Raw genomic sequence first — 68,843 nt, 5'->3', positions numbered from 1 at the left:
CGTAAACTTCCTTTTCTCGAGTAGGTTCATCCCGATCAAACATCTACGAGTTAATTAAAAAAAATTATGATTAGTTCAAATATAATTCACTTGTCGTATCTTTATCAGTATTATTCTATTTTATTGATGACTCACGTATTTGGTAGTAATTTCTCCGGTTTGACTGTCAATAGAAAACTTGGATCGTTCTCCAGGGGCGCTGACAAAAGTGTATGTGATGGTACCTCCATCGTCGAGAGGATCTTTGTCAACTGCTTTTACCTGTAAACGTAAATAATAAACAAATCTACATTAACGAACAATAGGTAAAAATAGCTAAGATTCTCATTCTGAGATTACATTAATTTTTTTTTAATCGAAAACAAAGAAAAAAATTATGTTTTTTTTTAATATTACACACCAAAATGTACGGTGGTATAAATTAATCAGTAACTAAAAACATTTTTTGTATTTATTGTAAGAAAGTTTTACTATACTCGCGTATTAAATGATAGAATAACAATAATTTTCATTAGATTATTAATTAGATTACTAAAACGATATTAATTTAGAAAAAAATCGACGTAACAGCGATATTGATGTATCAATTAAGGAAATATCAATTTCCAGATTTCTATTTTTTTAAATAATTTTTGTTAACATTTAAATTTATTTGATGAAGATAGTAGTGGTCGTTTCAAGACATAAACATTTTATTTCTTTAGCAGTTACAAATACATATATTTAAATATCTTATAATATACAATTATATAACAGTTACATGTAAAACGAGTACAAATAAAAAGGCCATCATGATAGTCTTTTAACAAAAAAAAGACTGATTTATTATCTCGTAAATATTTGATTTAATAGTTTAAATAATATTATACTACAATTGATTGCTAAAAGTTTTTCCTTTAATTAATTGGAGTAATCAAAATTATATTTAGTAACGTTAAATCTTTGTGCTAACATTAATTTTATCGTGTCATCATCAGTGCAATATCATTTACTTTACCAATAATATTTTAATGAATACATTTTTCTGATTCAAAATTTATGACCACGATTGCAACAATAGTAGTTCAAACTAATAGCAGAAAATAATTATCATACGCGTAAATTAAAAATTATTTTATGGAACATTTGGTTGTTCATTGCTATTGTTGAGTTATAATTATTTTTTTCACATGTGACATGACGTATGAGTTTGCTATTAAATAACGCCCCCAATGTATTTAACATAACATAATGAAAAACCTGCTACAACAGACAACGAATTCATCAACATCAAATAATATAGCACCAATTACTTGTCCAATTATTGTTAAAATATATTGATAGATTTTAAAAATATAATTTTATTTTAAATGTTCTTACGGTGAACACATATGTGTTTGTTGGTTGTTCTTCTTTTACACTAGGTTGATAATTCGAGCAATTAGTGAACACAGGTTTGTGGTTTACAATTTGACGATCCGAATCTTGCACCGTCAATCCAGTCTTTGAACCAGGTCCTCGGTTAACCTTAAACTGAAAAAAAATTATTTTATGTATACACATTTTTAAAGATTGTAATGTTTGTTTAAAATAAACAAAACGTTATTGTAAATAATGGATATATGTAAAATATAATTCTCCGATAGAAATGAATATAGTATAAGTCTAGTATTAAAAATGTAATACTCACATTTTAATGATTATTAAAAATTAAATGTACATTATTAACTAAAAATGTTTAGGTATATCATGTAGTCATTTTCGTAAAAGTTTAAAATACGAAATTCCAAAATGTCTTGTTGATTTTAGATTTAAGATTTAATTAAAATAAACAGTGTAAAAAAGTTACACTAAGATTATGTACGTATATATTTATTAATATTGAGTACCCAAATTAATTTTGAAGTGGAAAGGGTTAAATTGTTTTAAAAGTCTTAAGAAATAATTAGTTATTTGAATGAATAAAATTCAAAACTAATAAAAAAAAAGAATAGTAATTTTATTTTTATAGTTTTCAACAGTTTTTAATGAGTGCAGTTATTTTTATTTTCAACAGAATTAAAACTGTTTTCGATCATGGAGTTATTTTAAGTGACTTATGTCCAGGAGAGATTCTATAAGATCTAATTGAAAATTTTAATGGATCACCGATCTAGAGGAATGAACTCGATAAAAGACGATGAAAAGGTCTTTAATTAAAATTACTTACTTCAAATAAAACGTTTTCTTTATATTTATAGTTCGAAGTCACAGACTACCAATTAACTATGAAGAAGTAAACTTAAAGTAGACTTATGCAATAGTTAATGACCTCTAACACTCAAATGAAACTGTTTCTAATCACACAATGAATTAATTTTAATGAAAACAATGCTGTAACCATCTATACATTTTAACATTTAATTTATACATTCGTAAAATAATGACGAATTAATATTCAACAATTTTAATTTTAGCAAACCATTATGTCTCGCCGACCTTCATCTTTTTTAAGTGATCGTTTTTAACCGCGTTGTGTAACATTTTACAGAAGTGTTTACTAACTCATTCAACAAACGACAGACAATCGATATCTTTACAATACCATTTGAGTTTTATGTATACTCATTAAATGAGTTTAATAGCCTTTTCGGGCAATATATTATTAATTACACAATTTATCGCTTAGACGAATTACCATTTACCAGTTAAAATATTTTTTTTTTAAGAAGTCATGATTGTTTTTGAAAGGGAACTTTGTAGAAGATAAATCATTAAGTTAAATAAGTGCAGTCACGTAACTATGGATATTAGAAAAAATGTTCTGAGTGCAATAAGAAGTAATAGCGTTAATGAATATGAAAATAACAATAACTCATACATATAAATGTTGAAAGAAAATTTCGTATGTTAGAACTTCGATATGGATTTCGGATTTATCAACTTAATCCTACAATTTAATATGATAATTTTATACCTTTAGAGCACATAAAATGATGACGTTGTTAATGCATATTTAGACAACGGTGTCAAATTGACAATTTTGACATTTTCCCAAGGTTAAGTGTATTTTTAAATATTACGGAGCTTGAGGGTTTACACATAGATCAATGATTCATGTAATAAATATTACGAATTATAAGGGTAGAACGAATTTCAGTATGTTTTTATAATTTTGATTTTTCACTGTGTACAAAAGCGTTGTAAATATAAAAAATACAATACATGACACGATATACAACCATCATACTAGGAAAAATATAATAATGATAATATTTGTAATATGATGTGTTCCATTTGATACAACTGGAATTAAAAATAACCAAACAAACAATATGACGGTTTCTGAAACAAGTACTTGCAAATAAAAACNTCTGAAACAAGTACTTGCTAATAAAAACGGGAACATAGATAACAAAAATAATGAACTATCGAATACATAAAAAAATTACGTTGCAAAAAAAAAATTTATTCAACTTTAGTTCGTTGAAGTTTTTATAGTCAATTACAGCTATTACGATAATCAAAAATAACTTGTACAGTAATGCACTTTACAAGTTATTTACTATCTGGACCTCATGACTTATGTACAAATTTTACTGTTATTAATAAAATACCTAATGATAATATAATAGTATTTTATGTTACGGATATTGGAGCTTACTATAAGTCTGCCTTCCCATTAATATAATAAGGTTTTATAAACAGAAGGTAATATAATTCGCATAGTGACTTATAAAAGCTATAGCAAAGAATATAGAAATATGTAAAAAAAAAGTAAATTAGATGAAATTCTATATAAAAAATGAAAAAGAAATATGTTGATGTTCATACTAACTATTGAATAAGTAAATATGTTGTTTGCTGAGTTCTATAAAATATTTAATTTATAGAGTTTATAATTCTGAAAAGTAAATTATAAGATAAATTTAATTATGTAAAAATTAGCATTACAATTATCCAAAATTCAGTAAAAATATCTCTCTCTCAAAAAAAAAAACATGTACAGTTGGAATAAAGTTTTATGTTAATTAAGTTATAGACTTTCAGAATATCGAAAAAATATTAATACTAAAATCTCATTAGATCTGTGATTGCTTTAAACAAATTTCAAAGTTTATTTATTATATGAAGTTAAAAAATTATTCGACTAATTTAACAAGTGTATTTTTGTATAAAAAGTTATATAGATTTATGTAATATCCACGGCACAGTAAAAAGCCTCGCGAAGAAAAAAAAATTTAGACATGAAAAATCAAAATTCAACTTTTGGCAATTATAATAGATCTATAGCATCATTATAACAATTGTATCTTCTTCATTTTCTATTTTCTCGCCTTAATCTCAACTACTTCAGATCGGTCACCCTTATCCTAAACTTCTATTTGACACGATATCCCACATAATCTACGCTCACATCAGCCGTCCTCATATCGCATTCAATAAAATCCCTCTATCTCTTTTTTGGTCTTCCTCTACTTCTTCTTCCTTCAACATTAATTTCTATAACTGTTCTTACAATTTTATATAAATAAAATATGAACTTTGGTCAAAAGCATTAATATTCAGTCATTCATAAGACGTTGCAACTCTTTTTTAAAGGGTATCTACGACAGCTTAACTTTTTCGGGGTCATACATTGTATATAAGTTCAACCAAGTATAAATTACTTGGTGTATTATTTTAAAATCTTAAAAATGATACATCAAATTCATAAATATACCTTCATTTTTAAACACCTACAATATTTAATAACAGTTGCAAAAAAAAAAAAAATAATTAAGCTTTAAGATTTTACTTACTGGTTTTGGATAATCGTCCGATATGTACGCTTCTGCATGTGGAGCTTTATCCAACAGGTGTCGTTGATGCCTTACTCTTGCAAGCCATAAATTATTGGACGGCACTGTAAAAGTGAATAAATATGATTATTAATTATACAATCAAAAAAAAAAAAACGATTTGCAATAGAAGTAATAATACATAATAATAGTAGTATAGTAATAGTCACAAAAAGTAAAACAAAAATTAGGGTTATTTGTCAAATTTAAAACACTGATACTTTATTTAATTAAAAAATGTTATTTAGTACTTATATGATTGTTACTACATGGCCGACGCCAAGTAGTTGGGTTTAAGGCGAAGAAAAATAAGATGATAGTTACTATTATGATAGTTTTTCTATTTAGTGAAATCTAATAAATTGAATATTGCTAAAAAATGAAAACTTTTTACAATTGTTTACTGGTAATTTGTACCGCAAACAATAAATTTAGGCACAAAAAACACAAGACATACATAATTAACACTGATAGTTTAGTAGGTGCATTTATGAAAAGAATGCAAACCGCCAGATTCTTTCAAAATATGATAATTTCTCTTTGACTATTGTTATGACAGTCGAAAAACTTTTCTCTTATTTTAAAATAATTTTGAGAAACTAAGTTAAAGTGACCATTAGAGATGTGTTGTAATATGAATATGGAAGAGTCAAGAATAAAAACCTAAAAAAAAACGAAACCTAAAAACCAACCAATCACTTATTTCAGAGGTTTATATTACACCTGATAAAAGATTTATTAATCATCAGAATTCCAATGTGTTTGGATAAAATTAATTGGTAATGTATAATTTTTTTTCATAGTTTCCAAAAGTACTAAACAATTGACGCTCATATTTCCTATATAATACTGCACTATTTCCTTTTAGAAATTTCAAATGAACATTACCGTTATGTCACTATACATTTATAAGTTACACAATTATTTTAAATGCATGTAGTAATTTTGCAGGATAATTTGTTGTTAATAATTGAGCTTACACGGCAGGTTATAACTGTTGTTGTTATAAAAACTATATAAACACGTGAAACGTCCAAAAAATTGATTGCGCAGCTGAATTGCGTATAAAAAGGCTTTTAGACACTAATGTTTGTTTCATATTATTTGCTTAACTTTTTAACTTTTTAATATCAATTTAATTTAAACTGATAAATTTAACTTTAAATATCTTATATTAATGTTTATCAAAATTGTTCTATTTTGGAATAGTTATTTTCCCACGACCAACAAGTCATTTCAAACATTTTGTTCATTTCCTCTCATGTAACAGAATGCATATTCATACGTATAGTTCACGTATATAAATATAGTGAACGAAGCAGAAAAAAATGTTCACGGTATGAGGATCACAGCTAAGGGTATAAATATATAAATAACGAGATAACACCTACATGTTGTTTAATGAGTGGAACGATAGTTATTTAGGAAAATTAGTCTTTTTATTGTTACTTCCAGAACTAACTATTTTAATAAATATCATTTATTCATTTTAATTATCACATTTTCCAAAAAAAATTTTAAAGAAATAATTTTAGTAGAACAACTATAAATCAAATAACCTATTTTTCAAAATATTAAGTCAACAAAGAATATTTTTTTCATATATATTACTTATGGTATTTTCTACAAACATATTAACGAACAAAAATAATTATGGAAACTACAATAAAATAATAAAAAACGTTGTAATTAGTCACTAAATTTGAGATGTATAATAAAACATTTTTAATAAGCACCAAAAAGTTAAAATAAAAAGAACATTTCAAACATAACAATAATAATAATCACTCTATGGTATGATTTATTCTGAAATGTCATTTTCGGATAGTAAGAAATATTATTAATTTATTTTTATCAATCTAAATTTGGACCATCATTTTGGTTAGTAACGATTCCTTCGGAAGAATTATCTATGGAGACATCGTTTGCTGCTAACGCATATGCTTCAGTCATTTCATCTTTGGATATTTCACAAGGAAAAACTGTGTATGGTAGTAATGCTGTTTGTAATTCTGTAAATTTTCCTATGTTATTTNAATGCTGTTTGCAATTCTGTAAATTTTCCTATGTTATTTAGAAAACGTTTTTGGATTATAGCGTACTTAGCAAACAATCGTTGATATAAAGCAATATTATTGATTTTTTCTTGCGTTTTGTCCTCCTGTACACTTACGATATTTTTCCAAGTTGGGTATAAAGCTGAAAAGTATTTAAAGTTAGTGACAAAGTCATTAAGTATGTCTTTATAATCTTTGTATAAGTCATGTAAAAAGGGATTCAACTCTTCTATTGTTGTGTTGCTATCCTTTATTAATGATGCCATAGTTTTGGCGGCATTCACCATTTCGTTAAAGTCATCCTCAACATTGTTATCTTCTTCCTCATCTTCTATGTCACTTTCTTCGTCATATTCGTCGTCTTCATCGTCTTCATCTTCATCTTCATCTTCCTCTTCGCTTCTTCCTTCTATTATACCATCAACTTCCTCCACCTCTTTAACATTAGCCAAATTTTGATTTTTCTGTACTTTTAAACTTTTTGTCGCTGTGCAATGAACAATGCTTAAAGTCATCCAACATATGAGAATCTATATACGTTAAGATCAAAACAAATATTGGTAATAATGAAACATTCTAGGAATTACCAACAAAAAGTGAAATTAATAAATTATATATAGATTGATACGTTCGAGTAATATACTGACTTCAATTGATACGAATATTATGGAAGAATTATTATTTATTGTAAATTGTCAAAAGAAACATGCACAGTAAATTAGGGGTAATTGTAAACGCAATTATTAACAAGAATATTATTTTGAACTTGCATTTAATTTTAGAGTAATAAATATAAGGATCAGACTTTTCAATCTAGAATAAAATTTGCTAAATATTAAAAAAAAAAAATTAATTAAACTATTTACAATTACTCCATTTCACCCTATCCTAGGTTTACATAGAGCAAGATAAATTATAATTATTATAAAAATTACAATATTTTAAGACATTTTTTTTAATTAGAAAATAATTTAAATTTATCATTTATCGTAAATAATAAATTTTAACAGCTTGTAGAAATCCAAAAAAAAAGTATAAGTCAACTAGATTTATTTTATGAAAAAATAATTGAACGATTAAATATAAAAATATTGAAAGATTACTTAGTTTAAAAACGTAGAGTTTAACTAAAAAAAAATTATGTTGGTGAAAATATTTAAATTAAGAATCTAATTTTATAATACTCACGATTAACAGGGAAAAACTTTTTAACGTAAGCATTGTTATACTTTACTGACAGGTGAATTACAATGTAATAATCATATAACTCTTAATAGTAGAGTCTCCTAATGAATACAACTGTAAATACAATTATAGGCAGAAAACAATACTAATATTAATGTGCTTTAACAGCTGTTCAAATTATTTTTAAGATAAACGTTATTTGACTATGTATTTGTTTAGAGAAATTCAAAAGTTGAATTTTGGTCATTATTTTAATAACTCGTAATTTAAGCAAACTTTAAAAATAATTGAAAACTAAATAATAGACAGTAATGAGATTAAAAACTTGATTTATTTAAATAAAAAAAATATCAAACATGATACATCACAATTTTTTTGAGTACATTGAATAATTAAAAAATATTTTTAAATTGAATTAGCAAGAACAAGAACATGATGATACTTCATTTGCAGAATAATATGAAGATGTTGATGATGAAGTCGCTGAAGAATAAGAATTAAATTCTTTTACATCAAGATCTACACAACTATGGCATGAATAATATTTATATAAAGCATCTCTAAATGAATTTCTATTTTTTTCACACACTGATGATTTATAGCGTTTGTATGCAGATGCAATATCCACTAAACCTTTTTTATTGAAAAATCCAACAACTTTATCTTCAGAACAATCATCAAACACATCAAAAATGTCTTTACCATTTGAAGTCATTACACCAGACGAGCATACACTTTTTGAAACAGAAGTTGAACTAGAACTGGATGAGGAGAAGGTTTTAACAAATTCTTTTAAATCATTAACGTCTGTGTCAATGCATTTATTATTAGAATAGTGATCATACACAGCCTTTTTGTAAGCAGATAATTTAGCGGAGTTTGAGGTACATTTAATGTAGTCTAAGTAAAGTTTTTCAATATTTGATAGCCGCTTCTTTTTAAAGAATGCACAAAGTTGATCTTTATTATATTTCTTTAACAAGTCGAAAATATCTTCACCACTTGATGTTTTAACTACAGATATGCTTTTTGAAATAGAACTAGATTTTGTGTTACAATTTGATGAACACGCAGTTTTTACGAATTCTTTCAATTCAGCTAAGTCCGTATCAATACATAAATGTTTAGAGTAGTAATTATACAATGCACATTTAAAAGCTTTCTTTGTTTTACCTGAATTACAATTTTTATATTCTACATATATTTTTTCAAGTTCAGACATACCTTTTTTCTTGAAAAATGCACACAACTGCTTTTGATTATAGTTATTAAACAAGTTAAAAATATCCTTACCGTTTGAATTTCGAACAACACCTCGTTTATTTGATTTTGATTCATCACTCGAACTATTATTAGAATCTTTAGAGACACATTTTTTACACACTTGAGTATGACTTTTCGACTTGCAGGATGAACAATTTGAAGAACAGAAACTCCTTATTTTAGTAATATCAGTTTCAAGATTTTTATTATTTTGGTAGTATTCGTACAATGCGTTTCTAAAGGCAACTTTAGTCTCTTTTGTTTCATTTTTTTTATATTGGACAAATAAATTTGTAATGTGTTTCATATCTCTTTCCTTAAAGAAGTTTAAAAGATCTTTGTTACTGCAATCATTAAACACATCAAAAATGTCTTCTCCTTTAGATGTCTTTACGACACTGACACAACTACTTGTAGATTTAACGGAGGTGGAACTGTTTGAAGAACAGAAACTCCTTATTTTAGTAATGTCAGTTTCAAGATTTTTATTATTTTGGTAGTATTCGTACAATGCGTTTCTAAAGGCAACTTTAGTCTCTTTTGTTTCATTTTTTTTATATTGGACAAATAAATTTGTAATGTGTTTCATATCTCTTTCCTTAAAGAAGTTTAAAAGATCTTTGTTACTGCAATCATTAAACACATCAAAAATGTCTTCTCCTTTAGATGTCTTTACGACACTGACACAACTACTTGTAGATTTAACGGAGGTGGAACTGTTTGAAGAACAGAAACTCCTTATTTTAGTAATATCAGTTTCAAGATTTTTATTATTTTGGTAGTATTCGTACAATGCGTTTCTAAAGGCAACTTTAGTCTCTTTTGTTTCATTTTTTTTATATTGGACAAATAAATTTGTAATGTGTTTCATATCTCTTTCCTTAAAGAAGTTTACAAGATCTTTGTTACTGCAATCATTAAACACATCAAAAATGTCTTCACCACTTGATGTCTTTACTACACTGACGCTCTTGGTAACGGTACTAGAACTTGAACTCGAACTCGAACTCGAAGATGTTACGGAACTAACGATTTCTTTTAGTTCAGTAATAACAGTGTCAATAGAGCTTTCCTTTGAATAATGTTTATATAAAGCATCTTTGTACGCTGTCAATTTGGTTGAATCTAAAGTATTCTTGATATAATCCAAATACAAATTCTCAATACAAGATAAATTCTTCTTTTTGTAGAAAGCGCATAATTGATCTTTGTTATATTTGCTGAAGATATCGAATATATCTTCACCGCTTGATGTCTTTACTACACTGACGCTCTTGGTAACGCTACTTGAACTTGAACTCGAACTCGAAGATGTTACGGAACTAACGATTTCTTTTAGTTCAGTAATAACAGTGTCAATAGAGCTTTCCTTTGAATAATGTTTATATAAAGCATCTTTGTACGCTGTCAATTTGGTTGAATCTAAAGTATTCTTNATGCTGTTAATTTGGTTGAATCTGAAGTATTCTTGATATAATCCAAATACAAATTCTCAATACAAGATAAATTCTTCTTTTTGTAGAAAGCGCATAATTGATCTTTGTTATATTTGCTGAAGATATCGAATATATCTTTACCGCTTGATGTCTTTACAATACTAACGCTACTCGAACTTGAACTTGAGCTTGACATAATTGTACTAGAAGAACTTACAGTAGATTCAGTCTTTGTACTATCGGTTTCTAAAGAATATTCTGTTGGACAACTTCTTCCACATACTATTGTCTAATAATGGAATATTTTAATATTATTAATGAAATCATAAATAGTTAAAAGATTACTGGTTATATTAACCTAATTAATTTTAAATTTATTATAATTAAGTGCTGTGAAAAATAACTTACTGTAATAAGAAATACAGACACAATGAAAATTTTAGAAGCCATTGTTGAATCTATTGTTGCTGTTTTACTATTAACCACATATATCTTGCATAGTCCAAATGACAGTTAATGAGACAATTTTATATTTATGTATATAAAATTATTTGAAAAAATAATAACGTCATTGAATTTTTTATTTACATATATTTGTTAATTTTTTTTTTAATATGTCACTGAATGATAGTATATCAATCAAATTTCGGCAATGGTATAATGTTAAATATCACTTTAGACATCAAACGTGATACATTATTTACATATGTAATGAAAATAATAATTTTTGTTGATATATGATATACTATACGACGATCATTACGACAATTCATATTAACTGATTATTTAGCTACATTTATTTTTTAGGTTTGTAAAATAGTACATAATTGTTCTTCGTTGTACAAAAATTATAAATATTTTTATTTTGAGATCACATAAAAATTACTTAAGTGAACCACAAATTAACTGAATTGTTTCATTTGCTACATTTAGGTTGACTGAAAATCAACATTGCGATGACCATAAAGATTTATTAAAACTTTTTTGTTTATCCTAGACAAAGAAAGTGAGAATAATCAATCTTTCCATCTACCATGGGTTATGATCATGGAAATCAAAAGGCTTAGTCAATATACTGGTTAAAATATTTATTTCATAATAAATTTAAATTAATCAAAACAGACGAAGGATTACGTGAAAATTCAATATTTTTAGTTGATGAATAATATAAAACTTGTTTTTTTAAACAATATAATACATTATTAATATATTACATTGAAAAATGTATTATATATATATATATTATAATATATTATACAAAAGTTTATTTTAATTTGACTAATGACAAATTTTATTAAATGAGTCGTCTAATTATTTCAAAGGAGGTAAATAAAATACAAGTCGTACAAAATTCTGCGAAATGAAATATAAAATTTATTTAAGACTACAAAATATTACGAACAAAAATATAACACAAAAGTATCTATTATAGCAATTAGTCAATCACTATCTAGACTGCAAAAAAATAAATAAATACTAGATAATATTTAAACATTAATAAATTAACTAATATTAAGTGCACCTCTATTTTGATACAATTACCTGATTTTTTCTGACAATATTTATAAAAAAAATTTTGAAACATGCAAATATAGTTTTATTACTTCATGTTTATTATTTATCTTGACTTGATATTTAATAAGTCTTTCTAAAACAAAAGATCCACTGAAATTTTATATTAATAATTTTTTTAGCTTCGATACGAAGATGAAAAAGTTTTAATTTTACTAGGATGTGTTTCTTTTTATGTCTTATTGGACCGATTTATTATAACGATAAGTCATTGTGACTCATCGTATCTAGTTTAAGACATTGTCCTTAAAAATTGAAAAAATTCTTCCTTCCTTCCATGTAAAAGGGAAAAATCCGCCNTTGTCCTTAAAAATTGAAAAAATTCTTCCTTCCTTCCATGTAAAAGGGAAAAATCCGCCAAAAAATTGCAATTTTTAAAATCTGTACACTTCGACTTTTTTAAACTTTTTTTTCTTAAAACTGCCATAAAATGAAACGAACGAAAAAATGAACGAACAGACATATTTTTTTTATATAAAAAAACGTAGGTATTTTACTTTTATTTGATATAAATTTTTTGAAAATCTGACTATTTATCTGCCCACAGGGAGAGACTCAACATAGCAACATTTGTAAACAAGTTAAAATTTTACAACTTATTTTATGAAAATGTTCCGAAAATACTGACACTTATATTAAAATTATTTTACTATGTAGCTTTTATTTGGGGTTGTCATTAATTTTCTCAGCTCTCACTTGACCTACTCTTTTCAACGATACGTCAAATTATTAAAATTCGTATCTAAAGAAAGATATTAACCTTCCAGAATTGGAAATAAATTCTAATTCATCAATTAAAAAAGTACTTAGCTCATGATCTCATAAAGTCAATTAAAATCATTCATTTCTAATATTTTAAAAGTATTTACTGCCGAATAATGTTTGACATGATAATAGGTTACAACTACATAACTAAAAAAATTTACTTTGAAGATTATTAACTTTTTAACTCTATTTGTGTGTATTACAACCAGTCATAAAAATTTCACCAATTTTGGTAGCATGTTGCTATATAAATAGTTTCTAAAAAAAATGATATTTCGGTTCACCTGAATTAACAATGGAAAATTTTCACAATTATAATCAAATTTTAAATAAGCTCAATCGAGTAAATATTTTTAACAAATTTTCATTGTTTTTTTTAATTAAATTAAATCATTAAAATTAATTATGTTCTGAATATTTCAGTTCCTTTTGAAATATCCAATGTTAATTATTACTATGGTTTTTATTACGATCTATTACTAATTAAGTGATCTATTACGATAAAAATACAAAAAATATTGAGATTTCCTGATAAATTTATTGTAAACAGTAATTATAAAATTTCCTAGCTGCATATTAATCTTAACAAAAACATTTTTTTAATTCTAATAAAATTTTGTATTTAAGTAATCAATTTCAAACTTGCAAGTTGAGCTAAAAGTCATAATAATAACTTTTAGATTTCTTTATATGTTAATATTAGTTTTTAACTAATAATTAATAATATAAAATATTAGAAGTGAAAGAAAAAATCTCATTGCAGATTTGAAATTAAAACGAACAATTAAATTAAATTAAAGCTTATTTTTGAAACTGACGAAATTCCTTGTAAAACCTTAAATTCATAATTATCAAAAACTATCTTCTGAATAGTTTTCTTTCAACACTTCAATTCTATATAAGGGTTGCCATAAAAGTGTATAATTACTTTATAATTTTATATAATTTCTTTATAAAAATTACTAAATTATTAAAAATAAATCTCATAATATACTTAATTGCTATAATTAATAAGTCATTCATATATTATACATCTAAATCAAAGAACTACTAATCAGGAATAATGAAGATATAAGAGGAAATCAGTTTGCTTTTGGAATAATCCACCGATTTCTTAAAATTAAACACATCTATAGTTTGTATTGAAGCATATCTGATAATGTTTTTAATCAGTGTCAGATATCATCTATACTTGTCCGAACTATGTCACAACCCCACTGTGCTACCATTTATTAAATTTAAATAATGCATAATTTTTATATAAAATATTTTTTATACCTTTAACAGTTTGTGTGATATATTAAATTATCTAAAAGTTGTCAATATTGGAGAAAAAAAAATTTTCAAAAATAATTAAATTAAATTTTTTTATAAAATTAGTTAAATTAACCAGTTATAGAAAATTTTGAAAAAAATTTGGGGGTCGTTTGTAAATCTCAAAACCATTTCTTTTTTAATTTTATATATAAAATAAATTTTCATTAAAAAAATATTTATAAGGGGCATATTATTTTCAGAACAATCACTGTTTGTTCACTGAACAAACAAGTAAATTCAGAAACAATCAGAAAAAAATACATTTTGTATACAATAATGGACAAAGTAAACCTTTGCCTATTAAGAAAAATTTTCAATTTTCAAAAAAGTATTTAAGTTACAAGACAACACCTAACATTAACCTAAAAAAAATTATGTTAAGTCATTACATTTAAAAACGCATTATAATTTTCGATTTAAGTCAACAAGCAAAAAAAATATAGCTTCGCAACGAAGCTATAACACCAGTGAAGTAAATAAACAATACTAAAGAACCTGATAAAAAAATTCATGCTTTTTATATAACTTAAAAAAATGCTGTACATATACAGCAAAGTTCAGACTGCATATACAACGCGAAATAATTTTTTGCTTAAGTCACGATTTCATTTAAAATAATAATATTAAATAAATTTTTGTCATTACTAAAAAAAATAATTTTCTACTATACAAGTAAAGTAGGTATTATAGTAGTATAATATACTAGAATAGGCCATATAGAAATGTATTCCACGATAAAAAAAAAAAAGAACTATCAGAGAAAAAAAAAATTAAACTAAATTAAATAAAATTCTAAAAAAAATTATAGACAACAGTAGATAAACAAATACTATATAAAATTAAAAACAGAAAATTCAAAATTACTTTTATTATACAAGCAAATTTGTGAAAATTATTTTTTACATCAATCGTCATGAAATAAATAACCCACTTCATAAATTAAAAGATAATATAAAAAAAGAACAGTTATAAAATTCTGTAAATTATACTATAGATACTCAATAATTTCAAGTCAAAATAATTTTTAAAAATCTGGATATTTTTTAAAAGAAAAAGGTTTATTAAATATGTAATTCATAATAAAAAATAAATCATATTAAATGTTACAAGTCAAAGACTCAAATATTAAATAATTTTATTTCTACACACACATTATCTGCAGGCACACGATGATATTACTGAATTGGAGCTTGAAGATGTTACGGAACTAACGACTTCTTTTAGTTCAGTAATAACAGTGTCAATAGAGCTTTCCTTTGAATAATGTTTATACAAAGCATCTTTGTACGCTGTCAATTTGGTTGAATCTGAAGTATTCTTGATATAATCCAAATACAAATTCTCAATACTAGATAAATTCTTCTTTTTGTAGAAAGCGCATAATTGATCTTTGTTATATTTGCTGAAGATATCGAATATATCTACACCGCTTGACGTCTTTACTACACTGACGCTCTTGGTAACGGTACTAGAACGTGAACTAGAGCACGAAGATGTTACGGAACTAACGATTTCTTTTAGTTCAGTAATAACAGTGTCAATAGAGCTTTCCTTTGAATAATGTTTATACAAAGCATCTTTGTACGCTGTCAATTTGGTTGAATCTGAAGTATTCTTGATATAATCCAAATACAAATTCTCAATACTAGATAAATTCTTCTTTTTGTAGAAAGCGCATAATTGATCTTTGTTATATTTGCTGAAGATATCGAATATATCTACACCGCTTGACGTCTTTACTACACTGACGCTCTTGGTAACGGTACTAGAACGTGAACTAGAGCACGAAGATGTTACGGAACTAACGATTTCTTTTAGTTCAGTAATAACAGTGTCAATAGAGCTTTCCTTTGAATAATGTTTATACAAAGCATCTTTGTACGCTGTCAATTTGGTTGAATCTGAAGTATTCTTGATATAATCCAAATACAAATTCTCAATACTAGATAAATTCTTCTTTTTGTAGAAAGCGCATAATTGATCTTTGTTATATTTGCTGAAGATATCGAATATATCTTCACCGCTTGACGTCTTTACAACACTGACGCTCTTGGTAACGGTACTGGAACTTGAACTAGAGCTCGAAGATGTTACGGAACTAACGATTTCTTTTAGTTCAGTAATAACAGTGTCAATAGAGCTTTCCTTTGAATAATGTTTATACAAAGCATCTTTGTACGCTGTCAATTTGGTTGAATCTGAAGTATTCTTGATATAATCCAAATACAAATTCTCAATACTAGATAAATTCTTCTTTTTGTAGAAAGCGCATAATTGATCTTTGTTATATTTGCTGAAGATATCGAATATATCTTCACCGCTTGACGTCTTTACAACACTGACGCTCTTGGTAACGGTACTGGAACTTGAACTAGAGCTCGAAGATGTTACGGAACTAACGATTTCTTTTAGTTCAGTAATAACAGTGTCAATAGAGCTTTCCTTTGAATAATGTTTATACAAAGCATCTTTGTACGCTGTCAATTTGGTTGAATCTGAAGTATTCTTGATATAATCCAAATACAAATTCTCAATACTAGATAAATTCTTCTTTTTGTAGAAAGCGCATAATTGATCTTTGTTATATTTGCTGAAGATATCGAATATATCTTCACCGCTTGACGTCTTTACAACACTGACGCTCTTGGTAACGGTACTGGAACTTGAACTAGAGCTCGAAGATGTTACGGAACTAACGATTTCTTTTAGTTCAGTAATAACAGTGTCAATAGAGCTTTCCTTTGAATAATGTTTATACAAAGCATCTTTGTACGCTGTCAATTTGGTTGAATCTGAAGTATTCTTGATATAATCCAAATACAAATTCTCAATACTAGATAAATTCTTCTTTTTGTAGAAAGCGCATAATTGATCTTTGTTATATTTGCTGAAGATATCGAATATATCTTCACCGCTTGACGTCTTTACAACACTGACGCTCTTGGTAACGGTATTTGAACTTGAGCATATTTTTGTTGGACATGCTCGATTATTTGTGACTGCCTATATAAGATACAGATTTTCATAGTAAATAGTTTAGAATAATGGATGATTAGTTTTTATATTTATAATCTTAGTATTTGTGTTTTACTCACTAGTATCAATGTGATCAATGCTAAAAAAAGGATCTTCGCCATCATGTTGATTAATTTTCTTAGCGTAACACAGTGTTCAATCCTAACCAATATGCTTTGTTTTAAATAATATTTCTAGTTGCTGTTTCTGCTTTATATGTATGTTTGATGCTTATTTGAAAAATAGTAATGTAGTTATATTTACACATATTTATTTGTTAATTTTTTTGATTGAACATTCATTGTGATTGTATCTTTTTTTTTTAAAGTCAATTGACTTGTCAATCAAATCATGAACTTGATTTGTGAACAATGTATAAAAAAAATAGTCAAATCTCACTCTATTTTATTAATTTCATTTTGTAAACTGGTGTTATCATATTTACCTCTGTGTTACATATTGGTGGTAACCTTAGTTTATGTAGAAATAAAATAAAAAATATTTAAATAAATTAAAACCATTCAAATTATACTAAATAAGGTAATTTTTTTAATTTTTTATTAATCATGTATAATCTCCCAACAAATATCATTAACATTTTAAAAAAGTTCTTGAATTTTTAACATATAGTTGTGTAATAATTCTAAAATTCATATAACTAGAATTTCACAACACTTCATCACAAAGTCTTATGTTTGCCATTCCCTAATCTGAATTATTTATTATATATTGTTACTGTTTTACCTATAAATGTTATCCATGTTTCTTACTTACTATATAGCACATAGTCTTGGTAGATCAAAGCTTTCATCTACTATAGTTTTCAGTTATTAGAAAATGGTTAAAATTTCGTAACTAAAGAACAGTATTAATAATGAAAATCGTATAAATGAAGAATTTTTTCCTAACAAATGTGTAATTATAGTTAAAAGTTTCATAATGTAAGATAATGTAGACATTTTAATTTCTAGTTAAACATATTTAAAATCATGGATATTATGATCTTATCTCTTATGAGCGTATAAAATCAATTTATCTTTATGATAACTTCAGCTTTATTGGCAATTTCATATTTAATTTTTATAGAATTAGGCTGATAAATATTTATTCAACCATTTGTCTTATATTATAAATTGATGTAATTGACTGTTTAGTTAATACTACTAAAATGATGTTTAATAATAATAACTTAAGGTCATATTTATATCATAAATTACTGCACACACGTTGAACGCAATGATAAATTAGTATTAAAATAAATTACAACCTTAGACTTTATACAGTAACAGGGGTTTTATTTTATTGCAAACTATTTAAAAATAATTGGTAAAAATAATTAAATTTATATTCTAATATAATAACAGAAAATAATATTTTTTCAAATATAAAATCTACAAATATTAAATATTAAATAGTTAAATCATTTAATTTTTTCAAATTTTATGTTTTACTTTTTAATAGTAATTTGAAAATTCGAAAACAAAAGAGTTCATATGTAATCTTAATTTTCATTATAGATAAGTTTAATAAATGTCAATGTAAAGCAGCAATGCAGAGAATAGTAATTGAAAAAATAATTAGAAAGTGAATATTACACTTAATTTACATTATGTCTACTATTACATTGTCAAAATTTTATAATGAAAAATGACTAAAATTAATTTGCCTAAACTAATTTTGTTAGTATGAAAATATAGGTGTAATTGAAGTTTAAAGAAATTTGACATTTAACTACGCATAGTGGTTAATAAACTATGAAAGATCGAGATTTGAAATTCTATAACACTCCTACTAGTCAAGGCGGTTATAAAACAACCATAAACAAAAAACTGTGTCGCAGTTGAGGGGTATAAATATCATAAAAAAATATATATAATTTAAATTTTACAGAATCATTTTGAATCTACTTTCAATCATCAAATTTTCTAGGTTTTCTACTTGTGGATAAAACATAATTCAAAAAAACATTTTTGAGACGACCATGTCGATGTTTTTTAATATTAAAACCCTTGTATCTCTTAGATACTATATTCGATACTTCTGATCAATACCCGATATTAAAATAAACCTAATTATCCAATTATTCATGACTATTAAGATGAATTTTTATTTTTATTAAATATACCATGAGCAATTGTGTTCACAAAAATTTAACTTTTTTCATTTGATTTTTTCAAAATCCATAATGTTAAATATAGAATTTAATATTTGTCAATATTATGCTTATTTTAGAGAATATTATTCTTTATAGCTTTATAATCACAATCACATTTTTAGTATCTTATATTTAGAATACTTTTTAAATCATATATGCTTAATTTTGATAACTAACCATTTCGGTTAGTTAACAAAATTTATCATTCATAAGTCAGCCATAACAATGTTGCAAATACAGATACACTATTATATATATATATATATATACAGATATATCTTCAACATAAAACAATATTTTATTATTTAATATGAATACACACCAAAAATTAAAAAAAAAGAAAACAATATTAATTTTTGTTCTAAAATAGTATACTAAAATTTTACTCATTTTCAATAAAAATTTATATAATTCATTTAAACTTCTATATAAATTATTTATTTTTATTACCATATGTTTTAACATATATTAAACTTTTCCGAGTTAGTTTTAGAAAAGTTAGTTTGGGTTTTGAAACTTTTTATAATAAGTAAAAATAATATTAAAATTTTAGAACAAAAAATTAGTATTAATAATTATAAAAATAATTTACTAATATATAAATTTGATCAAAGTTTATCCTATTTGTTTAAATTATTACTATATTTGAAATTATTCAAAAAACTAGAATCTTTTATAAAATTTCTAAAATTAATTTTTCATTTTATGATAAAACAGCGATTGTTATAATACTCCACAAGTAACAATCACAAGCCACCTTTTTTCTTTTTAAATTCTCTACTTCTTTGCTAATTATGTGAATTGTAATTTTTTATTAAAGTTGTAAGTACAAATCATTAGTAGATGTTTGGTATGTAGGGATAAAGTTATATTCAGATCGTACTCAGTGGTAGGGTTTGGTTGGGTAGGGTTAAATATATATTACACTTAATCATAAAGAAAAATGTAATTATTCATTAAATAAATTACTAAACACAAAAGGTTTTTAAGACTAATGGCTACATAAGAGGTATTATTTATAAGAACAGCTATTTAGTTATCGGATCATTTAAATTTATTTAATAATTCATTCATGTTAAAACAATGAAATTAAAATAAACAAAATTTAGTTTGATTGGTGACAGTAGATTGATGACAGATTTGTAATTTTTGACAAATAAAGAATAATTAGCAAATTGAGGATGATACTTCATTGGCTGAATAAATTTCTGAAGTAGACTTCGTAGAAGTAGAGGAATATGATCTATCAGTAGCAAATGAAGTAAATTCTTCAACATCAGAATCAACGGATTGTGAATGGTTATTATAATATTCACACAAAGATTGTCTCAATGCTTTTCTAGTATCATTACAGTCTGATGATTTATAACTTTCGTATAAAGTCACAAAATCAGTTTGACCTTTTTTTTTGAAAAAATCAATAACTACTTCAACGGAAAATCCATCAAAAACTTCAAAAATGTCTTTACCGCTTGAGGTTAATACAGAAGAAACACCCAAACTTTTTGTAACTGATCCAACATTTGATACGGCGTTATTTACGGTACCGTCAACGATATCACCTACCAAACAACATGATTGTCCGATTGTAATAATCTGTTGATATAGAAAAATATATAATATATCACCATATCACCGTGTGAAAAACTTCATATTTTTTAAATATAATATAGTTAAAGTTAAAAATATTTGTATATATTAATAAAACGACTTAATTCATATTAAAAAAATTCTTAAATTCAATAAAATCGAAACTTACTACAGACAAAACAGCGGCAGTTACAAAGAAAACATTTAAAATCATATTATTTTAGTTCGATTCTGATATATTAGAATCAACAAACGACTAAATAAAAATTATAATAATGATAACTAAGAGAGGGACTCTTTATATAGTATTCAACAATAAAAAGTTAACAAAATACAATTTATTTACATAAGAATATTTACTAACAAAATGTCAGTAAGTCTACAAGTTTCAATCAAACAATTGATATTCTCTACAGATAAATATTTAAGTAATATATTTACTTGCAGTCGCTAAAAATCGAATAAACGTTTTTTTTTTTTTTTTTAAATTCGTTACACTAGAATTTTGATTAACTCTATTATATTTATAGACTCAATTATACAATAAAACTACAAAAATGTCATAATATGCCATTTAAACCATCTTATGCACCAAATCTAAAATTTAAAATTAATGTAATAAAAACATAATTAATTAACTGACTTTCCAACAACCACAGTATGCAGTGGGTAAAAAACCTTATAGCGCAAATGATAATCTAAAGGTTAAAAAATCAATAAAAAACACAATCAGTTCGATATAAAACTAAAAATAAGAGACAAATTCATAACGATTCTCAAAGATAATTTATTATATAATAAATAAAAGAAATGGAATTGCATTACAACACCTATTCTTTTAATTAATAAAAAATCAATTGGAAAATGAATCAATTAAAATATGTGGTTGCAAAGGAGCTGCTAGCGGTAGATTTACTAGTAGAGCTAGAATTTGAGCTGGATGAAGTTGAGCCATTTGTTTTGCATTCTTTCAGGTCGTTAATATCGGTGTCCAGACTATCGTTGTTTGTATAGTATTGATACAAATAATCTTTAAATGCCGTTTCGGTTTCAGACGTTTTTGATGAATTGTAACTAGTGTACAATTTTTCTAATTCAGTCAAGCCCTTCTCTTCGAAAAAGGTAGATAGTGTTTCTTCCGGGTAGGCCGTAAAAACATCAAAAATATCTTCACCGCTAGACGTAGTAACAGGTGTTACATTTGATAATGAACTAGAGCTGCTTTCGGTAGATTTACTAGTAGAGCTAGAATTTGAGCTGGATGAAGTTGAGCCATTTGTTTTGCATTCTTTCAGGTCGTTAATATCGGTGTCCAGACTATCGTTGTTTGTATAGTATTGATACAAATAATCTTTAAATGCCGTTTCGGTTTCAGACGTTTTTGATGAATTGTAACTAGTGTACAATTTTTCTAATTCAGTCAAGCCCTTCTCTTCGAAAAAGGTAGATAGTGTTTCTTCCGGGTAGGCCGTAAAAACATCAAAAATATCTTCACCGCTAGACGTAGTAACAGGTGTTACATTTGATAATGAACTAGAGCTGCTTTCGGTAGATTTACTAGTAGAGCTAGAATTTGAGCTGGATGAAGTTGAGCCATTTGTTTTGCATTCTTTCAGATCGTTAATATCGGTGTCCAGACTATCGTTGTTTGTATAGTATTGATACAAATAATCTTTAAATGCCGTTTCGGTTTCAGACGTTTTTGATGAATTGTAACTAGTGTACAATTTTTCTAATTCAGTCAAGCCCTTCTCTTCGAAAAAGGTAGATAGTGTTTCTTCCGGGTAGGCCGTAAAAACATCAAAAATATCTTCACCGCTAGACGTAGTAACAGGTGTTACATTTGATAATGAACTAGAGCTGCTTTCGGTAGATTTACTAGTAGAGCTAGAATTTGAGCTGGATGAAGTTGAGCCATTTGTTTTGCATTCTTTCAGATCGTTAATATCGGTGTCCAGACTATCGTTGTTTGTATAGTATTGATACAAATAATCTTTAAATGCCGTTTCGGTTTCAGACGTTTTTGATGAATTGTAACTAGTGTACAATTTTTCTAATTCAGTCAAGCCCTTCTCTTCGAAAAAGGTAGATAGTGTTTCTTCCGGGTAGGCCGTAAAAACATCAAAAATATCTTCACCGCTAGACGTAGTAACAGGTGTTACATTTGATAATGAACTAGAGCTGCTTTCGGTAGATTTACTAGTAGAGCTAGAATTTGAGCTGGATGAAGTTGAGCCATTTGTTTTGCATTCTTTCAGATCGTTAATATCGGTGTCCAGACTATCGTTGTTTGTATAGTATTGATACAAATAATCTTTAAATGCCGTTTCGGTTTCAGACGTTTTTGATGAATTGTAACTAGTGTACAATTTTTCTAATTCAGTCAAGCCCTTCTCTTCGAAAAAGGTAGATAGTGTTTCTTCCGGGTAGGCCGTAAAAACATCAAAAATATCTTCACCGCTAGACGTAGTAACAGGTGTTACATTTGATAATGAACTAGAGCTGCTTTCGGTAGATTTACTAGTAGAGCTAGAATTTGAGCTGGATGAAGTTGAGCCATTTGTTTTGCATTCTTTCAGATCGTTAATATCGGTGTCCAGACTATCGTTGTTTGTATAGTATTGATACAAATAATCTTTAAATGCCGTTTCGGTTTCAGACGTTTTTGATGAATTGTAACTAGTGTACAATTTTTCTAATTCAGTCAAGCCCTTCTCTTCGAAAAAGGTAGATAGTGTTTCTTCCGGGTAGGCCGTAAAAACATCAAAAATATCTTCACCGCTAGACGTAGTAACAGGTGTTACATTTGATAATGAACTAGAGCTGCTTTCGGTAGATTTACTAGTAGAGCTAGAATTTGAGCTGGATGAAGTTGAGCCATTTGTTTTGCATTCTTTCAGATCGTTAATATCGGTGTCCAGACTATCGTTGTTTGTATAGTATTGATACAAATAATCTTTAAATGCCGTTTCGGTTTCAGACGTTTTTGATGAATTGTAACTAGTGTACAATTTTTCTAATTCAGTCAAGCCCTTCTCTTCGAAAAAGGTAGATAGTGTTTCTTCCGGGTAGGCCGTAAAAACATCAAAAATATCTTCACCGCTAGACGTAGTAACAGGTGTTACATTTGATAATGAACTAGAGCTGCTTTCGGTAGATTTACTAGTAGAGCTAGAATTTGAGCTGGATGAAGTTGAGCCATTTGTTTTGCATTCTTTCAGATCGTTAATATCGGTGTCCAGACTATCGTTGTTTGTATAGTATTGATACAAATAATCTTTAAATGCCGTTTCGGTTTCAGACGTTTTTGATGAATTGTAACTAGTGTACAATTTTTCTAATTCAGTCAAGCCCTTCTCTTCGAAAAAGGTAGATAGTGTTTCTTCCGGGTAGGCCGTAAAAACATCAAAAATATCTTCACCGCTAGACGTAGTAACAGGTGTTACATTTGATAATGAACTAGAGCTGCTTTCGGTAGATTTACTAGTAGAGCTAGAATTTGAGCTGGATGAAGTTGAGCCATTTGTTTTGCATTCTTTCAGATCGTTAATATCGGTGTCCAGACTATCGTTGTTTGTATAGTATTGATACAAATAATCTTTAAATGCCGTTTCGGTTTCAGACGTTTTTGATGAATTGTAACTAGTGTACAATTTTTCTAATTCAGTCAAGCCCTTCTCTTCGAAAAAGGTAGATAGTGTTTCTTCCGGGTAGGCCGTAAAAACATCAAAAATATCTTCACCGCTAGACGTAGTAACAGGTGTTACATTTGATAATGAACTAGAGCTGCTTTCGGTAGATTTACTAGTAGAGCTAGAATTTGAGCTGGATGAAGTTGAGCCATTTGTTTTGCATTCTTTCAGATCGTTAATATCGGTGTCCAGACTATCGTTGTTTGTATAGTATTGATACAAATAATCTTTAAATGCCGTTTCGGTTTCAGACGTTTTTGATGAATTGTAACTAGTGTACAATTTTTCTAATTCAGTCAAGCCCTTCTCTTCGAAAAAGGTAGATAGTGTTTCTTCCGGGTAGGCCGTAAAAACATCAAAAATATCTTCACCGCTAGACGTAGTAACAGGTGTTACATTCGATGAGCTACCCGACAAGTTAGAATAACTTGTTGGGTAAGTCTCTGTATTTCTTAATACCTGATGATTAATTAAAAATGATAAGAATAATATTGGAGTTAAATATTATATTGTTTTTTATGAAGTACTTACGGTTGAAAGCAGAATAACACTGATAGTGAACATTTTTATTNCAGAATAACACTGATAGTGAACATTTTTATTGAGTGCATATTATTTCTATTTTATATTAGATCTATATTATTGTATATGAAATAAATTGAATATTTTGTAATGCATAATGCGTTATATAGTTTTCAATACTAGACTAATGGTTATTTGCTCGATATTAATTTTGATTAAATATGTTTGATGTTTGACAAAAAAAAAATTAATTGCATGGTATTCATTACTAAATTATGGTTTTTTTAAGTTTATAGAGAAATTATTAACTTATGTACATAAATATTTAATAGCAGTTATGCACAACAAATATTTTAATCATTTAATATTATATTTATGTATGTATTTATAAGTTAAATAAAATATAACAAAAATTTTTATATTAATTATTTAAACACTTAATTAAAATTGTATTTAGTTAATTTTCCTATTGTATTATAGGTATTTCAACTGAAAAACTATTGTATATTTTCGTTGATGAAAACTCAATTAATGTTTTTAGTTTTTGTATCTAATTTTTATATATTTGATGATTAGCTATTAATTAATTTTTAACATGACAATTCTTTTAATGGTAGCCACTTGATTTATCTTAAAATAATTATTTTTTTCTTGTGTTTGTTAGTTACAAATGTATTTTCATTTGTTTATTGTAAAATAATTTCTATGTTTACCTTTTATTAGTTAGATAAGGATGTCACATTAATTTTTTTTAATAGTAAAATACATAGCAGTTAACTAATAAAATATAAAATTATGTAATTAAGAAATAGACTGGTCGATTATTTGACCAGTATTTCAAAATTTTAAATTATAACTGGCGGTAAGTTGTGGGTGCTGTAATTTTTATCAATGTATATGTCTATTAACTTTTCCCCTTGCCGTGGTATAAAACGTTGTTTCCAAACAGTCATTTTTTTAAATATGTAACTATAAACTAATTTACGCTAATTAATTATACATGCTTATATGAAATATTAAATTTTCCCTAATAAGGTATATAGAATTGACATAAAATATATTTTTAACAGATAATTGTATACATGTATAACCAATAAAATCAAAAAATAAAAAAAATTACAAAACAATATTGTTTTATGAGAAATTGTGCTAGTGTTAAAATAACCAACAGCCTATTTATACATTTTTTAAATAAATTTTTTTTACTTTTCAAAAAAAATTTTAAGCTGAGCTCAGTATAATTTTCAGGACGTTTTAAATCTCTATTACTTTCACAATACATATCATAATATCTATATATAAAATAATCAGTTTTACATTGTTATATTTGCCGAAAATAACATGCAATAGATGGCGGTGGACCTCTTTTACATGTTAGGGATGATTCTTGGCTATGACAATGTAGGACGGAACGGGTTTAAAACGGACTTGCACCAGAGACCACCAATGGAAAATCACAAGAAAAATCTTGTTGGCACCCTAAGTATCAAACGCGGGATACTGTGCGTCGAAACCTATATCTCTACCCCTAGGCTAGGTCAACCCCTAAAATATTATACATAAGCATTTAGATATATATAATTTTTTTTATTAAAATACTTGTAACTCAATAAATTCTTGTCTTAAAATTATTTTTGTCCCTATAAATTTAAGAGCAATATGACATAACTTGCGTCGCAAAATTGTTATTTGAAAATTTTGAAAATACTAAGAATTAATTATTTTAATTACTTTTTTTCTTATTGACAACAAATAATACAAAGTTAAGTGAAGTTGAAATCTAACGTAGTTGAATAGTGGAATTTTCATAGTTTTTTATTGATCAATATTTGAAAGTAACAATTGTGTTTTTTTTCTATTTTTTTTTATTACACAGATCCTAGGAAATATTTTAAAATTATGGGGCTGTTAGCTCCGACTAGATAAGTTTTGCGATCTCGTGATGTATCATTGAGCAATATCAGTACAGTAGAAGCGGAGGAGTAATCGTGTATAATGATAAAAAAAAACGCGTCAAATTAAAATCAATAATAATCAATTTCAACTAAGCATTGAAGTTAAACTATGCTATAAATGTAAAATAACGGTACAGAAATTGTTTAATAAAAATTACAGCAAAATAACAATTGAATCAAAATAATTTTGATCCAATTGTTATAAATTATCTATAAAAATTGTCTATTGTATTTGATATATTCTGTACATACAACATAATTAATAATATTCTTAACCAGTGTGGTTATTAAAATCCAATTTGTATAATTGTGTTGTTGTAGTTAAATTTATATTAAATTTTATATCACATTTAATATCGCAATAATGCATCCACAGATTTTTGTTGGAATAAGTTCAATATAACGATTTTGTATGCTTTGTATCAAAGGTATATATTTAATTAGAGTTAAATTAATGATAACTAGTTTATAGGAGTCTGAAACTATGTTTTTTTTAACATCGGTATCATTTCAATTTTTAGGATATTTAATAGAAATATATGGATTATTAATATTTTCGATAATTAAAACACTTATAAAAAAAGTACCATATAAAACGACTATAAAAATAATAAATACGAAAATATTAAAGAAAATAACGATTCTAAAATAATGAAAATTTCATTAGTCCCTGTTCATATAAATTTCTCAATTATATAATAATTTTGGTACTACATTGTAGGAGAATCTAAATATTGGATTGAACCGTTGTCATGTGTCAGAAAAATTCACATGTAATATTTATAAATAACTATTTTCCAAAATGTATAGGTCGTTGGAAATAAAACGTATTTATTCGGTGTCAATATGCTTTGTTTAAACAATTTTATTATTTGACGCATCTAACTTGGTTAAGTACAATATTCTTGTTCGATTTTGATGATTAATCAAATATATAACTATTTTTTGTTAATAAAACAAACCATAAATGAAAATATATAAAGTGTCACTAATTAATCAACATTTATAACGAAATTCCACATCATAACTATTTCGTCAGTGAACACATCACAACACAAATAAATGAATATAATCGCTTGTTTAGACTTCATGATAATGACATAAAAATGTAAATAACATAATATACACATGTTGACGAAATATTCGGTTTGTTAATAGTTTTCTGCTTAATATTCCAAAGATAGTTATAATTCGATAATGCAGCTAAACACAAGTAGCCGATTTATGTAAAGGTAAGAAGAAATAATTACTTATTACAATATCACTATTACAATTATTATTATAGTATCACTTATAATAGATTTAGTTGTATTCTAATATATAGTACGTTATAAAACAAATAAGGTTTTAAGTCAATTTGATAAATCCTGATGTTTGTTCTATTGAATCTTACAGTCAAGTAATAAAAATGAAAATAAAAATGTTTAGTTCAAAATGGTAAACAATTTTATTTTTATAAGAGTGAATCACTTTTACTAAAATAAAATAATTAAGAAAACCTAATAATAAATTAAAATATATAATACTAAAAATTACAAACATATTTAAACAATATTCGCATAAATTTGATATCTTTGGCAATATTATTATAACTAATATATTCTTTTTCCTCACCTTTATCCCAATTACTTGGGGTCGGCAACCCTTATCCTAAACTTCCACTTAACACGGTCGCAGACATCATTTACGCACACATCAACCCTTCTCATAACGCATTCAGTAACATCTCTATCTTTTTTAGTTTTTCTTTATCTCTTCTTCCCTCAACATTCATTTCCATAACTATTTTTACAGCTTCTGATTCATCTATCCACATAACATGACCAAACTATTGAAGTCTATTTTCTCTCATCTAAACCACGATTGACGCTACATTTATAGTCCCTCCTAAATGTTCGTATAATCAAAATATATGATAGTAATAAAATTTCAAACTAATATTAAAATACTAACATATTTAATATACTAATATTTTTTATTCAAAAACAAAATTATGGTTTTAAACTTTTGAAATAATTATATTTAGTTTTTTTAATACTCGACGTAATGCAATTAATTTATTAGATTGATAACAGTACTATTAGTGTTAACATTTTATTTGAAATAATAATTATTGCAACGATTCAAATTATAAGATTCACACCATTTATCAAAATTATAGCAGAAAATAATTAATGTATGAAGTCTCATGTGTGTACGTTTTCAGATAACTTAATTTTTTTTTCTATTACATAATATCTTCACAGAAATTATCTTAAATAATACGGAAGTTAAAACTTAGATTAAGTGAGTAACGTATTTAAAGACCCGTTNAAACTTAGATTAAGTGAGAAACGTATTTAAAGACCCTTGTTGATGGGGTAGGATATCCTTCAATGGCATCAGCGGCCCCTCAAAATAATATGGTAGCTGACTTTGATAGATTTTAGATAAATTATTAATAGCATAATTTGGTTGTCTAAATTTAAGTTTGTATTTTTTCATAGATTTTTTTACATTATCTTATATGACCGTACCTATAATTAATAGACAATAAAATGTATGCGTATAGTAATATATACTTTTATCAATTCTAAAGTATTACACCACCAAATTTTAAAATAAACGCAATCGTTCTCCATTCTTCTTATATAATGTTTTTACGTGAAGTAATTTAATTAATTTTTAAACGGTAATCTTGTTATGACCTGCAGTTCATTTTTGTGATTTATCGTAGTCCACCGGGGCCAACGATATTATTTACCTTATGGATTATACCGTTCCTATTTATCGTGTTTCTTACCCTGCGGTAGTCTTATTTACCGGCTACCGGTTAAATTTCTTTACTATAGAAAAATTAATTAGTTTAAACAACACTCTTGAGAGGATTTTAAGTCTGTTGGATTAAGAAGTAAACACTTGGTAAAATTTGAAGACGAGCACAGCATCAATATAAACGAGATTCTCAACAACGTATTAGAACACACAAAAAATGTGAGATTGTTTCCGCGGAAATGCTTCATAATCAAGTGAATAAAATTATGCAAAAGTAAATTAAACGCTGAGCATAACCTCTGCTCTAATCTGCGTCAAATAAAAAATTTAGTCTCTACTCATTTATCGAGAAAAATAAAAAGTTAAATGTTGTCTGAGATATATTTACATAAATGACGATTTTAGATACAACAAACTCTAAACATAAATCTTAATATTACGCACAATATGACAAAATCAGAATTAATTAATTAATTAAAACGTTAGATTTGTTAGACAATTTTTAAAGTAATAGTAAGATAATTAAAACGCGATTTTGGTAGTTTATAAAATACATGTTATAAACTTTTTGATTTTTCTTGCAAGTACAGACGTTTAAATGAAATAATTACTCAAAATATTCAATGATTTTACCAACAGAAACTTTTTACCGTACTCAAAATATTAAAATAGTTATTATAGCCACAAATTCAGATACATAAAGTGTTCACTAAGTAAGAAAACGGTTTTTTAATGTCTTTATTTTTTAACATTCTGTAGATCATTTTCTATTTTAAGAAAATTACTGGTCAATAGTAACACTTGGATCAGTATTTCGGAAATTATTAACATTTTTATGCCTAGGTAAAATGAGCGCGGGCAATAAATGATAAAAATTGTTATGTTCACGCTTTACCTATATTCTATATTTTAAAATGCTAAATACTTCTGAAGTACTGGTCCAAAAATTATCATCGAACAGTTATTTTCTTAAATTAGATCATTTTCTATTTTCTAGCTAGTTAAATACGTTAGTTGTCATTTGAAAAAATAAGNATACGTTAGTTGTCATGTGAAAAAATAAACAAACCAAAAAAATATAACTAAAATTATTTTTATTTTATAAGTAATTAAGAAGGGTTTCGATAAACGGAGCACCCTGTAAAATAGACCTAGTTTGGGGCCATTATAATACTGTATTCGACCTTATAACATTGAAAGTGTGTTATGTGAAACGCGAGTTACATCAAATCCCCATTGTCATCACAACCTTTTGTTAAAATCATTTCGTTTAATGACTCGTCGTTGATAATCATATACTTTTGATATTTATGTCTACGTTAAATTTTATGGTAGTGGTAAACTATTCTTCTCCGTTTATAGTATAGTATATTTTATTTTTTACAATAGAAAAACGTTAAGGATAGAAATTTAGAAGGTAAACAATATTTTCGGGCAGAACACACCCGCAGCAGTCGATCTTTGATTAGAATCTAATAATATGAGCTCATTATTAAAGCGAGTACAATATATTTTTGTAAAGCTTGGCTTACGTCCAATGATATTTTATCCGGTCAAGGAAGTTGTTTTTGCACAAGAGAACAACAACAGGAGACCGATTCAATATTACATAAAAATAGATGTTATTTTGTTGTGTTCAGAAAAGAGAACTTCTATCTAGTAGGGTTATTTCATTTACTTTCAAGAATCTTTTACATTCTGAAACTATTTTCCGTTTTTGTTAAATGGCGTACATTATTTTTACATCATAAAACACATAATTATTAGATACATATTAGTTAAAATCCTGTGATTATACAATGCACATTATTATCTTCAATCTTAAAATTGCAGAGGTAAATTCCGTATGCTGGTTAAAATATTATAATTACTACTTAAAAATATCTAACAGAATATGAATACATCTTCATGCATTCGACAAAATATCAGAATCGTTCTTCCTTTTGTGTACAGTTATTGTATTTTGTATAGAAAATTTATTGTAGTAATAATAGTAATAACAAAAATAATACAATACCACTTTTTGATTTCTAGTGTTTGTCGGGGTACAATGATCCGAACAATGGTTTCAGTCGAAATGATCAAATGACATTCTATGACATGAATCAACTTCGTTAAAATAAAAATGAAATATATGATAAAAATTATAACAAATATCGACAACGATTAAAGAAATTATATTTAGTTGGTAGAATAATTGATTTTTTCGTCAAATAATATCGAGAATCCAACTAAACAGTAAAAATCCAGAATAAATCTTTTACAAAAATTATGTAACACTATGAAGTAAGCAGTGACATGAAAAATTCTGAGCATATTCTTGAAAAATATTATTGTCGATAATATGGAAGATTTATATGGTTTATATTAGAATAATAGAATAGCAATAATCAACAGAAATAAAAATAACCAGTTTCGATTAATTTATTCGTATAAACAATGAGCATATTGATAATTATCTCAGCATTCAATATACAAGTACTATATAAGGCAAGTAATTACTATTAGTAATACTTTCCAGAAATAAGTCAATAAAGTTATAAACGAAGATGAGAAGAGAGAAATGATTGGGATTAAAATGGCATTGGATAATTTTCTCACTATGTCCCAACAATTCATGTAGTTTTAATGGAACACTGAGACCTACGTTTTGTGATGTTGAAATTAACACAAAAATATTGTAGTTATACAATATATATTGATGATATAGATTGTTAAAAATTTGAAAAAAAAAAGAAAAGATAATTTAATTTTTACATAAAATATCTTCGGTGGTGACAATGTTTGATTGTATGTTTTGGTAGTTGTTGTAAAAATTACAAAGAATTATTTATTAATTTGTTCAAGCATAAAATAAAACATAAAAGAAGAAAATATTTCAAAATACTATCTTATACAGAGAGTTCAGTAAGTAAGGCAACAGGTCAATTGTTACAAACAATGACAACAACAGAAATCCGTTTCCTTAATTACTGTATACTTTATACATAGACACACTCAAAATTTTGACACTTATTTCATTCACTCTACACAGTCAAAAATATTCTATATTTATATTTCAGATTTCTTAGTTAATATAAATATAATAGTACCATATTTTCAAAAATGTGTTTTTGTTTTGAGTCTTAGTGTTTTTAAAAATTCCCATACCCTAAAAATGTTTAATGGCTAAACTTTAACATAATTAATTATTAATTTGTTTTATTAACAAAGAAATTGAAAAAAAGAATGAAATTTAATTTAGTTACTTGTTCTTATCAGTATCACCTTACTTTATATTTGTATTGTGTATTATTATATATATATATCATGTTAAAGGGGAATACTCAATTACACGAGACGGCGAAGCTGAGATGCACTAGCGACACCCAATTAAATGCCAACACGTTTTACACAGAATTTCCAATTACTCTAAGTTAAACAACATAAATATTTATGCTCGGCGACCGTGCATAAAAACTGTGTTCAAGAGTTATGATCATTTTTGATAAACATAGACAATTTTTAAGTATTATGTGGTAGAGTTCAGTTTTGTTGTTGTTATTCTAGAATGAGTACACAAGAAGAATACGGGAGGCCGCATTATTGTACATATACACAATAAGAATATATATATTCTGTATAAAACGAAGTATACACAGCCACATTTTGTAACATGATACTTTTATAACTTCATTTTCACTACACTGGTAGTAGAAATAAGTTTAATATAAGTATGAGAAGATTATAAATACATTAACCTTCAGGTCGATTGAATTAAAATAGGTTATCGATAGATATTGGAAGTATTCTCTATGAACACATAACGGTTCTCAGTTTATTTATGATTCGTAAATGGCTGTCTAAATTAAACTGAATGTCTGTTTTAGTTATAATAAAATAAAAATTATCGAACAAATAGCTTTTTCATAAAAAGTGAAAAAGTGTACTTGAAACTTTCTTAAATAATAACAAATAAAAAAAACAACTCTCAACTTAACAAAATTCTTTTCCAATAAATGAATATTAAAAAGTTTTTTAGTCTGTTATCCAAAATTTGAGTTCAAAGTATTATATGATTTTTCTCAAATGAATAATTATACACATAATTAGTTTAAATAATTATAATTTTGGTGACCAACAATCCTCTAATTTATATAAATTTTATACTAAATTCGTTTTCACCAAAGTTCTTCGTTTAAACCTTCGGTAAATTTCGACATAATTGCCCTAAGCAGAACATTAGAAACTGCACTAAAATAATATCTAGTTGTTCCACAGAAATGGTTTATGTCTCGTGGGATTTGCTATACAAATTTTCCGTAACATTATAAATGTAACTGTTAATAGCTTCTGCTTTGGTTCTAGAAAATAATATCAGCAATTCAAGTGAATTTAGATTTTATTCTAATATTAATCAACTAAAATAAGTAATCTGTGTATAAACACGTTAATATATTTGATAAATACTTAATAAATGATAAAAATAAAAGTTTAATTAATGTTTTAATAAATAATATATCGTGTTACATTATTTAATTACGATATAGGATATAAATATCGAATAAACAATTAAATTACAAAAATAATACTATGAAGTTTTTATGAGACGAGTAGGAATAATGCTTAAAAATCAATAAACAGGTAAATTTTCTTTTAACTTTTTAGGCTAATGCAGGTGTCGCTATAAAAATATTTTCAAATAAAAATTTTTTAACTAAGTTCACTCAAACATAAAATTATCATTTTTTAAAAAATTGAAATTCTACCATAGCGTACTCTGAGTATTATTTTTCGCTATGCCAGACGTAAAAAATGTAAACTAAGGTCGACTTTTAAGTACTAGAACATCTATGTTCTGAAACTGTAATTTTTACATCTTTATAAACTATAAATAATGGTTTTCTTTTAAACGACACATGTTAAAACGAAAAACAGTTTTTCTTTTAAAATATTTATAGTTATACTGTCAACATTCAAAACTTTTCTGTATCGTTTTGGTGATTTTTCAAACTCAAGTAAATAATACATTTGATGGGTTCACACTAAGAATTTTGCGGCGAAAACGGTAGGCAACCACAAGTTCAGTAACAACGATTTTGACAACGTCCACTATGCGACGGTTGGCTAACCTCTGAATGTAATTTAGGATCGTGATTTCTAAAGTCACTAGGTATTTCATGGGGTTAGAGCTTTAAACAGAAAGTGTATTTCTATTTTTAATAATACAGTCAATCTATTAATAGATAAAGTAATAATAGATGAATGTAAAATAAGCTAGTAAAAAATGTTACAAGTTTTATTTTTTCAACCAGTGTACGTATTTAAATATTATTGACGTCTTAAGTATGAATAAAACCATTATGTATAAAGTTACAGAATATGAGAACAGCAATTAATGGGCACCGTGAAACAGAGTATGTAACGGCCCAATACCGTCCTCGACGGTGTCGTAAATGTAGAATTTTAAGTAACTGAAATAAGTAATAGATAGTAAACAAAATTAGCATTTAAAAGATATAACGGAAATTTAGAGGTCAAGAGTGTCGTAAAAAGTTTATTTGACTACACTGGTGGTACAGTAACAGTATAATTTAACGTAACGTACATTAAACACACGATCATGTATCGATTCTATCAGCAAAATACATACAAAAAAACAAATGAGCCATTTCCTGTATAATATTATGACAATACAATATAAAGTTTGTTGTAATTCTATGAATAATAAAATTAATAATTAATTGTATAAAGTATGAATGCAAAATCGATATTATGATTATAATTAATCATCAATTAACACTTAAGAAAACTTAAAATCTTCGTCATAGAAATAAAAACTACGTTTAGATTGTTTGAGAATAATAAAACCCCTGATCACCAAATTTTTAATTATCTAAAATATTAAATTGTACGATCTGATAATTTATATTATTTTATACCTATATTTAAAGTGGGCCAAATTCATACAAATAATTATTATGATCAAGTTAGGCATCGACTATTAAATTTGAATAATTATAAAAAATAAAGAAGTTATTTAAGTTTAAACTTTATCTAACTTCTATTTAATATTTTTTATTAATGTTACTAGCCCCTTCATCTTTCATCGTGAAAAAAAGAGATCATCCCTCTTTTTTTCATTTAATGAATTAAATGGTCAATTAATTAAATTGAAAGTAGCCGTCCTACTTAGTAGATATATACATGCATAAATTCAGGTCAGAATATACAATACTCAAGAGTAGCTCCTTTGATCCCTAGAGACATCGACTTACAGACAAAACGCGAGATGGCAGAATAGTAATTATCTCGGTTCACTTTGTTCAACCGTTCGATTAGGATAAATTTTTATAATATTATTCTTTCTCAACGAGGGAGCACCCGCATCAATGGAATTAAAATCTATAAAACTATGACATTTTAGCCACTACGCGTTGCTTTGTTTACTAAAAGAATGGCGTGTGCAATGAGAGGTTAAAGTCATTACGCAATCAAAAAAATAAATAAAAAGATTTTTAATGTATAAATAAGTTAAGGCAGATAAAGATTTTTTTATCGAACGTAAAAAATGTTATTCTTTAAACAATGAAACATTTTAACTAACTATTCCACGAAAAATCTTTTAAAACTGATTAAACATTAACGAACATTTCCAGAGAAAACAGTATTTCGTTAACTGTGTAACTACTTCTAGAAATCACCTAGATCGTTTTCGCATTTTATTTTAATTATTAATAGCAATATATCGATATAATTCATCACATTAAATAATTAAAACATGTAATAATAGACGTGCTATATCATCAACTTTTTCGTCTCGATAAAATAAGGACAAAAACATGTTATGATTCATAACTTTCGAAGCATATACATTGAGATGCTTAAAATCCAATTTAATGACATTATACAGCACACGTTATTGTGGCAATTAATTAACACAAATATTATATTTTAAAGAAAACGTAAGAAGATTTAAATTGAAATAATTTAACAATAAAACCTACACTGAACATTTTATAAGTCATGATGGGCGTTATGTAAAGACCTTACTGAAGAATTTGCATGACTTACAATCAATGTAATATTTAAAACTCTTAAAAATGTCACTAAAAGTTACACATTTTACCAAATTCACCAATTGTACTGTAAGTATATTTAAATAATTTGAAGATGACACGATTCCAGATAAACGGTTTCCAAGGTCAATCAGCATTATTGTCATTTTTCTACAGTCTAGAGAGATCTGTACGTGATAACGAGAGTATGAAAACGATTTTTTACTTGTACGATTTATTTTAACGATCTTTCATTCACGATTATCTATATTTATAATTTATAATTATTGAATTGCATCATAATTTGTAAGAAAACCATAATAAAGATATTATTTTTAAAAATACACAACTTTTTTAAACAAGAATGATGAATATTTCTTCTGTTCCATAAAAAAATATTGTTATAATATCTGATAAAGAGACTATAAAAACAAACGTAGATATTATCTTTTCTAAAAAGACAATATGTATTAGCATCTTATAGATTCAGACACGCGAACTCTTTAAAATTATATAATCTCATCAAGTGAAATAATTAAATCTTTTAATCCGTCAAATTAAAATGACAAGTGTTGGTTACTGTTTTAGAGACGTGACCCTTTTCGTCTGTATTCAATAATATAATCCAAAGTTTTTGACCAAAAACTGTGGTGCGGCTGTCGTTTGAAACAAACTAACAAAATTCTTCAGAAAACAGTTGATATATATATATATATATATATTTAAAGACCAAAATTACAAAGACAACAAACTATTGAAGCACAATTTCTATGTAATTTTGAATATAATAATTCGTTCAAAATTTATGCAAGCAGAGAAATTGCTTCACAAAATGTTTAAAAAAAAAAAATAATTACTCGTAGAAACAAAAAAATATTTGTATAAATCAAATAGATATTATCATTTAAAAATGAATACATACACAAAATGAGTGTAAAATATGTTATTATTAACTAAATATTTGTATATCTCACCTTAGTATTATACTCACAATAAAATTCCTAATTAAAATTAAGGAATAATGTAAACGTTCTTTCATTACTTTAAGGATTATTCTAATTAGTCAGTTGTTAAAGGTAATTATATTCAAAAAAATAACACCTTTATATTGCAAACATACCTGAAAAATAAAATTAATTAACTTAATTAACATTATTATATAAAACATTTTATTTTAGTAACATATAAAAATATATTTTATATAAGTAGATGTAAATAATTTTGTATTTTGATATATATTAAAGAATCGTTATAAAATGCACCTATCACACACTCCATGATTTTAATAAATTTCAAAATAAAATGATATGGTGATATTTTGATAAAAATGAACTGTGCATTTTATATTGTAAAATACCACATAAAGCGCTAGTAGAAGTACTTTAATACAGAAGATTTAGTCAAATAAATTGCGGGCACCTCTATGTAAATAAACCACATATGAGTAAAGGACGACGAAATGCTCTAAAATTGTGGATGAATAGCAAATAATCGACAATGTTGAATTAATTTTAGAAAATCAACAAATAAGCGTAAATCAGGCTAAACAGCCTAACCACGTGACTAATGAAATATAAACAAACTAAATGCACAATGATATGATACAAAACACTAGTGTAGTCCACAAAATAATAGAATCGCACTGCAAATATCTTAAGGGCAATGATTATCATTGTCGTTAATAGGACTTTCTAATTAGCTATATAATCCATAGAAGTTTCTAACATAGTTACACAAATTAGTCAGTAATATAACCATATCCATTCATTGATTGAATTTTAATAATACTTAAACTTTAACAAAACCCTCACATGATTAAGAAAGACATAAATGGGGAGTTTGGACAATCTAAAAGTAACAGTAAAAACCTATTATTAAATCATATATAGAATATTCAATGTCGACTTAATAGATAATTTAAGTTTAATCAAAACAAATAACGAATGATTAAAAAATACACATTCTAAACTAGAGTTATTGTAGACATTTTTTTTATGTCTATAAGAAAACGAATTTTAATACAATTTTTTTGACCTACACTTTACAGTAAGAAAATTGCTTGTGGCAATCTTTATTTGCATTAAATTTTTATCGTTTTTAAATATCATAACAATAATTAAAAGTATAATAGAAAGAGAATACGCAAGTGACCATAAATTATTTAATAATGAATTACCTTTTTCTATACCCGCAATATATATATATATACACCCATGAGAATTAAGAACAGTAAGCTACAAAATATGAATAAAAAAGATTATACGAAAAATAAAAATATAATAATGCAACTAAAATGTTTACTACGTAAGTATAAAGATAAAAGTATATAATATTCCCACGACATAATAAGTCATAGTCGCATTGTTCAACAATATTATCAAAGGATAAAAAAACGCAAGCAAATCCAAATTAATTTAAACGGAAGAAAAATCATATAATAATCTTTAGAGGCATAACTCAAAATATATTTTTAATAATTTTTTTAGAGATTAAAATTTAATAATCTTCATTAGGCTCTCAGTTTTTTATTGATTATTTCATTTTCAATTAAAATAAAAAACTCAATATGATTGAAAGACAAAAATGACAATATTAAAATGTCAAACAAAATGACGTTATGTCATTATAACGTTAACTAAACTTCAAAGAAAGTTCTAACACAGCGTCATGTGATTATTCGTTTTTTCTAAGTTTTGGTTGATGTGCTTCAACTACCAAAATTTTAAAAATGTCTTATATTTTTCCCGAAATAATTTAAATGTAAAATAATAACATTAGTATCTTATCAAGTCATTGTAAGTCGCCAATTTTATGTATCATTCATAACACACCTTTAGATATCTTTTGGGTACAAAAATGAAAAATAATTTAGATTATAAAAAGATAAAAAAGATTATCAAAACGTTGCTTGATGTGAAAAACCTCCAATGTGCAATAAAAGAAAATTAAAAATGGATACAGAAAAAAATATTTTATCTAATAATAGGTATTTCATTTTTTTTTTTCATTAGTTTTACACAGTGTGTAATACATACTAATTGACGTAAACTTGATATGTAATGTGTTTTAAAAATGCCAAAGAAATTGTTTTTTTTACTAATTCAGTTAAACAATACTAAATAGGAAACACCTAAGTGTAGAATTATACAGTAAACGGTCCAGCCATTTTCATTAGGGAACTAAAAATAGATAGAACATAAACAAAACCTGAATCCGTCTGTGCTCATAATGAAAACAGTATTTTTGTCAGATTAAGTAAAAGGATGCACTTGACTGTTTGTCTAGCACTACAAACACATTAATTGTATAATGATTCCAAAATAATAGTTAAAATACGTATTAAGCATAATTTAAGTCAAATTTTCAGTTATTAGAGTAGAAACAATGAATACTTGATGACAAAAATTATTAATTAAAATATATATATATATATATATATTTATAATTTTGTATATAACATTTTATTACACATAATAAATGATATATCAAAGCGGTGAATCGGGAACGTATTGTATCATATAAACGTAGATTTAATACAAATATATAGAACACATAATAAAAAATTTCGGCTACGTTTTTTTATGAACGCCAAATAAGATATAGTATGTAGTAATTGTATTGCAAATTTTGTTTGGCTTATCTTTTCTTCTTTTTCCTCAGCTTTATCAAAACTAACTACTTGGGATCGGTCACCCTTACCCAAAACTTCCACTTAAGACGATCTCCCAAATTATCTACGCATACATCAACCGTTCTCATATTTTGATTAGCTTATAATTTTTTTAAACCGATAGAACAACGCGATATTAACGCTATCTATCTGATACTTACAGCTGAGGTCCAAAATGAGCCAAAATTCTTTTTGTGTAGTTTATTTATTTGTATTTAATGAATAATACAACTTATAGTATATATTAATAATTAGTAGAAGTTACTTATAGCCTATAAGTAATTATTATGTAATTGCTTTATGTTCCAAAGAGGAGAATATAAAAATAATAGAGAACCAAATGATACAAATTAGATAGTATTATACAAAATGCTTTGGTAAACTCTTATTTTGGTTTATTTTAAGTAGGAGAACTGATCTTGACAGTTATCCGATCCTACTGTATTATTAAACTGCATAATAATAATATATAAGCTAAAATATAATTGACCCTCGTAGAAAACGGTATACCATGAACAAAAATAAAAAACTACTATAATAGTCTGAATAGAGGTAAATTGTAGATAACATGATTACATGTATAATTTACCCACGATAAGTTATTGTATTCAATTTATGTACTACACAAAAAAATCATATAAGGGAGTAGTGAATATTGTTTACAGTTGTCAAGGGACTCATTTAAATCCTTATCGATTCTTCAATTGTAAAAGAAACTGCAATTGAGACATAAACCATACATTAGGATGAATTATCTCACTTGGACAAATAATCTTTTGACGGGCAATTGAGCTCATAACTTTTACTATCAGACACAGATGAAGAGAATCAATAACGAGTAAAATAAAATATTACAATTTTCTATACACAACAAATTAAATTGGCATACTAATATTAGGCCTTAATTACTTGATTTATTGTTAAGCAATATGTATTCTATTTGTATTTCTAATTAACTTATTTAATAAAATAATAAAAATCGAGATTTTTTGACAACTTGAATAATTAAAATAAAACTAGTTACAAAATTATAAAATATTATTGCTAACAATATTCAATATTGTTACCACCGACATTAAATATTTAAAACACAAGTTTCTAAAGATGATAAATTTTCGAATTTTAAATCTTTTATTTGTTTTTTAAGATTTAAAAATAAAAATGTTAATTTTCTTTAAACTTATAACTAAAATTTATATCGTAATATTATTTTAAATTAAATATATCAAATTTATTTACAAAGGGGTTACTCCCTTTTGCCCATAAAAATATAAACATATAAATATAAAGTTTCGTAACAGTTAAGTGATCTTAGTAATTTAAGGAAAATTATCTATCGGAGTAATAGATAATTTTCCTTATTTTGGCAACGCTCTTTTTGGACCCCAGCTGTAAATTTATCCTAAATAGTGTTTAATGGTGTATAAGTATTGTGAATTGATTTTTATGTGTTGTAAGTTTTAATCCAATATTTATACAATTGTATTGAGTGTGTTTTGTTAAAAAATAATACGTTGAATTGTTTTCTTGGATTTAATGTGACACCTTAAAAATGAATTTTAAAGATATTAAACAGTGTCAAGTATCTCATTTTATTTTAATGTTCAAGATCTGAATTATGAATAAGTTTTTTTTAAGTAACCAAAAAAATCATTTTGTTTTTAATTTATTTAATTGTAGTTATGTCACTGTCATGATAACGTTTGGTTTATTCAATCGGATGCGTGTTTAAAATTTATTAAAAATGTTTTTACAGTTTGACTACTTGTTTGAAAGCCATTGAGGTAATAAAAAAGAAATTTCATATTTAACCATATTATTTTGAATAAATAAATACATTTCTATCAAGGCATATATAGAATATTGAAAAAGATCATTAATAGCTTTAATAATGTTGAAAAAACGTATTATATTCAGCCCCATCTGATTGTATGAAAGTCTATATACTAATGCAGTAAACGCATTGCTCATAAATATTAATGGCAATAATAATAAAAGAGGCAATGGCGGCGCCGCCGACGCCACAGTAGTGCGGTTTACTATGCTATTATACTTATGTTATTATAATAATTTATATTGTATTTTATTATATTATTTTGTTTATGGTGACTTAAAATATGGCACACGAGAATGACGTGGATAAAGTATAACATACGTGTGTAAAGAAGTACCAATAAACTTCTTATAGCATACGCTAAATAAAATTAAAAAAAACTCGATTTTATTCTGCCCCAAAAAATTTAAAAAAAGTTACTCAAACTTTTTTTTAATTTTTCATATAAAAATCAATTCACAATATTTATACACCATTAAACACTATTCAGGATAAATTTTATTTTATCCAAATCAATGTTTATTAACAAAGGTTTCATTACTAACCAAATGGAATAACTGGGAAAACATATTGCAATAGCTATATAACAAAAGTCTCTCGCATCGTTTAATGATAATAAAATATGAATTTGATTATACATTTGAAAACCACTTATTTCCGTTTATGCTGCAAACATTGAGATAAAATACTAAATCCAAAAATGACTAAAAGTCTCCTTGACACAAAACAAACAACCAATATCAAATAATAATAAAAAAAGCTAAACACATATCGAGAGTATCATGTATAAATAAATTATTGTTATTTATGTTGAAGTATAAAAAAAAACTTAAGTAACATAATATAAAAAAACTATGAACTCGCTGCCCAATAGCTACATTTAGTTACAAATGACAATAAATGACTTCATAAATCATTGTCGTAATAACACAATTAGTCGATTGATTTTAAAACGCTGAATACTTATAATGTGTACATTTACTTTTGGCCAAAGTATGACTAAAACAGCAAACAAGTAAAAAATAATCAACCAAGTACAATAACATTTTCGATATAAATCCACTGGCTATGTGTTACATATTATTTCCGAAAAATTAAAGCACGTGTATGTACGCGCCCCAACTGCCTGTAGTCGACGCATAAATCAAAACTTGCTTTAATTTCACTGAAAACATACAAAAATAACGTATAGCCCCTACTGCTGATATTTAATTTTATTGGTATCCATTCGCCTATACATGGTATTTTTCACAAACCAAGTGCGTATTGGCCCTGCGATACACTCGAAATTTAAATTGCTTTTTGCCTAACAATAAGAAAAACAATAACCAACGCGACAACAACAACCGAACAAACTAAAACTTTTGCTGCCATTTGTTATTGCATTGGATTTAATTTTAAAGGGATTATGTCATTTTAAAGTATAGATAGTAATGTGTGTAGTACAAAATACTCCCAAAACCATCCTAAATTATTGACCTTAAAAATTAGTTCAACAATACTTGAAACCAGACTAAAAATTATAAAAATTCAACATTTTGTAATGACGTGTTTTAATGGAGTTAATCTATGAAGAATAAATAGCCTTGCCTGACTAATATTTATAATTAATTAAGTAAGCGCGTTAATAATAAGGGAACAATAATAAATTTTCATTGGCTAAAAAAGGACTAAGTAATTAATACTATCGTTTAATTGGGACGACCAGCCTAAGCACAAGGGTTCCGGTAAATCATCAAGAGGTGGCCAACCCGTCACCGGAAAAGAACCCCTAAACATTATTACTCACACATTCATATAAACACAAACAAAATTAGGTATTATTCCAAATAGAAGCGCCTTTTTATACTTTTAATTCTTTTGGTTAGTTTTAAAATAGTAAACTTTAGAAGTTACAACGAACAAAAACTCCCGGTATGTTGATGCATAGTAGTTTAATTCAAATTAATACACTCTGTTATTAATCTAAAACAGTCTTTGAAATTCCTACGTACGGTTTTTAAATTACTCAAATCGTTATTGAAAAATTTTATATAAAAACAAATTATTCATCGATAAATGTCCAGTAATATTTTTATTAAATATTTAAAAAACATATTATTCGATATTGTACAAGAACCCATACAAAATTTAAGGGCAAAAGCTGAGATTATTTTTATCGAAAAGATCGTAAAAAAACAATGTGATTTGTACAACGTGTATCTAATTTATTTGCCAAGTTGATATCATAGAAGTGTGTCTAAATTGCTATGCTACATAATTTAATCAAAGTGTACTGAGTATAAAAAATATTTTGTACGCTTTAATATAAATGATTTTTCTTTTATTTACTTTTATAATGTTTTTTTTTTTTTAATAAAAATAATCTTAAAATGATTTTCAGAATTTATTTTCATAAAATAGAACAAGATTTGGAAAAAATATACCCCGTGTGAGTAAACAAAACAACAAAAACAGTGCGGGTTTAAAACGGGTGAACTGAGTATTTAAACGAGATTTCTTTTAATTATTCTTACAAAAGAGTTACTAGTATTTTTTAGCTATAAAATGTAGTTCATAAATGGTGTATTATTAGCCAAATTTATTACTTATTTATAATAATACTTATAATTTATTTATATATAATATTTAACTTATAATTTATTACTCTATGCTCCCACTACCGAAACCCTAATTGCTGATAAAGACTATTCAATTCGTTCTTATCAATGTCTATGTCAACTCGATAGATAAGATTTCACCTTTCTAATAATTATTTATGAAAACGTTAAATAACTGAATAAATCGAGTTTTATTACTAAAATCATAAAAATATTAGCCAACATATTAACTATAAATATCGTATCACTATGTATCAACAATTGAAAATTCGATTATTTTAGCTTCGATGCGAAGCTGAGAAGGTATTAATTTTACTATGATGTATTTTTTTTTTTTTAATTAGATATTTTGCAAAACAGGTATTTTTTGGTGTATTGATAATATTTCCAGATCTACTTTAAATCCTAGCCGATTTATTTTAAAAATCAATAATTTTTTACTTCTAAAGGACACCTAGAAAAAATGCGAAGTATAATGTTATAATAATGTACTAAGTTAATTATTATAATAAGTCTAATTATTATATTACTTCGGTCACAATGTAATTATTATTATGAACCATAACGATATTTCCTGTTATTCGCCAGTAGTTACACGGCGGTTTTCTGATTGTACATAAATTATGAATGAGAAATCAAATGTTCATATTTAGTATACATAAAAAGTTTATAGGACAATTGAATTAAACAAAAATGAGTTTTTATTTAGAATTGTTATGATTAAGAAAACATAAACATAAATAAAATATTTCATTTAACAATAAACATTGAATTAACGTTATCATACAACTCAAACAATTTCATAGAATTTTTCAAATAAAAAAATTTTTTTTTAATAATTATTTAACAAACGATCGACATAATCATTCATATTTAACTAAACAAATAATATTTTTTTCAATTATCAAACAAATCCTATTATATTTATATAAACGCGTATATAATGAATTTCAGCCTGTTCACAATTATGCTGATTAGTAATAAACAAAATCTAGTTAATTACTTATTCACTAAGCCGAAAATTCGTTTTTGGCATAGCCGTTTACTTGGATGGTGCCCAAAAGGCAAAAAGTCTGCGAAAACTTAACAACTTTCCCACGAGTATAAGTTGCTGTTGTCGAGTATATTTATTTCTCAAACTGACTCCAAAGCTCAAATTTTAGTTCAGATAAAATCGCTTCGGTTCGTTTACTGTTCTTCAGCCTTTAAGTGCTAGTGAATGTGTTAGTTGTCAATCTACAATATTTATAAGTCCATTTGACAAACATAAGGAACGGGGGCACAAAAACTTTTAAGAACGCCCAACAACTTTTTGTCATCCATTATATCTTTTAAGAGACACGGAATAATGTTTTAATTTACAGTAATTTAATCAAATTTGTATTTTATGTAAAAACCACGCAGGAAAATTTTACACACATACACTTATGTAATTTGAAAATCATAGAAACGAGGGACATTTTAAGTAACTGTCAATCTAATACAAAATCGTGTATAATCTCATCATGACATGCCGACCTTTTTCAAAGCAAAAACTTGTTTAAATTCACTTATGACCATTAAAATAACAACTTAACACTAACTTAAAATGAGTACGATTACGACGGTGGCACAAAATATGTCATTCTAAATCAGTCGACGTATATTTATGACATTTTTTTCTAATTTTTTCAAAGTTAAAACTAAATACGATAACAACATCCTAATCTCAAGATATAAAACAAAACAAAAATGTAATGAATTATAAAATTTTAACTTGTATTCAACTAAAAAAATAACAAGATTTGTTTACCATTATAATCGCCAGAATTTCAATACTGATAATAACAATGCACTATACAAACCCCCTCCCACTTGATGTCTACAACGTCATCACCATCGTCACCGCTTTTTAGACGTTTTCTGGCTACTGTTCGTCAACGTTATCGCAGTTGCCCTTGAACTACCACCACCTCCACTAAAAAATTAGCATCGGTCAACAGCCGATGCGCCACCTATACACTAGCACGCGAGCCGAGTTCAACGTACCTCGTGGCGGCAATAGAAAAAACCGGTTACGCCCCTCAGTATCAACAACAATATAATATCACATTTTTATATTATTGTTTGTCGTCACAATTGTTGCAGACGGTGACATTTCATACATAAGACATGAAGCAGGTGTACCAATATCATAAAGCGATTTTAAACTCTATTGGTTAATTTTTACTAGTACATAAGATACGAGTGCGGACAATTTCATAGCTCTAGAACACTTACATACTTATATTTATAGTGTAGTTAAAATTTTATTTTTGCATGCTTCGAATTTTTATGTACACTTCGGTTTGAACATTTTCTAATTTATTTTACTTTATTTGTACATTTTAACTAACAGGCAACAGATATTCAGTTTATACTACTTTTTATGCTAGAACAATTTAATCGCATAATAAGGAAAGTATAATGTAGTAAAATAAAGATTACTGAATAATATGCTAATAACACAGAACAGTATTATTCTTTTACATATTACAATTAAGATAAAATCAAGTATCAAAAAATTAACCTGTGGTTTATAAATACACCTTAGGTCGAATTATAAATGACCAAGGAGAGATTATCATAAATTGACTTTAAAATACCTCAAATTCAAAAGAGTTTACTACAGCCAATATCATTTACATATATTATAACATAGTGATATATCCTATCACTCAAATTCAGACTTGAATTTTTTTTTTTTTTTTTAAGTAGTTTTGTAAATTAAAATAAATAATTATAGCCACTACAGTTAACACTGGTAGAAGATTTAATCAACCCTATTTCAAAAAAAAAAAAAAATGTAAATTGTAATTCTTTCTATTTAAAAGAATAAGGAATTGCATTTATACTTCTCCAGAGAATAATTTTATTTCCACTATTAATCAAACAATCAAATGTATTGAAAGTATTAAGACTATAAAATATCAAGACAGTAAACAAAAGTGTAGTTTTCCTTAAAAAGACATCTAAAATTATATTTTTTTTTGATCATAGTAACACATTACAAAACAATGTTGAAATATATTAGAATTTTTTGACAAAATAATACATAAATTAACTTAAAAATCTAGGTAAAACGATCATGTTCTGTGAAATCGATTTAATACTCATGTACTTAAAAACATTGAAATTTCAAATTCATTCGTTTGTATGGTAAAATAAAATACCCACACAACTTTCCATCATTTGACATATACAGCACATCAACATTCTGTGTTTGTCTGGCATTACAAGCTAAGTCCATTAACCTAATCATTTCGGACACAAAAGGAAGTTTCGGTTGTAAAGATTATTTATTTATAATATTATTACCGACTTTTGCAAAATTCGTTGGTTTTAAGTAAATTACTTGACTAGCATATTTTCATATAAGACACAATAGGCACAATCTGATGAGGTCTAATGGGAACTTAGCTCTCCCAAAAATTATTTAAAAAATTACGTAAAAGTTTTTTAATATAGATATATTTTTAAAGCGAGGAGAAATTAAATTAGACCTCCCAAAAATGTTGCTCAAATTAATGACACAGCATTCGCCTATATATGTGAATTCTGTAAGGAATTTTAAAGCTGATTTCGAATCTGGTTTCAGATTTTTTCCATCACAATTCGTGTTTGAGATAATTACAAGTTACTAATTAAACAATTAAAGTATTATAAAAATTAAAAACCCTGGGGCATCAACGAAACATGTTCTTTTTTTAAAAAATTTTTATGTAATCAAATAGAAAAAAGGAATCGGCATAGATTGGTATAAAAACTAGATATGTTTGATTTTAATAAATGGACATATAATACTAATGAACAGATCTGGTTGTATTTTCGGTGCAACAACAAGACATGTCCGAACGATTTTTTGTTTGCTAAAAAATTCTAAAAAATGGACATGTTACGTTGTCCCGTGGTTTTGAAAAATAATAATTTTTTTAACACACTTTATATAATTGGATGATACTAAAATAATTATGTAATATTTGGGGCGTATAAGTCAAGATTAACCATTATTTAGTTTTATAGACATGTTTCAGAAAAAAAAGCTGAGCTTTCTACTGTAACTAATTTCAAATTAATCTCATTATTATAAAATCTCTACAAAAAGATAAATAACTTTGTGAATTAACGAAAATAACCCAACGAATAAGCCCTAAATTTTGCATAATTCTTTTTAATATTATCAAATTGTATAATAAAAATGTTTAAAAAAAATTCAATTTCTCATAGTGATTTAATAGTTTACTTATCGCTTAATTACAAGTAATTATCTCAAAAACTGTATGTGATGGGAAAAATCATCCCAAGCTAGATTCGCAAAATTCCATACAAAATATTGTAGACATAAGAAAAATTTTCATTATTAGTTGTCATACATTGTAGTATAAATTCATTTACATAATATTCATTGAATCAATTCCTACAACATTTATTGAAATAGAAATCCAAAACTCAGTGCTCCCAGATCACATTTGACGGCTGCTATGGTTTACAAATTTTGTAAACATAGAAAACTGGATTGACATCATGTCAAAAACAAAATGTGTACACGCGACTGAACGATCAACACTAGTACAACGTTAAATTATGAGGAGAAGACAGACAAACGAATCCGACCCGATAAAATTATAAGCATACAGATATTCTTTACAGCCCCTTTGGAGGTCGCCTGAATAGCCACGTGCCGGTTTCAAATTAGATAACCCATGACATGCATTGGTCTTGGTTTACGACGGCGTTTCTTCTCACAGATGTCAGCGAGACGTTTCGTGCGGACACACGTCGTGCCGTCGTTCATATGATTGATGAAACGAGGGGAGATAGGACTGTACTGGGGCAGGTTAGACAAACGTAAAGAAAAAACGGCTGCCAAAATATCTTGAAGTCGCGTGTGATTAATTGCCGCCGGTTAGTCGATCGTTTCAAGATTACGGTATCTCGCCTGTCTAAAGAAGATCCAAATATTAGTATTGATCAAATTCATTGGCAGCATATAATAACATTAAAAATAAACCTTTTGTAGTTCTTAGGGAATTTCGCAAACAACGTAAAGCATACCGTCGAATTAATCATAAAAGTAAATGTCTCAGTTTTGCTTCAACTACTACGGTCCACTTAAGTTTCAAGATTACTCATTAAAAGCAGTTATCCAGATGGCAATTTTATTCAATTTACACCATAATATAAATACTATATATATTCATATTATAGAACAGAACAAATTGTGCCACTCGGTAATTTTATTTAAACTTTTATTTACACATTTTTTGAAGATTTTAGAATGTTGAGAAAATTATAAGTTGTCAGTTATTTTTTCCGGACAAAAAAATGGAATTTCTCAGCATGAAGTTGAATAGATAATGTTAAAATTACATCGATACGTGATTGGTCCACTTGTTCGTACATCAAGGTCAATATCACGACATGTTATGTGGTTTAAGGATACATAAAAAGAATTACTATAAATCTAGCATTGTAGTAATCGTATTATAATAGATACGCGTACGTGTCCATCCAGGACAGAAAGGTTTATTAGGTCGGATGATATTCAATGTTCATCCATAAACAAATCAAACTATAAGTGTATTACTGAACACAACAGAGTAAAGAAATTCAATTGTTACTACTCTCACGTGACCTGTGAATAATCACGTCTGAAATGAGTTGGCAATAAAACCGAACGCCGCAACACCGACATGATAGTCGTAAATCCATAACGTATTATCACCGAAGAATAGAAAATGTTCTTAATAAAATGAGAAACGTGGCTTATTAGTATATGACTTATTAAATAAATAATTATAGCTCACAATAAACAGGTCGTTGCATCGGTAAACAAGTAAAAATTAAAACATGAATTGTTAGCATATTTTTAATCGATAAAAATATATTGAACTAAATAAATTGCAGTTGCAACTGTTAAACCAGCGTTTTATCTTTTATGCCTTAGGAATCAAGACATAGTATATAATCACAGTCCGTCAAGGCTTGTACCCAAACTCGGAAAAGTCTATACCGGAATGATGTATGTGATTGAAGGTGGTGTTTTCCAAGTGATTAGCAAAGGGGTTACAACAAATAGTAAAACTCATGTTACCGGAATTAACCGTAATAATTATTATCATACTCGGAATAACACGATATCACGATATGATAAGCACATAATTAATCGCAACTAAACAACAGTCAAACGCGTTACTGTTATTGAATGTTATGATACGACGAATGACTGATGACTGTTTAATCGTCCGGTTTAATGTCGAATTAATACTGCGGTAAAACGACAGAGTGAGGATGTTGAGAGAGTAGTGACGGCTGCGATTTATCTCTTTTTCTTCCTTCAACCCATCCACCTAGTTTGAAAAATAAATAACACTGAAACTGCAATGAAATATCGTTATAAGTACGATTCGTTTTTGAGTGAATAATCGTGTTCGGGTTAACATTTTTTCATCCACTCATACGGTAACGTCGTCCTTATTTCCACGTCGTTTTTCTATCACGTTATTAGTATTTGCTTAGCAATATTATCATACTCGGAAACGATGAACATTCATAATAAAACTACAAGTTGAGAAGATCTTACAGCTGATTTTCCTTCTAATCTTACTCGGCGCACATAAACACTCATGGAGAATTTTTTCTAGTATGTTATTCGTTAAAATACTAGAAATGATATCAAAAGTTTCTGAAATTATCAAAACAAATTAACCACAGTAGAATTCAGTTTTTGACTATAAGAAAAAATATTCGCATGGAATCATTAATTTAATTAAAAAAATATATGCAGACCCCTTTTTGTTCGCTGCTTACGAAAAAAAACATTAAAATCTTATTACCGCGATAACGAATCACAGATTCTCTAATAATTGATCAATGTTGAGTTTAAACCCAAAAATTCTTTACAGTTAAAATTTTTTCTCGAAATAAAAAACTCATTTGTTTTGATATGACATTGTTTTGCGCGCCTGCCCCGGACAAGACCCCTTACTAGACCTATTCTCTTCAAGTCTTCATTAAATCCCATGACAATTTCTAAATTAATTGTGCATTAGTCCCGACATAAAATAGACCCAAAGAAAATGATGACAAGGGAATTAGTAATGGACACTTTCGACTTAGGAAGTACCCAACGTGTGCGATTCCAGTGATTTATTAATTTCTTGGGCTTAAAACAAATACAAGGTTACTGAAATCTGGAACATTATTAGACGTAGACAAAGATTATCAACGGACAATCGAGAAAATATCTACTGTAGAAAAGAGCTACTTATATCCCGCTGGGAATATAAAGCTAAACAAACTTCACCGAAAACCATACAATTAGATAATGTCAACAGGCTGCCATTAAATAATACTACGACAAATTCCAGAGGACAGTAGTGAGGAAATAAATGTCTATTAAAGAAATTATAATAAGAGAAAAGATAGAACATCATGAAGTTTATATAAATTTAAAGAGCTTTAGACTAAAAGGGCTAAAACATCACTACGTATAAAAAAATTTTTTTTAATAAAAATTAATTTTGCTAACACGGGACAAAAACATTAGCTTCATAACATATAATTTCAGAAACCTAAAAAAAATCCATTATAGTCTCACACGAGTGTTTCAAATTGCTACGGTTTAGAACAAATATGCAAAAAAAAAAAAAATGAATTAACTTTGTTTTATCATACTATCTATCATTATTTATTAGATTCACTAAGAATAATTGTCAATGTTATAATATTTGAAAGTCAGTATTAACGAATATACTACTTAAACATATTTGCATTATAACTTACTTTACAAAAATATATTTTTTAATGCATTTCCTGTAAATAAGTAAATTATTATTTGATTTTATGATAGCTCATCAGTTGAAAAATAAATTAATTTATTTTAAATTAAAAACAGGAAGAATTTCATATTTTTGAAATTAGAAATTGTTTGTATTTTTCTATAAAAAAAACTTTACTGAATCACGGCAGTGTCAACGAAGCCATCAAATTTTATTCACTGCATCGTTTAACATTCTACTTAATATATTTTGTTCCAAATTCCAATTGATTAACTTATTTAAGTATATATATATATATATATATATATATATATCCTATTGTTTTGCATGTACATGAGGCCAATTACAATGGAACTTAAAGTTTTGTGTAGGACAAATAATTTTGACAAACATTTGTGTATAGCAATATTTCAAACTGTGGCCGCTGAAAACATAACGTGCTGACCGACTTTGATGTTTTGTTAATATAGTTCGTTCATCGTTAAAAGCAAATCTGAATTATTACCCAAAACTTTAAAATTAAACTGCGTAAAATGTCAACTTCAAACTGACGAGTTCATTTTGGGAAGCCTGTGTTTGATAGGATAACATAGTGTTACTGTAGGAAAAAAAACCGTACACATAATATGAATGGAATATATATTAAGTATTTCATATGAAACATATCTATACGTAACAATAACAATTTTCTGAGTTTAATTGAAAACAATTTTAAGTATATAATCTTTTAGGTGTGTTGTTCTAAGCTAATTTTCAAAGTTTAAAAAGTTTTCTTTCGTCGTAATCTTTCAAATAGCAGTTTAATGTAAAATTATTATTCTTATCTTGGTTCAAATAAATTGAAAAAACATTACAAAATTAAATTACACAGAAAAATAAATAATAAGAAATATGGTTGATTTCACTAATCTAATATATAGTATTAAATATAGTAATTAAGAAGACAAAGTCACTCAATTTATTAATTTAACAAATATTAAAATATTTTTTTACATAATATCATCGTAACATTAACACAATATATTAAGTAAATAAAAAACACATATTATATAAGTATACTTATATGGATTAGTTACATTTTGTAAAATTTTGACTTCATTTTGTACGGTTACCAAATTCTGGATAAAAGGTCAGTTGAAACGCAAAAAATATACTATAATTAACGCTTTTTTCGGTAACGAGTACTAATTGTTTGCTGATTACAGTAACAAGGACATAAAAGCATGTTCGAACGGCCGTTTACCAGTTAAAGACTTTCCTCCAATAGCATACGTACGTATTCACTATGGTGTAACAACAGCAATAAAACCCCCTGAGAATATTTAAGTCTGGGATCCAACGGCGGTTGTCTGCAGAAAATAGGCCGTTTAGCGAATACAAATGAGTCAAAATGTTGGTTTGCTTGTACGTGTACCTTAGCATTCTTCGCTATTATATTCTAATAGAAAAAAAACATGTTTAATTTAAAGCAAATTGTCTTTTACCTAACGAGTTTCCTCAAACCCAAATGCCGACCGGAATAAAAGAACTTTTATGATATTGAATTTTAATAAAATTTATAATAATAGCGAAATAATGTTCTAGACTTATCAGGAGCCATACTTTGTTGACAACATTTTTCAATCGGGCAAACCTGGCATGGGAAAAATTGAATCACTACAAAACGATATTCGTATTAAAAACAAAATACTTAAACATGCCATTTCGATATTTTTACAAATTAATATTTTATGTAATATTTTCTAAAGGAAAACATAAAAAATAACAAACACAGCAACTGAAAAATAATTGCATGTACCCGCAGTAAAAGCTGACGTGGAGAAAAAAAACGAAAGAAAAATTTTAAAAATACTGATCCAAACAGGTTATTTCAAAAATGTTTATAACAATGATTGGGCGCGCCAAACAAGCAGGATATCCGAATAGCACGTGTTATTCGGATAACCAAACGTGTGAGAATGTGTATAAAAGTACACATCGAAACGTATTCAGAATATAGTTTAACCACAAACTATACGGAATACGAATCAATATTTTGTTATCAAAACAATTTTTCTCTATAGCCTGAGACCGAAGTATCAGTTAGGTCTAAACACAATATTTTTTAACAAAAATTATTGAAATATTATATTTTGATACACACACGATGGAGTGGCGTTTGCCTTTTAGAATAATTTAAAACTTTTTTTGTTTTCTTAATATAATCTAGGTCAAGCATAAACATTAGACCGTTTATTCCATCAATGTATAAACTTAAACATAAATACAAAACTATTAATACCTAGTTTGGTATATAAAAGAAATTATTTCTTAAAAAAAAACACTAATATAAATACTTGCAAGATAAATACTTAATTTTTTCATAAATAAAACGTGAAGGTCTGGCCAGTAAAATCGTAAATCGAATTCGTTCAATGTTTTTCGGCAAATTCACTTTTAATTGATTCTACACTGCTTTTGTTGGTTAAGTGACAACGAATCTGGGCAGTGAAAAAAGAAAAATCAATAGCCCGAAAAAAACACCTTAAAACTTTTTTAGGGTATCAATTTTTCAGCAATTAATTTAGCTTTTTAATTAATTCACTGTTATCCAAAGGGGCATCCAGAGGGATGCCTCTGTAAACAACGGATAATTATAACAAGTTGAGGCGCTTTAATTAATTCCACTTGAGAGATTTTCAGCGATGTTTAATATAGACGACTACACGTTTAAAGCGATAAAATTTGATCAATTTTTGATTCGAATCAACTAGCACAACTACATATAGAATATTCAGTGAGTAAAAAAATGGGTTTCTATTATTTCATTGTTTGTAACAATTAACCTGTTTCCTTACTTACTGAACACTCAGTATAGATATAAATGTACACTGTTAAATGTTAATCAGGTAGAAATTCGCAAACAACAACTGGTCAGCCTATAATTATTCAACAGACCATAGACAGTTTTCTGATATTGTTTAGTATATGTCAACCCTTATACGAATAAAAGCTGTAATAATTTACACCATATGTGAATATTTATGTTAATTTGGTTTGTCGATGCAATAAACAGGGCTGACATGAATACGGAGGTTACAGGTGGTGGTTGACGTTTTACACAACAGATATAATAATATAAAACAGCATACTCAATAATATAGTCAACAATGAAAGATTCAGTGTTGACATTGAATAAAATTACTTCATCACTCAGGTCGTTTTTTNAATAAAATTACTTCATCACTCCGATCGTTTTTTTTAAGTCTCGCACTTTGTAGTCTCATTTAAATTTTTTGAATACTAGAACTTATAATTAATAGAGATAAATTAAACGGTTAAAAATTCCTTTAAAATACGTTTATATTAGTTAAATACATAAATCCCAAAAAGGTACTTAATTTTGTATACAAGGGTAACTCAAAAGGACACTAAAAACATATACTCTGTTACTATACATTTACAGAGTATATGTATTTAGTTAGTTATACTAACAATGATAACGATACAACGGTGAAAGAACTTAGATGAAGAAACTGCTTTACTATATTTTGGTATGAGGTGCGCACAATGGACCTGTAATTCTGAGAGCTTGGACAGTTCTTGCACACCTTAACAACTAAAACTAAAAGTAATTATTTGAATACGATAAATACACTGAGTAAGTAACTACGAATTATACTTCAATATTTTCGAAGGAATAATATTTTTTACTAAATCTTATGTAGTTTTACCTGTTGAGAAAAAAATCGATAGCATCTATATTTTTTCACGGTCGAACTAGATATGCTTGCTAAATCTGTATAACAATGCAAAGCAGATTCTTTTGCATACTAGTAATTTGCTTAGTCACGAAAAGACGTGTCGTAATTAAAGCCAAAGAGAATTTATATCGTAAACGTATGAACTGTAACATAAGTTATTATGTGCAAATAAACAACACAAATTACTAAATGCAGAAAATTAATCAAGAATTTACTACGACAATATTATGCGACGATTGAAAAAGTTTATAAGTGACATATTGAAACCACAATGAACATCTCCTAAAAAGGTTATTTTTGTAGAAAGAAATAATAAGAAATATTATATATTCTAAGAACATCGGTACGTAGAAATTTCAGAGTTAAACTTTAGCGTAGGCGTAATGTAACATCACAATAGAACAGTTGTTTTTACTTATAGAAAATCGGCTTAGATACACATAATAACCTATATAATACATCGAACTTAAAGTTGTACACTCAAAAAACTTTTCAATAGGTTAAAAACTTATATTCTTAAGAAAAATTTTTTTTGCATTACTCTAAGTTACAAAACCACAAACGGTTTTTTATGTGACTCGACGTTAAATATTAAAATCAAACAAGTGTCACACACATTTATACTATTTTTTAAGTCAAATGGTTGCTATATCAATTTAAGATATTATATACATACTTACAGAAATAATAGACATTTGATCTATTCTTTATGTGGTATTTTTTAAATATTAATTTTTTATTTCACACCTATGAGGAATTCATTAATTCCAATTGTTTTAAACATATTGACGCTTTCTTTATACTTAAAAAAATAATAGTGACCATGGCATAATAATTCTTATTTAAATAAAAGAAGTCATTTGTTTTTATTATTCCATCGAACCCATCAAAATGTAAAATAACATCTTGCTACTGACCAGTTGAATAAGGTACGTGACTGCGGTCGTATCGAACGGAATTAAATATATTAAACTATAGATAAAGTCGAAAGCTAGAGATGGTCGTCACGTAAAAAATATTGTTTAGAAGAATAATAAAATATAAAATAAAATCGGAAATCCAACTGCTCATACCGTGTATAACACAAACAAAATTACTATTATGTTGAATTCGTGTGACTCTAAAATGGTCCGGAGGGATTAGATGGGTTTCCGGTCGGGAAACGTGCCGCCGTCTTAAAATCCATTCAAATATTACACACACCGACCCAAAAATTATTTTAACTCCTATAGTCAGGTAACAGGAACATTAAGTTTCTACTTCCCCAAGCGGACAACGATGACAGCACCATTCCTCTAAAAGCGTATGTTTTGAATAATTTGTCACATTTTATAACTTATTTATTTGATGTACTCGTAAACTCATAAACAAATGAACGGCACTTTCACCTTTTGACATGTCACGTATTTATGTCGTGATTTTAAGTGCTTGATAAACGACGACCGTCAACAGAGCATTTTTATCAAACTTCGGAATCATTCCTTTAAAGTGTAAATTTATGTTTTAATACAAACATGATTGACAACAGTCATTGATAACGTTAAAAATTACTTTTATTATTCTTATCAATTTATATCAGTGTCAAAGACATTAATGAGAAAAAAAATCCATTATTGAATGAGTTAAAACCCTATTTTAATGATAAATGATACGTGTATCAATGAACAATAGAATAACCCATTTACACATTGTACCTCTATTTTGCTTAAACAAATTTAAGACCATAAATAGTTGTCAAAATAACTATAACTTTTTTTTTCTATAAATACGACCACCTGATGCGTCCCTATCCAATGCGAGTCATAAAAATACAATATCAGTAAAAAAGACAATTCACTGGAGGAAAGACTTATATCAGTTATTGACCTTGTTTAGACGTAACTAAAATTGTAAAAGTCTATAAAAAAATTAATTGATTATTACAAGCTATAGTTGACTTTATAAATTTGTTCGTGCAATATCATAACATTAAAACAATAATCTCCTTGGAGACCTAACCACTTTGTTACTTAATTTTCATAACAGAATGAAAATTTTACTGTAAAATAACCATTCACGAATAAATACAGTGATATTAAGTGATATTTATGATTTATTGGTCATACATCAACTAACATACCCCTAACTCGATAAAAGTAAAAGCAGGTTTATGTATATATACAGAGTGCTCGACAATATTTTGATAATTCTAATAACTTTTGATCTACCCAAATATTTCAAATAACTTTTTTAAAATAATTTATTCATTCTAGGATTACGCTAAAACTATATATTTTCTATTTGATTGTTTATAATGAAAAGAATAAATTTTTTTTGTTTTCAAATATTTTAATTAACCATTTTTAACTCTTTTCATAAAATACTTTTGATGGGTTAATATTTTAAATTTAAAACTAATTTATTTATTATTAATAGGAAACAACAAAAAATACGATTATAATGTATTCTAAAAATTATTTTTAAAAGAGTAACAAAGTATTGGTATTATCAAAACATCGTGGACCATTTTGTGTGCGTATAGTGTTCAGTAAGTAAGGAAACGGATTTCTATTGTTCTCATTGTTTATAACAATTGATATGTTTCCTTACTTACTGAACACTCTATATAATATACTTGTGTATAATTTTTGACGATTACAGACCAAAAATTAGAATATTAACATAATAATATAATGATAAAATAATCAAACATTATGTCTGACATCACTTCATTTGTTAGATACATAAAAAACACAGGAATTTCGTTATTTGTTTACTCTACTTATAAAATAGAATCTTATTATAACTTATTATTATAATACAATGTACTTTGGTTACCCTTGAAAACATTTTTAACATGATATCGAGTAAAAAATGTTTGCATAGTACAGTCAATTTTATGTAAATTGTTAAAAATAATCTAATTTACATTAATAACTTTACAATAATGTTTAAATGTTTAACCTACTACAACAATAAAAAAAGAACAGCTATTGTTTTGTCTCGCCAATACATAGATAGATTTTTTAAAATAAATAATTCCATTCAGGCAAAAATGTTTATAATACGATTTATAACTTCTGGTGAAATCTCCCAAAAAAATACTAAATATACAACACAATCAATCGATGCAAAACTTTAGCCTTACGTAAATAAATATTAAGCATTATATTAATATTTAAATATAAATATTAAGAAATATATGTAAAAATTATTATGGGGAATATAGACAAAAAATAAAATTTACAGAAAATAAATTATTCTTCAAGATTTTTCTTAGAATTAAAATAATCTTTAGTTTTGTTTTTTTTTTAATTAACCAACATTTTTTTTATTCTATCATTATATAAACATAATAGCAATTAATTTTAGTTAAATAAATATTTAATTTTTTATATTTTTATTTATTTACATTACATTTAATGTAATGCATTTTTTTACACAGAAACTGTCAGATATTTATATCTCATAAGAATGAGTAACACATAATATCAAGTTTATTGAAAAGACCATATAAAAGATAAAATAATATTACTCGGATTTTTTCATAACCTTCTGGAATTCAAAACAACATTAATACACAATGTCAAAGAGTAATAAATAAATTCCTTATTTACTCTCATGGTGAAATCACATTACACTGATATATAGAATGATATAGAATAATCGAACTTGTATCTATCAACATTTTGCGTGATAGCTGCTGACCAAAAAAATTTGAAAAAAATACAACTTTATCATGTGTTTCGCTTGACTACTCAGTTGTAAATGAAGAGTGCAAAGGTCGACGTTTTTTAAACAGTTTTCACCTTTTTAAACACAACAATGAAATAGTTTATACTAGGAAGAACACTTTTAACGTGGAATAAAAGGAACTAAAATCTTTTTCATTTCACATATCGCATTGGTACTGAGATTATTGTTAACGAAATTAAAATTGTAAAATAACCAACTAGATTTGTTTCTTTTCAATTAAAATTTTAATGAGGTATATTAATTTACAACATAAGCTAAAATACAAAGGACAATTATGTGGTTAGTTTTATACTTCAATATAACAGGGAATTTATAGACCTTAAAAATTTTGATCAACAGAGCAATTGTGCAAAAACTATTTTTAAGTATCTTATATCAGTCACGTGAATGTCGAGCACTATCATTCTTTTATATATAAATACATTTAACATGTAAATTACTATTGTATACTTTTTTTAAAAATTACGAGAAGAAAACATTTCGTGATCTAGCATAATCAACGACTCTTAAAAAATGATGCACGCAATATTTGACCATGTACTATATGCAATAAGTATATTTTTTATATCTGCGCGATAAAATTTTATTGGTGTTACACTTAGACAATGGAATAATAGGTAAACATTGAACAAAAATATTCAAGTACGACTTTTTAACAAAAAGTTTAGATAAAAAATGTTAAAAATTGAATTAATTAAAATTGATTTGTACATTGAAATACTCGGATTAAAACTTTTTAAATATTATTTTAACTAAAAAACTAGAAATAGATTGAATATTTAAAAAAGAAAAAATAAACATTAAATTAATTAATTTCATATACAGCCATTACTTATTGAACAAAAAACCTTACACCTTATATTTCATTTAAAAGTTTTATTATTATTATTGTATTTATTTTATTATTAAATAATTTCTAAAAAAGTATCCACAAAAATTTCAGTTAAAATCATCATGAACGGACTAATAAGGTAAAATATAGAAAACTAATTTCTGTAGCATGGTAAATATCAATGTCATAACTTCTTGTAAAAAACATGGCCGAAACCGATTTTATGTCTTATATACAAAAATAAAAATATGAAATAATATTATTCAGTGCAATATTTATGAATTTATGAAGAAAACAAAGGAAAAAATGAAAACATAAATACAAATAAATTATAAGAACATAAGGAGTTATTATTTGCAGTTGAGATGGTACATTTCAAGGGCAAATAATAATACTACCCTACTGCTATCTTTTCGTCACCAGTTATCTGGTTTATAATTTATCAATCTTGAATAAATGATATTAATTGTACTATTTTTAGAATTTTCACTAATTCAATAACAAATATCGTTAAGAAAATATTTTAATTGATAATTTTAAATCATAAATCTATACACATATACTGTGTTAGAGTTTTAATTATTAAACGATCATTGTTTTATTTGAATAAAAATTAAACGTTACATGTAAGCTTAGTCTCAAAATATACAAAAATAATTTAATAAAAATAGATTGAAAACAATTATATTAAAGTTACATTAAACTTTTTGTAAAATAATATAAATTCCTTATGAGTTTTTAGTACGTAGTTTATAATCAAGTTTTATTACAAATAAGACTTCGTCAACGGTCGAATATAAAATTTCCGACCTTATAAAGCTTGCCTCGAGATGGTTTATATTAAAATTAAAAAATAAGAAATTATATAGAGCTAAAAAGTTTTACATGAGATAAAATTTTAATACAATAATTATTTGATTGAAGTTTTACTAGAACTTTCAATAATAGAGTATCATAACAAATCATGTTGTTTTTTAACAATAGTTGTGAGATATATCCTTTTTGTACTATTAAAAAATATTTTATAGTACAATTTAGAAATTTATTTTTGTTCACTTAATATTAGATTACCATTTAAAAGGAGCTTCCATACTTATCCAATAGGTTAGAATTAATTAACATAACTTTTATATTTTGCAATAAACATTGCATTACTATTTAATGTATACTCACTGTTTTTAATTAGAAAATAAAGAATAATTATGAATATTAGTAAATAAACACTCATCAAAACAGAAAACGTGGAATTATATATTTTTAATACTTAATTAAAGATTAGGATCGTTTTTGTCTAATAATAATATTCGTATAATCAATACGATGAAAATTAATTATCATGATTGTATATTACAGCATTCACGACAAAGATAAAAAGTGGACATCGTTTGTTTAAATTGTATGCACAAGTAGAACGCACGTTTTTGAAAACTAAAAGAAAAAATAGAAATATCCAGCCCCCCATCGATTCTCTTCACATGCAGCAATTAATAATTTATTTACGAAAGGTTTCTAGCTCAGCTGGANTAATAATTTATTTACGAAAGGTTTCTAGCTCAGCTGGATGTATTATGATTGTGGTGTTGTAAGATATACAACCACCTGCATAGTACCTTTAAAAGTAAAACGACCCTTTAAAGAATAAGAATGAATAGCAGATAATAAAGAAATCTAGGTTACTTTTTGTGTATTTTTTTAAAACCCTATTGGTTAATATTTTATACAAAATTGACTATAGAGAGTATATATCACTGTTTAGAAAAAATTCATAAGAGTTTACTTTATTGATTGAAAAAAAATGTATTGGTTCTTATATATAGGAGTCAATTGCCACATAAATTAGACTAAAAGAAATTAACAAAATTTTATTTGTTGTATAAAAAAATATGTACATATTATGCAGTACCACTTCAATTTGACGTTTAGGCAAAATAATTCATACATATTTACTACTTACAATCGAGAATGTGTCCACGTAGTTGCAAGATAGTTATTTTAAAATGAATACATTATTTTAATGCTCACCTGAAACATAAAGTAAACGAATTTATTAGTATTAAAATGCAAAGTTTTTTTATACATAGCACTTATTAGAACAACTTCTTTGAAACAAGTTTAGCCAGTTTAGCTAAAAAAAATTTGCTGTTATATAATTACTTTTCCTATAATATTATAGGGTAATTGTATATTCTTCTAATGTCACGGATAATAAATTTTTTTTTTCAGCAAGACGTAAACTTTGCACCATTAAGTTCCAACAAAACGGGCAGCTTTATCTACATCTTCATCCTAGCAAATAATTAATTAAAGTAAAAGACACAGGCTATTGTCTAGTCGAAAAATAAACAACCCGATAAATTATCAAACAAATGAATACTCTAGGCTCTATCAGTTTCCCCAGATGTACTTAAGTCTAAATTTATTAAAGCTAATTAAAACAATATACATAATGAATACAGATAAGTCTTTAACGGGTTTGTCGTACTAGACGAAGGTTAGATGTCCAAATATTTATGAATCCATTTAAGTAAATGACAAACAATTGTAATGACATAGGAATATGATCGATAATTGAAAAAAATATAAAAACACTAGTAGTTCGCTAAGATTTTCAGAAAAAATATCTACATTGTGATATGAGGAAAAAAATGATACAGCTAATTAAAAATATAAAAGTGTTATGGATAATCGGTCAAAAACAACGAATCATAAGTTAAATACATTATGATATTTACAAAACATAGTGAATGTTTTATTTCTTGAATTATAAATTATATTACAGTAGAACGTCGACAAGACGAACCTTAATAAGTCGAGAACCCCAATAAGACAAAATAAATTCTGTTGAATACAAACATTTCTTATATTATTAGATATGGAATTGTGTATGGCAAAATGTTTTAAGTGAATGTAAAAATGATTCTAATAAATTCTTAAAATTCTCTAAGCCAAATTTTTTTCCCTTAAACATGGATAACTCAAAACCTAAGTAATATAAAATCTCCAATAGAAAATAATTTCCCTTGAGCTGATGTTTTACTTAAGGTCACTTATGTGGGTCGGTCGTTTAGTCGGACACACGGCAGTGGTATTTTCATGACAGTTCTATAAATGAAAATCACAAATATTCATTTATCAAAAGAAAACGGGGAAAAACAAGAACTTATAGATTGGGATGGTAATGGTAAAAAATCGGTGGCATTAAAGGGATGCTAACACCTATTTACGACGTGTAGGGTGCTGTATGTGCGAAAAGTGAACATACGTTACGCATAGACAAATTATTAAGGGGTCGAGTTCTAAGGCAATGGGAATTAGGATAGAGAAAAACGACGGCGAGTTCGAGCCATTGTGTACAGAAAACATTGACGGTCGGTCGTCTATACATAAATCAGCAGCGCTGTGCCGATAAATCGTCTTTACCAAATTACCCAGTCATTATTTAGGTTATAGTTTCAAAGTCTTTGCTATAGTAATATCTCAAGCGTTTAATTTGTAGGGTCTGATGACTGATAAGGGATTGGAGATATATAAAATGTCTACATCCCTACTGTTTTGTTCTGAGTAAGCGAAAGACGAAACGAAATCATTCCACTGTCGAATAAACGTATTTTGTGTGCGGCGTAACGTTAACAAGACTCAAATGACATAGACAACGACGTCACGCCGCCGTAAGATAACAGAGATAAAAAAAAAATCAGATGCAATTTATATTTCTTTTGTCACTTCATTCAAAATACTACTTATTTTCACGTTAACAACAAAATATTATTTATATCTTAAAAATCGTTATATGTTCACTAAACTTTATCTTGTTATTTGTTGATAATGAAAGAAGAAACGATACTTACACTCAGAAAGCACTCGATTTAGCTGTTCCATCAGCGTAAAAAGAGATTTGTGATTTACTTGACAATAAAACAAATTCTAAAATAGTTGAATAGAAAAGCAATTGATATTTAAGGCGAATGCAAAATCCGGAAACACCTAACTTTCAATTCTTATAGAATAGCATACTCCGCAACACANAATGCAAAATCCGGAAAAACCTAATTTTCAATTCTTATAGAATCACATACTCCGCAACACTAGAGATTAAATGGTAGAACCAATTATACGTAACTGCAGTAAGTATTATTTGCTACAATTAGTATTATATTTTTTAGTTGTTTTCACAACGATTCCATTTAAACAAATTTCTATATATATTTATAAGCTTAATAATTAAACTTATAACTACTATCATTGTTTTAAGAACAAGTTAAAAACGAATTGACTTAAAAATGTTTGCTTCGCAAAGTTTGGCATAAAATTATTGACATTCTTTACTAATATTTGATTACTTTTTTTTCGAGTCTATCAATAAAGTTATTTGCGCCAAGTCACGTCACACGTCACGTTTTTGTTACTGATAATTGTCTTTAAATATGAGGGTCAAACCCATCAAATACTTTAATTTCAAAAATATTGATAGCACACAATTTAAATTTTGTATGGATGGGAAAAGAACGTCACGTGATTGTTTGGTTAACACAATGATCTGTTATACAATTATAAAATTAAAAATGACATATCTAAGGAGTATGGAAACTAGAGATTATCTCTATTCGTTTGGATGTATTTCCTATATTTTTCTTTAACCGAAATCTTTTGACCCTCTTATAGTAAATAAAAGTTAAATAATTATATAATATATAAATAAAAAGTTATTTTGAACTTTTTTTTAAACAAGTTTATAAAAAATTATTACAAAATGTCCTCAACATTTAATCCATTAAATTATTTGTTAACCATACAAACTTTAGATATCAATATATACTTACATCAGAAATCTTAAATTTATTAATGACTTGTTTTCAATTAACACCTCGGTTGGAGCATAAAATATATTCTAGTGGCCATCAATTTTCTAGAAGTACGTGTTGGATTTAGCATACAGTTTAATCAACACATAAGGTTGATAATTAATTCGGATCTAAAGAGCTACCCAAGTGTAATACATAAATAAACCTCTTTTCATCCTATCTAATAATCAATCGACGTGACACACAACTGTAACGAAATTGGCTCACATCAATCGATTTTCATCTTCATGGTATAATTAATCAAAGGTCTCTTTAAAATATCTTACAAAGCATGTCCAATTACAAAAGTTCATTAATAATTAATTACTAAAAATAATTAACACTATTACAATTTAAAACGTTATAAAATATACAAACAATTGAAATCAAGACATTTCAATTTTGCTAGGACAACAACAACACTAAAATATATAATTATTTCACTTGTGAGATCATATTCAAACACCAATTCACTATTGGGCTACAAGATAAACTTTCTTATTAACATTCATTAATGTTATAATCTAGATCACACTAATATTTTTATGATGACAAATTTAAATTTCAACTCATTAAAATATAATTGTTTGTATATCTATTTTTAAAAAATCGTAACTATATTTTAATTGTCAATGTTTCGTTTGTTTTATTAGGGTACAGAACTGAAAAACAGATATGAGAGTTGTATTATACATATAGTGATTGATTTATCATTTGCCATTAGACTACTTCTAAAATAATTATTTTAAGAATTTATATCTTAGGTCTACCTATTGTCCCTTACAAGGGTAACAACTTAATATTTTTAATTGGAAACATATAATTAATTAGGTTTTTTTAGATTATGGTCTAATTAAGAAAATGACTGGTCGATACCAACTTTTGGACAAACATTTCGGAAATTATTAACACTTTTATAGCTAGGCAGGAAGAAGAAAGGGGATAGAAATTTTTAATTATAAAAATAACATAACCCGCGCCTTACCTCTAGTATACATTTAAAATATTAATAACTTCCGAACACGAATTTAAAAGTTTTTATCGACTAGTCATTTTCTTAATTATATCATTTTCTGACATTTAAATTATTAAAACATGTATGTTGCTAATAAAAAACATAAAGTTGACATTTGTATAAGAATGATCCATAGAAGTACTTTATAGTTGACAAATTAATAAATAAAAACAAATTTCAAAATTGTTATTTTAGAAGACATTTAGGAGATAAATCAATCACTCTGCACTGAATCAAAGAGAAATAAAAATGATAATTTTTAATCTATATGACTTTTATTCTAGTTTTAAAATTNCGATAAATCAATCACTCTGCACTGAATCAATACTATTATTATTATTTTTAAATATTTTATTATATTATATTATAATATGTTATAAATAATACTGAATCAAAGAGAAAAAAAAATGATAATTTTTAATCTATATGAATTTTATTCTAGTTTTAAAATTAATTTTAAAAGTATTTACACAACGTAAAAAAATTCGTGATATCATAAAAACAAAAAAAACATTTATTATTTTTTTATACAGCTGTTTTGGCTGAGAACTATTTTAACAAAGATGCATTACCAAAACTTGCGTGTAATCAACTAAACATTACCTTCTATACAATTGAATCGGTCATCTAAAAAAACGATACAAGTCATAATACTACATTTATACACTAACCACAAAAAACTTCATTTCTCCTCTAATTTACCTTTTTTTGTATTTAAACCTTACATATAACTTACACCTACACTTGTAATTACTAATTTATTTTTAGAATTTCTGATACTAGTATAGTTTGAAATAGTCTAAATCAGACCATAATTCATTAAATTTAGATAAAACATATTTGAGTTATTTTTTCAGAGAAGAGAAATTTATCATATGATAATTAGAAATAAAATAAAATAAACACAGAAATAATATTAATATTATTGCGTAATTTGGTATATCTTATTTTAAATGAAAAAAAATTATTTAAAATACATATGAATTAAAAAATATTTTAATATTAATATTAATATTCGGATTAAAAAATTAACTATTATTTTTATTTTTAACCAATATACTTCATCAATCAGTTTTCAAAAATAAAACCATTGTGAATTTACCTGTTTTTACCTAATAAAAAAATCAAATTATTTCGAATTATAATACAATATAGCACACTAGTTATTACATATAAATAAAATGGAAATCCAGAGAATGTAGTTTTTTTTATTTGAAACCCCTGTTATAAAACAAGAATGTTAACCAAACAGTAATCCCAACGTTTGATTGTGATATTTTTTTTTTACAAAACTTTACAACCACATTAACCCTGACCTGTTCTCAGCCATAGACTTATTGTTTATGCATGAGTTTTGGACATGATGTCATGTTCTTTCAGGTAGGTGGTAGGTAACGTATGGAAAAATCGGCAAAGGTACAAATCCTACTACATCAGTGATTTAGGTGTCGCCGCTAATAGTATTCACTTCAAACCTAAATCCAAACTTGTTTAATGCACTTAATCACTATAAATAAACCAGTGACGCAGCTTGTGATGACGACATGTTATTACGCTAATAATGCGTTGTCCTCAATTCTAAATACAACATAATGCTTATACAAACCATTACATGTACCACTTAACCTTAAAGCTATTCATTTAGATTCGATATATCAGA

General features: G+C 26.4%; 5 protein-coding genes and 1 long non-coding RNA gene across 6 annotated transcripts; 1 reads left to right on the top strand and 5 right to left on the bottom strand.

Annotated features, from left to right (window-relative positions):
* Positions 1-8,456: 8,456 nt before the first annotated feature.
* Positions 8,457-21,368, bottom strand: LOC126908186 (serine-rich adhesin for platelets-like). Its single transcript, XM_050690098.1, has 5 exons — positions 21,324-21,368; positions 20,753-21,160; positions 15,574-17,397; positions 10,882-11,029; positions 8,457-10,771 (listed from the first exon to the last, which is right to left on the bottom strand). The coding sequence occupies exons 1-5, from the start codon at positions 21,366-21,368 to the stop codon at positions 8,457-8,459; spliced, it is 4,740 nt and encodes a 1,579-aa protein (XP_050546055.1).
* Positions 15,413-17,631, bottom strand: LOC126908120 (uncharacterized protein DDB_G0271670-like). The gene is made up of 2 exons (XM_050690003.1): positions 17,490-17,631; positions 15,413-17,397 (listed from the first exon to the last, which is right to left on the bottom strand). The coding sequence occupies exons 1-2, from the start codon at positions 17,532-17,534 to the stop codon at positions 15,547-15,549; spliced, it is 1,896 nt and encodes a 631-aa protein (XP_050545960.1). The 5' UTR covers positions 17,535-17,631; the 3' UTR covers positions 15,413-15,546.
* LOC126908150 (uncharacterized) lies at positions 20,596-21,460 on the bottom strand. Its single transcript, XM_050690059.1, has 2 exons — positions 21,324-21,460; positions 20,596-21,160 (listed from the first exon to the last, which is right to left on the bottom strand). Exons 1-2 carry the CDS (start codon positions 21,366-21,368, stop codon positions 20,732-20,734), a joined length of 474 nt encoding a protein of 157 aa, XP_050546016.1. The 5' UTR covers positions 21,369-21,460; the 3' UTR covers positions 20,596-20,731.
* A 461-nt stretch (positions 21,461-21,921) lies between these two features.
* On the bottom strand, positions 21,922-25,541 carry LOC126908115 (serine-rich adhesin for platelets-like). The gene is made up of 3 exons (XM_050689997.1): positions 25,450-25,541; positions 25,378-25,417; positions 21,922-25,305 (listed from the first exon to the last, which is right to left on the bottom strand). Exons 1-3 carry the CDS (start codon positions 25,455-25,457, stop codon positions 22,024-22,026), a joined length of 3,330 nt encoding a protein of 1,109 aa, XP_050545954.1. The 5' UTR covers positions 25,458-25,541; the 3' UTR covers positions 21,922-22,023.
* Positions 23,634-25,410, bottom strand: LOC126908185 (uncharacterized protein DDB_G0271670-like). Its single transcript, XM_050690097.1, has 3 exons — positions 25,378-25,410; positions 23,800-25,305; positions 23,634-23,726 (listed from the first exon to the last, which is right to left on the bottom strand). Exons 1-3 carry the CDS (start codon positions 25,408-25,410, stop codon positions 23,634-23,636), a joined length of 1,632 nt encoding a protein of 543 aa, XP_050546054.1.
* A 2,750-nt stretch (positions 25,542-28,291) lies between the features above and the next one.
* On the top strand, positions 28,292-33,183 carry LOC126908159 (uncharacterized). Its single transcript, XR_007704719.1, has 2 exons — positions 28,292-28,555; positions 32,112-33,183. It is a non-coding gene; the product is annotated as an uncharacterized LOC126908159 (long non-coding RNA).
* Positions 33,184-68,843: the final 35,660 nt, after the last annotated feature.

Source organism: Daktulosphaira vitifoliae, unplaced genomic scaffold (genome assembly GCF_025091365.1).
Source record: "Daktulosphaira vitifoliae isolate Bord-2020 unplaced genomic scaffold, ASM2509136v1 Scaffold_5, whole genome shotgun sequence".
In the NCBI taxonomy this organism is placed as follows: domain Eukaryota; kingdom Metazoa; phylum Arthropoda; class Insecta; order Hemiptera; family Phylloxeridae; genus Daktulosphaira; species Daktulosphaira vitifoliae.
This window is presented reverse-complemented; position numbering and strand designations above follow the sequence as displayed.

Bases quoted from the DNA above. Each gene is read 5' to 3' on its own strand.
- LOC126908120 (XM_050690003.1), bottom strand. From the start codon at position 17,534: ATGATGGCGAAGATCCTTTTTTTAGCATTGATCACATTGATACTA. The intron at 17,398-17,489 runs GTGAGTAAAACA...TATCTTATATAG, and splicing joins CATTGATCACATTGATACTA to GCAGTCACAAATAATCGAGC.
- LOC126908115 (XM_050689997.1), bottom strand. The intron at 25,306-25,377 runs GTAAGTACTTCA...ATTAATCATCAG, and splicing joins GTGTTATTCTGCTTTCAACC to GTATTAAGAAATACAGAGAC.
- LOC126908150 (XM_050690059.1), bottom strand. From the start codon at position 21,368: ATGATTTTAAATGTTTTCTTTGTAACTGCCGCTGTTTTGTCTGTA. The intron at 21,161-21,323 runs GTAAGTTTCGAT...CTATATCAACAG, and splicing joins CTGCCGCTGTTTTGTCTGTA to ATTATTACAATCGGACAATC.
- LOC126908185 (XM_050690097.1), bottom strand. From the start codon at position 25,410: ATGTTCACTATCAGTGTTATTCTGCTTTCAACC. The intron at 25,306-25,377 runs GTAAGTACTTCA...ATTAATCATCAG, and splicing joins GTGTTATTCTGCTTTCAACC to GTATTAAGAAATACAGAGAC. The intron at 23,727-23,799 runs GCATTTAAAGAT...ACGATCTGAAAG, and splicing joins AAACGTCTGAAACCGAAACG to AATGCAAAACAAATGGCTCA.